The 71,327-nt window shown below is 44.0% G+C and overlaps 2 protein-coding genes and 4 long non-coding RNA genes across 11 annotated transcripts in view; 3 read left to right on the top strand and 3 right to left on the bottom strand.

Moving 5' to 3' along the window:
- Positions 1 to 3,461, top strand: part of HMGB1 (high mobility group box 1) — a 7,158-nt gene extending 3,697 nt beyond the window's left edge. Inside the window, exon 5 of one of the 4 annotated variants that reach the window (XM_009191722.2) lies at positions 735 to 3,461. In XM_009191722.2, coding sequence (XP_009189986.2) covers positions 735 to 908 — 174 coding nt within the window. In that variant the 3' untranslated portion in view covers positions 909 to 3,461. 4 annotated transcript variants of the gene reach the window in all.
- On the bottom strand, positions 1,236 to 16,888 carry LOC108582841. 3 transcript variants are annotated; one of them, XR_004178634.1, is made up of 3 exons: positions 16,307 to 16,886; positions 16,045 to 16,200; positions 1,236 to 6,187 (listed from the first exon to the last, which is right to left on the bottom strand). It is a non-coding gene; the product is annotated as an uncharacterized LOC108582841 (long non-coding RNA). The 3 variants fall into 3 exon arrangements; XR_004178633.1 differs by having other exon boundaries at positions 16,045 to 16,888; XR_002518269.2 differs by having other exon boundaries at positions 1,236 to 5,094; positions 16,045 to 16,887.
- A 14,817-nt stretch (positions 16,889 to 31,705) lies between these two features.
- Positions 31,706 to 32,170, bottom strand: UBE2L5 (ubiquitin-conjugating enzyme E2 L3). Its single transcript, NM_001168908.1, has one exon. The coding sequence runs from the start codon at positions 32,168 to 32,170 to the stop codon at positions 31,706 to 31,708; it is 465 nt and encodes a 154-aa protein (NP_001162379.1).
- A 384-nt stretch (positions 32,171 to 32,554) lies between these two features.
- LOC110741669 lies at positions 32,555 to 37,972 on the bottom strand. Its single transcript, XR_002518266.2, has 3 exons — positions 37,566 to 37,972; positions 33,391 to 33,444; positions 32,555 to 32,854 (listed from the first exon to the last, which is right to left on the bottom strand). It is a non-coding gene; the product is annotated as an uncharacterized LOC110741669 (long non-coding RNA).
- Positions 37,973 to 49,045: 11,073 nt separating this feature from the next.
- LOC110741670 lies at positions 49,046 to 51,183 on the top strand. Its single transcript, XR_002518267.1, has 2 exons — positions 49,046 to 49,085; positions 50,988 to 51,183. It is a non-coding gene; the product is annotated as an uncharacterized LOC110741670 (long non-coding RNA).
- A 5,314-nt stretch (positions 51,184 to 56,497) lies between these two features.
- Positions 56,498 to 66,512, top strand: LOC108582842. Its single transcript, XR_001896692.3, has 3 exons — positions 56,498 to 56,550; positions 62,277 to 62,356; positions 65,655 to 66,512. It is a non-coding gene; the product is annotated as an uncharacterized LOC108582842 (long non-coding RNA).
- The last annotated feature ends 4,815 nt before the right edge of the window (positions 66,513 to 71,327 follow it).

The raw sequence follows: 71,327 nt of genomic DNA, 5'->3' as shown, positions 1-71,327 counted from the left end.
CAGGTCAAAAATGAGTATTTTTAAATGGCTTGGCATACAGTACAGAAATAAGCTAGACAAAGTAATATAGGCTAGTTTTTCTTAATCATATCCTGAAACATTTAGGTTCCTTTCCTTTAGATATTCAAAAAACCACGACATCACTAAGTTAAATTTCAAGTCTGCTGCTCTGTCCAATAAATTAATAAGATTAAGGAAATCTATAACTCTTACAGTTAATTGAAATATTAAATACTTAATTTTCAGCTTCTTTAGTCATTCTGAAAAGTGTTTATTTCTAGATGTTTCGTAACCTCCTAATTGCATGGTTATTGACAAATTAACTTTTTTTTTTTCCTAAGACAACATGTTCTTCTAAGGATTAGGGTCTGACAGTGTAAACCTGTAGAGTGCTTTTTTGCATTCAGAAGGTGGCAGTGTCTACCCTTTAATCAAAGTCTCTACATTCTGGTTTTAATAGAGTTAGGATGTGGTACATAATTGCACCTCAATGAGGCATAACTTTGCAAATATTAGACTATGCCATTTCATGAGTTATAGATTGTTATAATCTCGTATTTTTATGTTCATTTATTGAAGTTCTACTTATTTCTGGAGTTGCAGTGGATCTACAGATACGTGGTATTTTGGTATAACTAGAATCTTGATTTCTTTCATAAACTTCTGCCATGTTCTATTTCTTCCCTTAATGTTTTTTTCTTCCCTACTGTTTTGTCCTCCCTTTGCTTTGGAAGGATATTGCTGCATATCGAGCTAAAGGAAAGCCTGATGCAGCAAAAAAGGGAGTTGTCAAGGCTGAAAAAAGCAAGAAAAAGAAGGAAGAGGAGGAAGATGAGGAAGATGAAGAGGATGAGGAGGAGGAGGAAGATGAAGAAGATGAAGATGAAGAAGATGATGATGATGAATAAGTTGGTTCTAGCGCAGTTTTTTTTTCTTGTCTATAAAGCATTTAACCCCCCTGTACACAACTCACTCCTTTTAAAGAAAAAAAATTGAAATGTAAGGCTGTGTAAGATTTGTTTTTAAACTGTACAGTGTCTTTTTTTGTATAGTTAACACACTACCGAATGTGTCTTTAGATAGCCCTGTCCTGGTGGTATTTTCAATAGCCACTAACCTTGCCTGGTACAGTATGGGGGTTGTAAATTGGCATGGAAATTTAAAGCAGGTTCTTGTTGGTGCACAGCACAAATTAGTTATATATGGGGATGGTAGTTTTTTCATCTTCAGTTGTCTCTGATGCAGCTTATACGAAATAATTGTTGTTCTGTTAACTGAATACCACTCTGTAATTGCAAAAAAAAAAAAAAAAGTTGCAGCTGTTTTGTTGACATTCTGAATGCTTCTAAGTAAATACAATTTTTTTTATTAGTATTGTTGTCCTTTTCATAGGTCTGAAATTTTTCTTGAGGGGAAGCTAGTCTTTTGCTTTTGCCCATTTTGAATCACATGAATTATTACAGTGTTTATCCTTTCATATAGTTAGCTAATAAAAAGCTTTTGTCTACACACCCTGCATACCATAATGGGGGTAAAGTTAAGTTGAGATAGTTTTCATCCATAACTGAACATCGAAAATCTTGATCAGTTAAGAAATTTCACATAGCCCACTTACATTTACAAACTGAAGAGTAATCAGTCTACTCAAAGCATGGGATTATTAGAATCAAACATTTTGAAAGTCTGTCCTTGAAGGACTAATAGAAAAGTATGTTCTAACCTTTACATGAGGACTCTATTCTTTAACTCCCATTACCATGTAATGGCAGTTATATTTTGCAGTTCCCACATTAAAGAAGACCTGAGAATGTATCCCCAAAAGCGTGAGCTTAAAATACAAGACTGCCATATTAAATTTTTTGTTGACATTAGTCTCAGTGAAGACTATGAAAATGCTGGCTATAGATGTCTTTTCCCATTTATCTCAATATGGACTGCTCAGGAAACGAGACTTTCCATTACAAGTATTTTTAATTAATTGGGCCAGCTTTTAAAATGAAGATGCCACATTCAAAATAGGGTATATTTTCCTATATTATGGTTTGCCCCTTTATAAATCGAAGTAGATAGGAGGAAAGAAGACACTTAAACTTTGCATCTCAGTATGAATTATTCAATTTATTTGAATGATTTTTCTTTACAAAACAAACTCATTAGTCATTATCTGCTTAGCAGTTTAGGGAACAATTTGGCAATTTTGTGGTTTTTCGAGATTATCGTTTTCTTAAAGTGCCAGTATTTTAAAATAGCGTTCTTGTAATTTTACACGCTTTTGTGATGGAGTGCTGTTTTGTTATATAATTTTGACTTGGATTCTTTCCATTTGCATTGGTTTATGTAATTTCAGGAGGAATACTGAACATCTGAGTCCTGGATGATACTAATAAACTAATAATTGCAGAGGTTTTAAATATTAGTTAAATGGCTTTCACTTAAGAATTTAAGATTTTGTTACATATTTTTAAATCTTGTCTCTAATAATATCTCTTAGTACCTTTTAAATAAGTATAAGGGATGGCAAAGTTTCCCTTTAAAAATACTCACTTTATGCTTATAAATAGGTTAATGGGCTGGTAAAAGGTTTTGTCAAACATTGCAAGTACTCTCGGTGCTATATATAAATGAGGAAAAACTAGTTTTACTTTCAGAATGATTTAAACAAGATTTCTAAAAAGATACATGCAAGTGAAAAGCAGGGTTAGTGATAGGCTGCAATTGTGTCAACATCAGATTTTTTGTTAAGAGGAACAAATGACTCAATCTGATTTAGATGGAAGTTTCTACTATATAGAAATAACCATTGTCAACAGTAGTAATTCTGATCGGTTTAAAATGAATTCTGGCTCAAGGAGACTGTAACTTTAGTAGGTATGTCATGACAGCTACCATTTTTTTAAGATGTTGAGAATGGGAACAGTTTTTTAGGATTTATTCTTGACCACAGATCTTAAGAAAATGGACAAAAACCCTCTTAAATCTGAAGATTAGCATAGTTTGGTTTGGTGTTCCAACAGTATCCCCTAGAAGTTGGATGTCTAAAACTCAAGTAAATGGAAATGGGAGGCAATTTGGATAATTAAGTGTAAAACCTTGTAACTGAAGATGATTTTTTTTAGAAAGTGTATAGAAACTATTCTAATGCCAAGATAGTTACAGTGCTGTGGGGTTTAAAGACTTTGTTGACATTAAGAAAAGACTAAACAATCTATAATTAATTGGGCCAACTTTTAAAATGAAGATGCTTTTTAAAACTAATGAACTAAGATGTATAAGTCTTAGTTTTTTTTGCATTTTAAAGAGGCATATGGCATATTGATTAACGAGTCAAATTTCCTAACTTTGCTGTGCAAAGGTTGAGAGCTATTGCTGATTAGTTATCATTAGTTCTGATGATCGTCCCATCACAGTGTTGTTAATGTTTGCTGTATTTATTAATTTTCTTAAAGTGAAATCTGAAAAATGAAATTTGTGTGTCCTGTGTACCCCAGGAGTAATGGTTAAATGATAAAGATAGGGAAAGCGCCCATGTGACACATACCCATTCAACAGGTATTTCCCTTACTAAAGGAAATGTAACCATTGCTCAGACATTGTAGGATTTAACTGTGTTGAAAATCACAGGAGAGACAACAGTGGTTTTTGAATGAAATACATGGGCACTACCTTGCTTGACATCGCATAGCCCTTGATGAAAGTTCACATTTAGTTCTGCTTGGTACAGTATGTCTCCTGAAAGGGTTCTTGATGAAAGTTCACATTTAAGTCTGCTTGGTACAACACGCCTCCTGAAAGGGTCTGATAGCTTTCAGTACCAGTAAGACACTTGAATATGATGGTAAGGTATCTGCAAATTTGCACACACTGTACACAGCTTAAGTCTTAGAATTAACTTGCTAAAGTGATTAGGCTCTTTTATTAGACAGTGTGATATTTGAATTTCTTTTTCATACTTGTGCTTTGTGTCACTTTCAAATGGCCCTTGAAATGCCTTTTAAAACTAGATTAAAGCCAGAAAGTGATTTTATTGGCTATCCAGCAAAAGATGGAAGGTGGTTCGTTTTCTTGTCCCCTTTTAATACCAAGGCAGTGCTAACACTTGCCATAACTTGGGAAATTCCCTGGGTCTATGCCACGTTGCTCCCCGATTAATGAGGCAAAATGTTGCTCTGTTCTAGAATTGCTTGTTTCACAATACATCATGAAGGAAATGCCATACGACATGGAATGACAAAAACATAATATGCCACACTCCAGAATATGTAATGCTCGTCTTCCAGGGGGTTTTGGTCTAAGACATAATCTCTGCCAGGAAGAAATGTTAGATGTCTTTAGGCATGTCAATTGGTTTGGACCTTCTAATTAGTTGAATTTTTACTTACTTATTTTGACATGAGAGATTACATAGAATTTCTGTGTTGCCCAGGCTGGTCTCCGAATCTGCTCAAATAATCCTCCCGTGTCAGCTTCTCAAGTAGCTGGGATTACAGGGACACACCACTGTGCCTAGTTTAGTTGAATTTATTGGGCATCCGCTGAAAAGGAAGTAGGAATAAAATCTGCAGTAATATGAATAAACCTGTAAGTGAGCATGAGCAATGGTGGGCAAAGGTATGCACACGCTAGAATCCAGAAATAGAAAATCAGTGGAAAGCCAGGCACAGTAGCTCACACTTACAATCCCAGCACTTTGGGAGGCCGAGGTGGGAGGATCACTTGAGGCCAGGAGTTTGACACTAGCCTGGGCAACATGGTGAGACCTTGTCTACTAAAAATACATAATTTTGTGAATATACTAAATACCATTTTAAAAAGTGGAAAAGGGATTAGAGAGATCCCTGTAAATTATGTACTCATATTGATTGTTCTCTTTAGTCACATAATTCAGTCACGTGACATTCCACAGTATGGTGCTCCATAATATATATTTTTTCTGTTTTCGATCTCACTTGTATATGATCCGTAATACTTTTTCTCATTCCCTTACTGATGGACATTTAGATTGTTTCCTATTTTTCGCTGTTTAACAGTACTGCACTGAACATCTGTCCATTTCTCTCAGGCACGTGTGGGTCTTCAGATACCTCAAAAGTAGAACTGCTGAGTCAAAAGACATTTGCATTTAACATTTTGGAACATGTTGATAAATTGCCCCCCGCCCACAAAAGCTGTATTTATGCTGTGAAACATTTTAACAATGATTTTGCAATTAATATTTTTACTGGTTTTTCTTTGGCTCTGTGACTCAATTTTTAAAAATGAGAAATTAAAATACTAAAATACTGTCATTTGTCCAGAGCTACCTGACCAGAATAAGAAGCACAGGCAGAGTCAACTGAAAGACTCTTAGGTCAAACCACTGCTTTATTTAAACTGCTAAACTATTTCTCAAACTCCTAGCCTCAAACTATCCTCCCTCCCTCCTCAGCCCTGTTGCTGAGATTACAGGCGTGAGCCACAGTGCCCGGCCTAAACTGCTAAACTATTTCTCTCAAGTTACTGCAGTAACTAAATAAGTAACCCACTGTGTGAAAATGAGGAGGTTCTTTCCCATTTTGATATACTCTTTCCTAAATGGAAGTATGTGGTAGTTTTTTGGTTTGTTTTATTCTGGAGAGGGTCTTTTCTAGCAGAGATTGTATATCAATCTTACAGAAGCTGCAGCCAACAGTTTTGGAAAAGCAAGTCGTTCAATAAGGTGTAGCGAAAGACGACATGTGTGGCCCAGATACTAGCCATTGGGAGACACGTATTTGGAAAGGCAGAATGGATTCTGAGGATTTGCCTTAGGAATAAAGTTCACCAGTTCCTTGCTGGAGATGATACTTTATGGCAAAGGACATACTCCGAATGTGCTTATAAATGAAATTGTATTTATATGCTTAAAGTGAAATTAAGCTTAGTTCCTTAGAATTACATAGAATCTCTCAACAGAGGCTTTACCATATTTTGTTTGTTAGCTTTTGCTTTCTGGGTTTTTTTTCTCCTCTTCACAGGTGTTGACTGTACCCTAGTTTTGTTTATTGGGTTTCAATCAGAGCTTATTTTATAAAGTGATCTGAGCATAACCAAGTAAGAGAATAAAAAGCCCTAAAATAAAATAAGGATCTGTTGAGTGTGCGAGAATGCTCCTAAAGATAAAGAAAAACAAGATGCTCAGTTGCCACAGCCTCAGGTGCCACCGTAATCCCTGGAAGAGATGAAGAGTAAAAACTTGGAGGCTGCTCAGAGCAAAGATATTGCAGCTCCCCCACGCCTACACCCCAAGCCCCACTTCCCCAGGCCTCGCTCTGCCATCTGGAATCAGCCTGGCTGGGGCTTGGACACAGGGAATGGGGCTAGGCACACTTAGGCTCAGAAGCAGAGAGGCTGACCAGAGAGCCTCTTTTCAGGGAGGGACAGAATAAGGCATAGCACTAGTGTAGGGTCCTAGCACATTAGAGGCGAACGGGCTCTAAGGGCTACTGTAGTCTAATCTGTGCATTTTGACAGAGGCCCGTAGGGATTCGGAGGCTTGCTCAAGGACAAATGGCAGTATCAAAACACTCCAGCAGCGCCAGGCTCACAGTAGGTGCAAAAAAGATGTGAGCTCCTTCCCCTTCCCTTAAGGACAGCAACAAAGAGGCTGGAAAGCTTCCTCATTGCCCCTCACTTCCAGGCCTGAGTTCTCCTGCTATGGCTACAATTTTTGCTATGCGGGGATAGCCAGTACAGTCTGCCATCACTGAGGATCTTCTCTGGCTTTCTCCTTTGATTTACTTAGACAGAACATTTCTGAACTGAGTCAAACCAAACCAAACAAAAATGTTCCCAGTCATGTAGAAAGTTATAGGCCATCTGATTCTAAAGGGCTGGTAATCACTGAAATAATAGATGCTGCTTAGGACAGTAGCCTGATCTTCTGGAAGTAGAAGCAAGATGCAATATGCTACACACGACTATAACTTTTGAAAAATCGGTTGCCCTTATTATGAATGAAACTTATATTATTGAAACAAAATAAATAAAACAAAAATCTATAATTCTACCAGTCAGCAAGACTATTACCACATTATGTGTCCTAAGGCCAGTTTCTATATATAACATGTAATATATATAGATACAGATATATAGAGATAGATTTTAAAAATTAAGGTGAGATTCATATAACAAAATTAACCTTTTAAAGTGAACAGTTCAGTGGCATTTAGTACATTCAAAATGTTCTGCGACCATCACCTCTATCTAGTTCCAGTATGATTTCATCACCCAAAAAGGCATCCCTGTACCCATTATTTTCTTCTCCACTGGCCCTTGGCAACCACCAATCTACATTGTCTCTATGGATGTATCTATTCTAGATATTTCATGTAAATGCAGTCACAATATGTGACATTTTGCGTCTGGCTTCTTTTACTTCATGTAATATTTTCACAGTTCATTCATATTTATCATGTATCAGTACTTTAATCTTTTTTTCTTTTGTAAACAGATTCTCACTGTGTCACCCAGGTTGGAATACAGTGGCACAATCAGAGTTCACTGCAGCCTTGAATTCCTGGGCTCAAATGATCCTCCTACCTCAGCCTCCCCAGTAGCTCAGACTACAAGTGCATGCCACCATGTGTGACTAATTTTTAAATTTTTAGTAAAGATGAGGTCTTTCCATGTTGCCCAGGCTGGTCTCAAACTCCTACCCTCAAGCCATCCTTCTGCTTCAGCCTCCCAAAGTGCTGGGATTACAGGTGTGAGCCTCCACACCTAGCCATTCATTCCTTTTTTGTTGTTTTGTTTTTTGTTTTTTGGAGACAGTTTCACTCTTGTCACCCAAGCTAGAGTGCAGTGGTGCAATCTCGGCTCACTGCAACCTCCACCTCCCAGGTTCAAGCAATTCTGTTTCAGCCTCCTGAGTAGCTCGGATTACAGGCACCCACCACCATGCCCGGCTAATTTTCTGTATTTTTAGTAGAGACGGGGTTTCTCCATGTTGGCCAGGCTGGTCTTGAACTCCTGACCTCAGGTGATCCGCCCGCCTCAGCCTCCCAAAGTGCTGGGATTATAGGCCTGAGCCACCACTCCCGGCCCATTCATTCCTTTTTAAGGTTGAATAATACTCTATTGTGTGTATATACCATAATTCCTTATTCATTCATCCAGTGATAAGGTCTTAGGCTGTTTCTACCTTGTGGTTATTGTGAATAGTGCTGCTATGAACATGCGTGTACATGTATTTGTTTGAGTTCTTGTTTTCAATTCTTTGGGTATATATCTAGGAGTGGAATTGTCAGGTCATATAGTAATTTTATGTCTAACTTTTTGAGGAACTGCCAAACTGTTCTCCACAGCTGCACCATTTCACATTCCCACCAATGATGTATGAGGGTTTCAATTTCTCTACAACCTTGCCGGCACTTCCTATTTTCTATTTTTTAAAATTATAGCCATCCTAGTAGGTGTGAAGTGGAATCTCATTGTGGTTTTGTGTCTCCCTAATGACTGATGATACTGAGTGTCTTTTCTTCTGTTTATTGGCCATTTGTATTCTTTGGAGAACTAATTCAAGTTCTTCACCCATATTTAAATTAAGTTGTCTTTTTGTAGTGTTGTGTGCATATAGATATACATACATATATATATGTTTTTAAAAATGGTAATAATTTACAAATATTGCATTTGTAAGCTACTTTTTCTACTTCACAGTCTATCTTGAACAAAAGTCTATGTCAGCTGGGCACAGTGGCACACACCTGTAATCCTAGTACTTTGGGAGGCCAAAGCAGGTGCATCACTTCAGGCCATGAGTTTGAGACCAGCCTGGCCAACATGGTGAAACCTTGTCTTTACTAGAAATACAAAGATTAACCGGGTATGGTGGCATGCGCCTATAGTCCCAGCTACTCGGGTGACTGAAGCACAAGAATCGCTTGAACCCAGGAGGTGGAGGTTGCAGTGAACTGAGATGGTGCCGCTACACTTCAGCCTGGGCAACAGAGCAAGACTCTGTCTTTAAAAAAATAAAAAAGTCGGCCGGACGCGGTGGCTCACACCTGTAATCCCAGCACTTTGGGAGGCCGAGGTGGGTGGATCACCTGAGGTCAGGAGTTCGAGACCAGCCTGGCCAACATGGTGAAACCCTGTCTCTACTAAAATACAAAAATAAACTGGGCATGGTGGTGGGCGCCTATAAGCTACTCGGTAGCCTGAGGCAGGAGAAATGCTTGAACCCACGAGTCAGAGGTTGCAGTGAGCCTAGATCGCACCATTGCACTCCAGTCTGGACAAGAGCAAAACTCCATCTCAAAATAAATAAATAAATAAATATAAATATTAAAAAAGTCTATGTCATGATATATTCGTATTCTGCTAGGCATTATTTTTAGTGCCTGAATGTAAAATACCATAAATTATTAAATCAATTCCATATTATTAGACATTTAGTTTATAATTTTTTACTGTTACATATGAGGGTAACATGACTACCCTTTCTTTATGCTCACACCTTTGCCCATAATTATTTCATTAGGATATAAATATATTCCTCAAAGTGAAATCACTGAATCAAAAGATGAGCCAAATTTGGTGAATTTTACCAAGCTACCTTTGGAAAGTTTTCACGCAAAGGTAACAACTTTTTAAAAGGCTATTCAGACAATTTTACATATAAGGGATACAAAATAGGGTCATGGTTTCTAAGATTTTATAAAGGTTCGAGCCTACAACAGTGGGGGGAATTGTGAAAGGAGTAAACCTTCAAAAGCAAGCAGATAAGAAGCCTGAAACACCTGGAAAACCATTGGATTGAAATGTCCACTCCCCTTTATACTTCTGTTACCTTACTACTTCTCAGGTTGGAGATTAACAGAAAGAGCTTTTATATTCAAGTAATTGCAGAACTGCAAAAAGTGAATGCCTAGATCAATTGGAATGGGTAGAAAAACTCTGAAAATTTTGCAAGAGCATTAGAGCTTTTCTGCTTTTCACTTCATTGCGTCACTGTACCTTGTAAAAACCTACATAATCTCCAAAACTTACTAATTAGTAACTGTATCAGATTTTTTTTCTTTAAATAAGATTAAATAACAACATTTTCACATACTGTTTTAAAACCAAGACGTAGATCAACATTCTTTCAAGGCATACACGTTTCATTTAATAGTGGCCAGTAGGCCAACATGAAACTGAATTAATTATATATAATTTATCCTCTAGACAACCCCATAGGAATCTTTTTCATACATTGATGAGTATTGGATTTTACCCTACACAGGTCACTGAAAAGCAGTGTAAATTTCATGTTTTTTTGTCTTTTGTTTTTTTTTTTTTTAGATGGAGTCTTGCTCTGTTGCCCAGGCTGGAGAGCACTGGCACAATCTCAGCTCACTGCACCTAGGTTCAAGCGATTCTCCTGTCTCAGTCTCCTGATTAGCTGGGATTACAGGCACCCACCACCACTCCTGGCTAATTTTTGTATCTTTTAGTAGAGATGGGGTTTCACCGTCTTGGCCAGGCTGGTCTCAACCTCCTGACCTCAAGTGATCCGCCCACCTCGGCCTCCCAGAGTGCTGGGATTATGGGCGTGAGCCACCGTGCCTGGCCTCATGTTTCTTTTAAGAACTTAACTTTTAGAAGGCAGCATTGCAAACTTTCATGTCTGAATTTATATATATTGAGCTTCTATAGATAATTACAATGTACCATTAGAAATAATATTGATTTTGGCCAGGCACGGTGGCTCACACCTGTAATCCCAGCACTTGGGGAGGCCGAGGCAGGCAGATCACGAGATCAAGAGATCGAGACCATCCTGCCCAACATGGTGAAACCCCATCTCTACTAAAATTATAAAAATTAGCTGGGTGTGGTGGTGGGCACCTGTAGTCCCAGCTACCTGGGAGGCTGAGGCAGGAGAATCGCTTGAACACAGCAGGCGGAAGTTGCAGTGAGCCAAGATTACACTACTACACTCCAGCCTGGGAGAAAGGGTGAAACTCTGTCTCAAAAATAAATAAATAAATAAATAAGTAAATAAATAAATAAAACTTGGGAGTTTTTTAAAAAAATTGTTAAGGTCCTAAAGGTTTTTAAATAACTCTACTCAAGAATCAACTGACTCAGGCCAGGCGATGTGGCTCATCCACCTCTCTCATCTCTACTGAAAAATCAAAATGTTGATTTTGGGGCCGGGCGCGGTGGCTCAAGCCTGTAATCCCAGCACTTTGGGAGGCCGAGACGGGCGGATCACAAGGTCAGGAGATCGAGACCATCCTGGCTAACACGGTGAAACCCCGTCTCTACTAAAAAATACAAAAAACTAGCTGGGCGAGGTGGCTGTCGCCTGTAGTCCCAGCTACACGGGAGGCTGAGGCAGGAGAATGGCGTAAACCTGGGAGGCGGAGCTTGCAGTGAGCTGAGATCCGGCCACTGCACTCCAGCCCGGGCGACAGAGCAAGACTCCGTCTCAAAAAAAAAAAAAAAAAAATGTTGATTTTGGCTGGGCACGGTGGCTCACACCTGTAATTCCAGCACTTTGGGAGGCTGAGGCAGGCAGATCACTTGAGGCCAGGTGTCTGAGACCAGCCTGGCCAACGTGGTGAAACCCTGTCTCTAATAAAAATACTAAAAATTAGCAGTGCGTGGTGGTGCATGCCTGTGATCCCAGCTACTCGGGAGGCTGAGGCAGGAGAACTGCTTGAACCCAGGAGGCAGAGGCTGCAGTGAGCTGAGATCAAGCCACTGCACTCCAGCCTGGGCAAAAGAGCAAGATTCTGTCTGGGGAAAAAAAAAAAAAAAGAATCACTGACCTGGAAAAAAAAACAGAAATGCCATTTTTTTCTTATTTTTTGCTACATCTTCATTTTTAGGCCAAATCTAATTTGTTCTTACCTCTAGGTCTTAGTAGGCTATTAATTCTTAAAATCTTACTAAGAAATCATCAAAATACTTCCATTTTATTTTATTATGAATATCTTTTTGTATGTTATTTATTTTTTTTTTTTTATGAGACAGAGTCTTCCTCTGTCACCCAGGCTGGAGTGCAGTGGCACAATCATGGCTCACTACAGTCTAAACTTCCTGGGTTCAAGCAATCCTCCTACCTCAGCCTCTCAAGTAGCTAGGACTACAGGCATGCACCACCATGCCTGACTAATTTCTTTTAATTATTTTTTGTAGAGACAGAGTCTTGCTATGTTGTCCAGGCTGGTCTTGAATTCCTGGCCTCAAGCAATCCTTCCTCCTTGGCCTCCCAAGGCATAATTCCACCCTCACACCATTTTTTTCCAGAGATGGGCTGTCCCGCTGCTAAATGAGCTATGTTGTAATTTCACAGCAACAGACTTACAAGGAGTAGCTTCTACTGTCAGACATCCAAAGGAATTCCTAAAATGTATTCTCTACCCAAGGGCCCTAGAACCTGGGTCTCCATAGTTTTTTGTTTGTTTTGTTTTCGTTTCTTTTTTTTTTTTTTTTTTTTGAGATGGAGTTTCACTCTTGTTGCCCAGGCTGGAGTGCAATGGCGTGATCTCGGCTCACTTCAACCTCTGCCTCCCAGGTTCAAGCGTTTCTCCTGCCTCAGCCTCCTGAGTAGCTAGAATTACAGGCACCTACCACCACGCTCAGCTAGTTTTTTTTGTATTCTTAGTAGAGGCGGGATTTCACCATGTTGATCAGGCTGGTCTTGAACTTCTGACCTTAGGCGATCCACCCACCTCAGCCTCCCAAAGTGCTGAGATTACTGGCGTGAGCCACTGCATCTGGCCTCCATAGTTTCTTCTCTCTTTAATTCCAGGAAAGACAGCAGTTAGGTGAGTAATGGAAATTATCAGACAAAAATAATCTTCTTGTCGTCTAATCTAGATTCCTTTCTGGGACCCAATTTTAGCTATTATAAAAACCAGAATAAAACCCATCTGCCATCACTTCAGAAAGTGCCAGGGAAAAAGTCTAAGGAAGGCTTTTATTATTTATTTATTTATTTATTTTTCATTTTTGAGACAAAGTCTCACCCTGTCACTCAGGCTGGAGTGCAATGACTCAGTCATGGCTCACTGTAGCCTCAACTCTCTAAGTTCAAGTGATCCTCCCTCCTCAGCCTCTTGAGTAGCTGGGACTACAGGTGTGCACCACCACACCCAGCTAATTTCTGATTTTTTGTAGAGACAGGCTCTCTCCATGTTGCCGAGGCTGGTCTCGAACTCCTGGGATCAAGTGATCCTCCCATCTCAGCCTCCCAAAGGCCTGGGGTTACAGGCATGAGCCACTGCACCCGGCCCTAAGGAAGAGTTTTAAACAATAAACTAGCAAGAGGCCCAGTGAGGTGGCTCACACCTGTAATCAATCCCAGCATTTTGGAAGGCCAAGTTGGGAGGCTTGCTCCAGCCCAGGAGTTCAAGGTTGCAGTGAGCTATGATTGTACCACTGCACTCCAGCTTAGGTGATATAGCAAGACCATGACACAGAAAGAAAGAAAGAAAGAAAAGAAAGAAAAGAAAGAAAGGAAAGAAAGAAGATAATAAATTAGTAAGATATATAGTCATGATAAAGCTGTTCAAAATTATGTTTGCAAGCTAAGTTTACATAGGAAAGAAACATTTGCTGCCTGGTAGAAAGAAGGCCCTTAATTTTTAAAAAAGAGATTTTAAAAGAAATTTTATTCATCAAAATGTGGCTGCTACAAGAACTATGATATTGTACCATTCGGTATATGGTCCTGTTTACCATATGTATGTGTCCTCTTACTAGCTTAAAACTTGATGGCATGACTTTGAAAGTGCAAAAATGGTAAAACAAAAACAAAACCAGGGCAAATGCTCAGCTGTCTTTTCTTTCAGAGAAACTCAAGGCATGAAGGAACCCCTCAGGTAACAAGTTTGTCGCCCTCATCTGTAAATTCTGCAATGAGGCAACCAACCCATTTCTCCTTTGCTTTCAGGTAGGCTCTGCTGATCCCCTCTCCTCTGTCACTGCCCATGGCTCAGACTGACTCGATCCTTTCTCAGTGGCCACAGCCAATGCAACTGGGTGCCTGGGCCACCCAGAAGAGTGCGGTAGGAAGCTGGTCAGCTCTGGCCACCTTTAGGGTCTGTGCACATCCCCCAGGCCTGTCCAATGAGGCCAATAGCTATGGCAGCCTTTTTCGGTTTTTTTCTCTCCTGGATTCTTTCTCTTTTAGTCTCCAAAGATCTGTAGGCAATGGTGTTGGATTCCAGTTCCCTATCTCTAGGCATGTTGTCTTCAAACCAAAGGCCTTGTGTATAAGATTTCTATTTTCCACTTTCTATTAAGACAGCAAGGAGGGGCCGGGTGCGGTGGCTCACACCTGTAATCCCAGCACTTCGGGAGGCTGAGGCAGGCAGATCACCTGAGGTCAGGAGTTTGAGACCAGCCTGACTTACATGGTGAAACCCCATCTCTACTAAAAATACAAAAAATTAGCCAGGCTTGATGGCACATGCCTGTAATCCCAGCTACTCAAGAGGCTGGAGCAGAAGAATCACTTAAACCCAGGAGGCAGAGGTTTCAGTGAGCTGAGATCGTGCCATTGCACTCCAGCCTGGGTGACAAAAGCAAAACTCCGTTCCCCGCAACATCTCCGGCAAAAAAAATAAAAATAAAAATAAAAATAAATAAATAAATAAAAACAAGGTAGCAGTGAGGGAGTCAAAACACAACTCAAATTGCATAGTTGTTTGTGCGTTTGTTTGAGTGATGTGGTTACATTTATTTTTCTAGTAAGATTGTCAGTTCCAGAAGGTCCAGAACTCCTATCACTTGCCTGTTGTGTCACCTGTGCAGGTGCTCGTAGATAAGTGCTTCTTGAGTGAACTCGTTTTCTACTCTGTGACAAATCACAAATTCTAACATGTTGGTTCTAATAGTGAACGGGATACAAGTCATCTCCGAAAACCTAGGTTGGCATACCCTACTGCCCAGTGGCCTAGAGGGATTTGGTATAATGCTAGCAAGAAATGGTGATATTTCATTACAATTATAGAAGAAAACATTCTGAACTCAGATCTTGGAAAGAACAGACACTAATATGCCCAATGAATATAATTTTCACAGTATTTCCAGGTGTGGATGTCTGTATTAGAAATGATTGTCACTTTTGCTGAGCGTGGTGGTGTGTGTCTGTAGTCCTAGCTACTTGGGAGGCTGAGGCAGGAGGACTGCTTGAGCCCATTAGTTCCAGGATGTAGTGCACAATGATTGTGCCTGTGAATAGCCACTGTACTCCATCCTGGGCAACATAGTGAGACCTTATCTCTAAAAAAAGAAAAGAAATGAAATGACTGTCACTTTTGACAAGCTTTTAAATTTTCAACTAATTTTCTTCTTAAAATATTTAGGTTTAGAGAACACTTGCTTTCAGAGTGAAGTCCTTCAGTTCCATTAACACATAAATTTCATTAATGCCATGAAACCTTCCTTATAAAGGTCTGAATTCTTTATAACTACAACAGACTACATTGGATCTGTCCAAAAGTCAAATGTGTTGAATTGAACTGAGTCTCAAACTTAACCACGTTATAGGTGAAAATCATCTAAATGATTATGCTTGTTATACTACTGTAACTTTCTAGTTACCCTATAATTTTACTTTCTTTTTTTTTTTTCTTCTTTTTTTCTTTTTGAGATGGAGTTTCACTCTTGTTGCCCAGGCTGAGTGCAATGGCGCAGTCTCGGCTCACTGTAACCTCCGCCTCCTGGGTTCAAGCGATTCTCCTGCCTCAGCCTCCCGAGCACCCCACACTGCAGGTGCCCGCCACCATACCTGGCTAATTTTTGTATTTTTAGTAGAGACGGCGTTTCACCATGTTGGCCAGGTTGGTCTCGAACTCCTGACCTCAGGTGATCCGCTGGCCTCAGCCTCCCAAAGTGCTGGGATTACAGGCATGAGCCACTGCGCCCAGCCCCTAATTTTACTTTCTTTAAATGACATGAGATTACCTTAAATAGTGACAAGTGGCAGACATCATCAAAAGAAACAGTGAAGACCATTAATATTTTGTCAGACTCTGTGCAATGGGTTGGAAAACACATAAACCCAGGGAGGATGAATTTCCTTACCCTCAGATAGATCCAATTCCTCCCCGTAGGTCGAAGACAACCTTTTACCAAAGGTAAAAGTGAGAAACCCGCCAGCGACTTGATTGATGAGTAGGCAGCCTGCTAGTAGGGGACTCCTTCACTCATTTACAAACGAGCTGGGCATTGCACTCGGCCCTGGAGATGCAGAGGTAAACAAAGCAGACCCATTGCCTCCCTCACAAGTTTCTAGGAGCTTAGATTTTCACGGAGAAGACAAAACAATGAACAAGCACACACATACCTAAGCCAGATCATTTCAGGTGCTGCGCAGGCCCACAGAGATAACACAACAGGGTAGTGAGACAGGGGTGAGTTCGAGAGGCTGGAAAGGCCTTTCCAAGGAGAGAATAGGACGAAGTTCGTTCCCTTTCAAACTGTATTCGTCATGCAGCCTGCTGACTCTATTTCAGTTGGCCTGGACGAGGACGGGTGGCTGATTAATGTTCAATGACCCACGCGGGCAGCCCAGGCCGACAGTTCCTCAGGACCCTGCAGGTCAACGTTTCGCAACTTCCCAGGCCTCTCCCTGCTCCAGAACTCGCCTGACTCCGCTCCCAGTTTTTCCAGTAATCTCCTCCTCACCGCTCCGCTGCTGCATTTTACTCACGCCCTCCAGGGAGCGGTCCTCGGCGTCCGGCTCTCAGGATGTGGAGAGCTGCAAATAGCGCCGACAGCTGCAGCTGGAGGTAGCCGCCCGGGAAGCCAGCCAGCTGCTGCCACCACAGGGGCCAGGGCCGGCCGCGGGCCTCCGCACGCCCTTGTGAGCAGCTCAGCGGAACCCTCGACGAGGCGGGCCGACCCGCCGGTGCAAATCACGGCTTTTATTTCCTTCTGGGTGCGCACGTGGGGGGGGGGGGGGGGGGGGGGGGGAAGGAGAGTGTGCACCCGTCAGTGTTTACCACTTCTCTTCAAAACTGCCTGCGAAGTAGGTCGGCACCAATAATCACCTCATTTGCACAAACAGGGACACTGGGGTGAAGGAAGTGACTGCCCCGCCTGAACACAGCGGAGTCACAGGGAAGCAGGAATCCACCCAGCCTCTGTGCTCCTGGAGCCTGGCCTTTTCCTTCTGGTTCTCTTAGTCCTTTTACGGTATCTCCGGACTATTTTTTCCCTCCTGTGCTCTTTGCTACGTACACAAGACTCACCTCCTCTGGCCACACTCCTCAACGCGAAAAGATGAGGATTACTTACAGACCCCCACTGGAATTTGGTCTTTAAAGAAGGAAGCCTAGGCCAGGTGTGGTGACTCACGCCTGTAATCCCAGCACTTTGAGAGGCCGAGGTGGGCGGATCTCCTGAGGTCAGGAATTGGACACCGGCCTGGCCAACGTGGTGAAACCCTGTCTCTACTAAAAATACAAAAATTAGCCGCGTGTGGTGGTGCACACCTGTAATCCCAGTTACTCGGGAAGCTGAGGCAGGAGAATCACATGAACTGGCGGGGGCAGTGGTTGCAGTGAGCCGAGATATCGCCCCACTGCACTCCAGCCTGGGGCACAGAGCCAGACTCTGTCTCGGAAAAGAAAAGAAAAAAAAAAGGCCAGGTGCAGTGACTCACGCCTGTAATCCCAGCACTTCGGGAGGCCGAGGTGGGCAGATCACCTGAGGTCAGGTGTTCGAGACCAGCCTGGCCAACATGGTGAAACCTGGTCTCTACTAAAAATACAAAAATTAGCTGGGCATGGTGGCGGGCGCCTGTAATCCCAGCTACTCGGGAGGCTGAGACAAAGAGTGAGACTCTGTCTTAAAAAAAAAAAAAGATTCAGACATGAGACCGTGAAACTGACTAGACTCACTATTGCATTGTTTATAGATGTTGCCAGACTGAAAGCCCCAAAGCAGTACAGTACCTTCCTAACACCTGGATTGGGAAATCTAGATTTTAGTAAAATAAATGGTGATACTTACAGAAGAAACGTTGGAGTTAGAGTATGCCAAAAAAAGGAAGCATAGCCTGAAAGGTATTTAAAATGCATCTCCTTGCCCTGCCACACACAGAGGGGCACAGAGATGGGGCCCCGGTCTATGTGCAATCCCAGGCACATCTTCTTCCTTGGGGTTCCTTGGGGTTCAGCCTGGTGTGGAAAGGAGTACTGGACCCACTCAACGCCACAGAAACTGGAACCCTGAGCACACACCCTAGGTCATCTCCCATGGGAAACGGTCTGACGGGGTATGGGATAGAGCGGCCACTGCTTCCTCTGAGTGAGATAAACTGCTCTCCTGAGGCAAGAGGGCTGAATGAAGAAACTAGACTGCTGAGGTAGGCCCCATTCCCCTGATGGTCAGCCAGGGTCCTGGGGGAGCTTCTCAGGGCAGTTTTAGCTCCTCTCTCAGCTTTTAATGTGAAAAAGAGAGATAAAACCTGATTAAGAAATGAGCGTACAGCAGCAGAGCTGTACACAGGAAACTGGTGCAAATGACCGTGACGTTGTACTGTATTTTCATCTTTCTTCTTTTCATTTTTGTTCTGCAGCAAAAAATTGTAATGTTTATAATTTAAATATTAATAATGTAGCTGGTGGGCCAGATGCAATGGCTCACACCTATCATCCCAGAACCTTGGGAGGCTGAGGTGGGAGGATTGCTTGAGGCTAGGAGTTTGAGACCAACCTGGGCAACAAAGTGAGATCTCCATCTCTACAAAAAATTTTTTTGAAAAATAGCTGGGCTTGATGGTGCACGCCTGTAGTCCCAGCTACTCAGGAGGCTGAGGTGGGAGGATCGTTTGAGCTCAGGAGGTCGAGGTTGCAGTGAACCATGATCAGGCCCCTGCACTCCAGCCTGGGCAACAGAGCAAGACTGTCTCGAAACAACAACAACAAAATAATTCAGCTGGTATTCAGTAAGACATGATACTTAAGTGGTCTGCCTTAAAAATATATATATATATACAACTTTTTAAACAACCCATACAGGTTGACAGGTCAACACTGAAGACTTCATGAAATAAGATTTGCAGTGAATGAGAAGCACAAATTATATTCTTCTTCTTTTTCAGTTAAATTTGAAACACGCTTCAGCAAATATGTATGTGTCTTCCAGGTGGATGTTGCGTTTCAGGTTTCCTTTCTGTTGCCTACAGTGCTTTAAGTCTGCCAGAAATTCCCTTGAGAGAGAAGGAGATCTAAATGCAGAATATTAAGTCCTCTGCCTATCATATCCATAAAGCCACACCTACCTCTCTCCCAGGGGCGTGAGAAATTGCTTTTGTGTGCTATTTGGAGAGGCATTGGCATCCAGAAACAAAAGTGAAACAAACCAATGCCCTCAAGAGATAAGATAAAGAAGTACAAAGACCTAAAGAAGCACTGAGTTTTAAGTCACTGGTTTTAAGAAATAATTCAAGTTAAAGCTTTGGAGTCACTGCCTTTGTGACGACTCTCACTTGACCACTTGCTAGTATGGGTATCCTTGGGCAAGCATCCAACCTCCTGTGCCTCAATTTCTCCATTTGTCAAATGGGCACAATCATACTGACTTTATAAGGTTTCACTGATGTGTGAGAATTTAATAAAATAATCAATGGAAAATGCCTGCCATTTTGCTTGGCATTTGGTAACAGCTTAATACATTGTTAGCTATTGCTTTTTTTTTGAGATGGGATCTCGCTGTGTTGCCCAGGCTGGTCTTGAATTCCTGATCTCAAGGAGTTTCTTGAATTCTGAACATTGGAATCATCCAGGGGATTGATGCCTGGGTTCACCCAAGGGATTCTGCTGGACTTGGTCTGGGTGTGGCTTGTGCTTTGGAAGTTTTAAAAGCATTCCTGGTGATTCTTAATGTTCAGCTAAGTTTGGAAACTAATGCTTTTTGGTGTTGTCCTAACCAAAAAGGCAAAGCAGATATTTATAGTTCAGATCAAATTAAGGCAGTATGTATTTTGAGCTAATAATTTGACTCACTTTGCTGCATTAGTCACTCAAATTAGCCAAGCAACTATTGTTTTCACTGAATTTATAAGTTTTGGCTGATTTGACTAATTAAGCAAAAAATTTGATTCCTTAAGATCATATGGCCACAAGCTCAAGTAAATTAAATTCATTGGGAACCAGCTATGCTTGTGGGTATTTTGAACCATTAGGATACATTAGGCATGCATTATTTATTTATTTATTTTTATTTTTGAGATGGAGTCTCACTCTGTTGCCTAGGCTGGAGTGCAATGGTGTGATCTCAACTTACTGCAACCTCTGCCTCCCAGGTTCAAGTGATTCTCACTGCCCCAGCTTCCTGAGTAGCTGGGATTAGAGATGTGCACCACCTTGCCCGGCTAATTTTTCTATTTTTAGTAGAGATGGGGTTTCACCATATTGGCCAGGCTGGTCTCGAACTCCTGACCTCATGATCCGCCCACCTCGGCCTCCCAAAGTGCTGAGATTACAGGTGTGAGCCACCATGCCCGGTCTTAGGTAATGGATATTCCATTAAAATGCTGATACTTTTCGATGTATTTGATCGGTTCATCCAGTAAAAACTTGATTCTTCAAACTAATATAGCTACAGTCTAAAGGAAATTGAATTTGTTGGACACCAACTAGGCTTTTCAGTGTAATTTAGGATATAAATTACTATAGGAATACACATCATTTAATTCCTGCACATTTGCCAACAAAGTAGATGTTAAATCAAAATGCTATTGTTGGAATGAAACGGATGCTGCCTTGTCCTTTGATCTCATTCTGGGGACTTTTGAAGGTGTGTAGGTTGCTATTGGATTTGTACACCACTGTTGGTTTATTACTAACCACCTCTTTTAAAAATTAATGAGCCTGTTGGTTAACTTAGTGCTTCAGGTCACACTGATCCATCAGATGAATCACAAGTGAGGTAGCACTCTCAGGCTCTATCAACTTCCTGTCAACATTTTCCGTTGGAGGCATGAAATGCTAGATTAGAAAAAGCCCTGGCCCTTGTTGCCCAGAGTGCTGCATCTGGCCATGGACCTGGGGCATCGGGTGCTACTTTAACCAGTTGAGCAGAGCAAACCTTTCTGCTATGTATCCATAGTTGGACAAAACAGAAACCACCACTTGTCTCCAGACTCTAAAATATAAAACAGTAATCAGGCAATTATATGTGTACGGTTTATTTTCTCCACTGCAGAATAAGTTATTTGTTTATTAAGTATGTATTTATAAGGGGCAAAAAAATGACATCATTAGAACACGGGGAGCATACAAAAATTATTTTAATTTAATTTCCTCTTTTATTTATTTATTTATTTTTGAAACAGAGTCTTTCTGTCACCCAGACTGGAGTGCAGTGGTGTGATCTCGGCTCACTGCAACCTCCACCTCCTAGGTTCAAGAGATTCTTGTGCCTCAGCCTTCAGCTGGGACTACAGGTGCATGCCACTGCACATGGCTAATTTTTTTGTATTAGTCAGGAGGCAGAGGTGGGAAGATTGCCTGAGACCAGGAGGTCAAGGATGTAGTGAACTGAGTTCATACCACTGCACTCTAGCACAGGCAACAGAGCAAGACCCTGTCTTGGAAAAAAAAAAAAAAGCTGGGTGCTGTGGCTCATGTCTATAGATGTCTATAGTCCCAGAATTTTGGGAGGCCAAGGAGGGTTGATCACTTGAGCCCACGAGTTCAAGACCATCCTGAGAAACATGCCAAAACCTCATCTCTACAAAACATTAAAAAAAAAAAAAATTAGCCAGGCATGGTGGTGTGCCTATAGTCCCAGCTACTCAGGAAGCTTAGGTGGGAGAATCCTTTGAGCCTGAGAGGTCAAGGCTGCAGTGAACTGAGATCGTGACACTGCACTCCAGCCTGGGCAACAGAGTGACACCCTGTCTCAAACAATAAAAAAATAAATGGTGCTTTAGGCAGCGTGTTCTGTGGTGTCCCGGCCATTGGAGGTAAAACACTCACTGGGGCTGGGTCAGCGTGGGGCAGGCAAAATGGACCATAAGGGCAGGGTCCAAGAAGATTCCACAGGAATCAAGAGGATGATGGTAGTGTCACCAATTCCAGAACAATGGAAAAGATGCGGTGCTTATTTGAGAAAATGGTTCGCATCTTTAGCCTCTGCACATGTGATTTTAGGCTATTTTCACAAGGCCATCGAGAGACTTGAAAACCTTTAGGTATTTTCATGCTCCTAGAGTGAGGATACTCTATGGGTGGGTAGAGATGGGTTATCTGTGTGGGTTTTATGCACTCCTCTTTACAGAGAGGTGGCAGCTGAACCAGGCAAGGAGCTTCCTGTCCTTTCTGACATATATTTGCTTAATGATCTCTGCCTGCACCCTGTAGAGTTTGAAGAGCAACGTACTAGAACCATGTTTCTCCTGACATACTCTGGCTGTACGATGCACATACTTTCCCACAATATCCACATCAGACACCTCTTCTGATTCTAGGCTCCCAGATTGTGGCTTTTGCGTTATCCTGTGAATTGCCTGAATTGCCAGCTCTGGCTAGGCTGGCTTCTGAGCACAGCTTCCATCACTCAGGCTGTTGCTCTGTCCTGGCACAGTCTATCTTGTCCATACCACACTGGTTGTTGAGCAGTTGATTGGTAAGGTTGCACTTGACTTATGAGAACCAGCTCAAACTGCTTATGACCCTAAAAGAGATTCGCTTAAAGAAGGTGTTACAACAATTAAGAATACATCAACACACACTTAGATTAAATATTTAGATAATGCATGCATTAAGCAAAGCACTGTTTTAGTTTGATGATAAAATCAGGATCAGCTAGTCACCTGATAACATTTCATAGCTGCTTAATTTATCAATGAAACTCACTGACTTCAATTTTCTAACCTTACACTTGTAAGAAAGACATTAATATTAAAGATTATAGTGATATCCAGTAGAGGAGAAGACAGTAATAAATAATTAGCTTCTTTATGCTTCAGTTGCTTTCCTAAATTACTTATGAAACAGCAACAAATACTACTAGTGCCATTGGGAAAGCTGACATTATCCATTTCTTATTTAACAATGGAGTCATTTAAAAAGGAAAAGAGAGAAAAAGGAGGCTGGGAGTGAGAAACTCATTATTGTATTTAATACAGACCTGGTATCTTTTTTTTTTTTTTTTTTGAGACGGAGTCTCGCTCTGTCGCCCAGGCTGGAGTGCAGTGGCATGATCTCACTGCAAGCTCCGCCTCCAGGGTTCACACCATTCTCCTGCCCCAGCCTCCCGAGTAGCTGGGACCACAGGCACCCGCTACCATGCCCAGCTAATTTTTCGTATTTTTAGTGGAGACGGGGTTTCACTGTGTTAGCCAGGATGGTCTCAGTCTCCTGACCTCGTGATCCACCTGCCTTGGCCTCCCAAAGTGCTGGGATTACAGACGTGAGCCACCGCGCCTGGCTTTTTTTTTTTTTTTTTTTTTTGAGATGAAGTCTCACTCAGTTGCCCAGGTTGGAGTGCAGTGGTGCAATCTCTGCTCACTGCAACCTACTTCCCAGGTTCAAGCCATTCTCCTGCCTCAGCCTCCCAAGCAGCTGGGATTACAGGTGCCCACCACCATGCCTGGCTAATTTTTGTGTTTTCTTAGAAGAGATGGGGTTTCAGCATGTCGGCCAGGCTGGTCTGGAACTCCTGACCTCAGGTGATCTGCCCGCCTTGGCTTCCCAAAGTGCTGGGACTACAGGCGTGTACCACCGCGCCCGGCCAGATTCTGGTATCTTGAGAGGCTGCACATTTGGCTGAAGGATATCAAAAGCCACTAAGCAAGAGAATGGCATTTGTTGTCACCAAAGTAAACAATTTTTATTTCTGCTTTCCATATGCAGGCATATGAGTAAAGAAAACACGGCATATTGTATTTGTACATTTTGGGAAAACATGTAGCCTTATAATCATCATAATATGAAACACATCCCTTATGCTATTAAGTGTTTCCTCACTGCTCTGGGAGTTCTGCATTAGCAAAGGAGATGGAAATTATTGGTTCTAAGAAATTTCAGCTCCAGTATGAATTCTGATATGGTCCAGATTGAAAGAACTACACCTAAATTGTCTCAGTGATGTGACAATTTATTTTATAACTGTTTCCAGAGCATGTAGTTCAAATATCACAACTTATCAAATATAAACCTCATTGCCAGGAAATTTTCCCTGAGGGTGACTGAGATTTTTTTAATTTTCTGATCTCTCTAGGGATGACAATGTCTCCCATCCTCCATAATCTCCAAGATTTTTTCTCTCTGTCCAAAAGAGGAAAGTTTTGGTGGAGACCAAATCCGTGTCCCCAGATAAACATGGTCAAATGAATACATTTCTAGAAAGTTCATTAGCAAAAGTTCAGATAAATTGAGAGTATTTTTTAGGAATTGTCATTTCCTTACACTCTGATAACATTTGCGCCTGCTAGATAAAATGTTTACAATAAACTTTGTAAATCTCCATATTTTGAGAAATCATTTGTGGCATTAAGACTGGAAATAGAAGAAATAAATGAAAATAAGAAATCATTGATAATGTCTATGAAGTCCTCAACAGTATGTGCTCAACAAATATTATAGGTGTTAGCATCATAATATTATTTGGGAATATTTGTATTTAATGAAAAATGGTACATATATATTTATAAATGTGAACACATATTTATATACAGCATAGGCATATATAAACAGAAAATAGTCTGTCTTTCCTAATTGCCAGAAGTAATCTTTGCTTGGGAATTAATTCATTGCTGTTTGCTATTATTTCTTCTCCTGTGCAGAGTTGGAAAGGAGAGCATACCAGTAGAGGTGTGAAATGGCTCATTTATTTGCATTAATTATTAACTTTGAAGCCTCACCAAAATTGTTCTAATCTTAGCATTGAAGCAACTTTGGTCCTTGATGAAATACCTAATCAACGAATTAAAATTGCAAAACATGCTAAGAATGCCACTGTTGTCATGTAATAATGGAATGTTAGAAGGGACTTCAGACATCATCCGGCATAATGCCTTCATTTCACAAGTGAGTAACCTGGGGCCCGAACAAGTAAGGGGACATGTCAGATGGGTCATTCCAAAACTGAAATTTTGCCTCCATATCCAGGCTCTGGCCAGCCACATTATCTGTAAGGCTTTTTACCCTTCTATGAAAACTAAGTCTGGCCAGGTATGGTGGCTCACGTCTGCAATCTCAGCGCTTTGGGAGGCCGAGGCAGGCAGATCACTTGAGGTCAGAAGATTGAGACCAGCCTGGCCAACATGGTGAAACTCTGTCTCTACTAAAAATAGAAAAATTAGCCAGGCGTGGTGGCTCACGCCTGCAATCCCAGCTACTCAGGAGGCTGAGGCAAGAGAATTGCTTGAACTCGGGAGGTAGAGGTTGCAGTGAGCCGAGATCGTGCCACTGCACTCCAGCCTGGGTGACAGAGCGAGACTCAGTCCTGAGAAAACAAACAAACAACAACAACAACAACAAAAACCCCCCAAAATACAACAAAACCAAGTCTATCTGATTATGTGAGTCTGTGGGACTCCATTACAGTTGGATTGGCCTCTTTGGCCTCTTGGGGGTGATGGCCTCGAATACTTCTCAAATACAGAGAAAACAAGTTGGTTCTAAAATGATGGAAAAGAACAGGCCCCAACAAGCATCTCTCCTTAACCTCACCTTTTCTGCTCTGCTGTTGTGGATATCCCAAAATATGTGGGCGTTCAGGAATATTACCTCCCTTTAGGATAAAAAAGTCCATTGTTTTACTTTTGTTTTCTGAGTTTGTTGGTGGTGGTGGTGGTGGTGGTGGTTTTTGTTTTTGTTTTTTTCCAAAGACAAGGTCTCTCTCTTTTGCCTAGGCTGGAGTGCGGTGGTGCCATCATAGTTCAATGCAGCCTCAAATTCCTGGGTTCCAGTGATGCTCCTGCCTTAGCCTCCTGAGTAGCTGGGACCATAGGCATGCACCACTAGGCCTCGCTTTTTTTTTTTTTTTTTTTTTTTTAGTGTTTTTAGAGATGGGGTTTTGCTATATTGTCCAGGCTGGTCTTGAACTCCTGGCCTCAAGTGGTCCTCCCACCTCAGCCTCCCAAAGTGCTGGGATTACAGGTATGAGTCACTGCACCTGGCCACCAAGTATATTTTTAAATGAGGTTTTTGAAATAGGTCACGGAATACTCTCACATCTAGGCAGAGAATTTTTAGTGATAATTGGTTATTGATGAGTTCAAGAAACCACTTCTCTCTGATTCTCATGTTCCAAATAGCTGGTCCAGTTGTGCAAATTAGCCTGAAACTACATATGCAGAGCCTAAAGTGGGGTAAGGGTTGGAGGCTCCTCAAAGGCAGGGTGTGGGTCCCCTTTATAGTTGTATCTCCAGGCCCAAGTGCAGCTTTTGGTCATTGGAGGTGTTCAATGAAGTTTGCTGCACAACTTAATGAAAGAGTAAACAAATTAAATTTCTGGTTCTCCGAGCTTTTCTTTTTATTTTTTTTGAGATGGAGTCTTGCTCTGTCACCCAGGCTAGAGTGCAGTGGCATGATCTCGGCTCACTGCAACCTCCGCCTCCCCAGTTCAAGTGATTCTCCTGCCTCAGCCTCACAAATAGCTGGGACTACAAGTGCCTGCCACCGCACCCAGCTAATCATTGTATTTTTAGTAGAGACGGGGTTTCACCATCTTGGCCAGGCTGGTCTTGAACTGCTGACCTCGTGATCCACCCGCCTCAGACTCCCAAAGTGCTGGGATTACAGGCATGAGCCACTGCGCCTGGCCTCTCCAAGCTTTTCATGGGAATAGAAGAGTATCTTAACACACAAGCAAGCATTTGTGTTTTCTTTTTTCTTCTTTTTTTTTTTTTTTTTCTTTTGAGATGAGATCTTGCTCTGTCATCCAGGCTAGGATATAGTGGCATAATCACAGTTCACTGCAGCCTCAACCTCCCAGGCTCAAGTGATCTTCTCACCTCAGCCTCTCAAGCAGTTGGGACCACAGGCATGTGCCACCACAGCTGGCAAACTCTTTTTGTATTTTTTATAGAGATGAGGGTCTCACTATGTTGCCCAGGCTAGTCTTGAACTCCTACACTCAAGTGATCCATCCACCTTGGCTTCTCAAAGTGCTGGGATTACAGACATTTGTGTTTTATGAAGTCGTGTCTCGCAAACTTGATGGTCTAGTGAGTGGCTACTTTGGTGAGTCCAAAAAATCAACCAAACAAAAAAACAGAAAACAAAAAACCCTTTTAAACTTTTCTATCCTTTTCTAATAGTCACTGCATAGCATCTTCCCACGTGTAAAGGTGTATCCTTTGAACTTTAGCAGGTGACGTGGGCATGAGTCTCTGTACCTCATGAATTCCTCAGAATTCTATGTCATTCTGAAATGTTGACCTATTTCTCTTGCTTACTGCTGAGGCCAGTAAACTAGCTGTCTTAGCGTCTCACCTCTTGTGGAATATCTCTGGCAAAGCCCGTTTCCAAGTGTCTTGCATTAGTGGAGATGTGTGTTGTATGGTGTCCTCATCAAGAAAAAACACACGTTTGCTTGCTGAAATTTTAGACAATTTCCTTCTAACAAAAGCCCTTGCCTGCCTATCTTTAGAATCCCAGCCTGGGGTGGGCACAGTGGCTCACATCTGTAATCCTAGTGCTTTGGGAGGCTGAGGCAGGATGATCACTTGAGGCCGGAAGTTCGAGACCAGCCTGGACAATATAGTGAGACCCTGTCTCTACAACAAATGTTTAAAATAAATTAGCCGGCATGGTGGCACGTGCCTGTAGTTCCAGCTGCTCTGGAGGCTGAGGCAGAAGGATCGTTTGAACCCAGGAGCTCAAGGTTACAGTGAGCTATGATCGTGCCACTGCACTGCACTCCAGCCTGTGCAACAGAGACCCTGTCTGTAAAGTAAGTAAATACATAATTAAAAAATTAGAATCCCAGCCTGACTTGTGACTAAATTCGTTCACGAAGTGTGAGAGATGCTAACATTAAGTGCTGGTATATATGCTGCTTCATAGATGGCCCTTCTGACAACCATATGTTGTGAAACTGTTTGATGCATGTGGCCCACCAGTAGGAAAAGGCATTGCAGTGAGCACTGTCAAGAGATCAGGCAGAAGTGTAACATATGTATATTTTAAAGAAGGAGCAACAGTTGGGAATGGACAAAAGACACAGCCAGGGCACCCTCAGAAGCCTGTAATTATACTAGTAACCAAACCTTCCCATAGGAGAGCTCATTTTCGGAGAGGTGAAACTGAATCTGAAGACACGTTTCTGAGACATGAATACTGAGATTGCTTTACCTAGGCATCGGCAATAAAACATCTTACGTTGATCACATCTTTCCCAGACATCAGAAAAGAACATGACTCACCTCATTGGTGTAAAAAGGACACTCTGCTTCCCTTCCTAAAACCTTCCATGGTATTGTTCCACTTTTGGTTCTGAATTATAGAAAGATGAATATTTTTGTCCCTGAGCCAGGAAGGCTGTGTGCCACGTGTCTTTTACACAGCAGCTACATTTCACAAAAGAGTGTTTTTTACCTGATTCTTCCTGTGGCATTTTAGAAATTTGCTCTGGACTTTCTAACATTCATTTCTTGTGTCCCCAAGGCACCATCACGAGTCAGTGGGAGGAAAAACATTAACTTCACTGAAGCCGGGAGAAAGGTCGAAGGGCATGTCCAGAATCACACAGTGACTCAGAATACCTGCCTGGGCAGCTTCTTCATCTGTTAGAAGGTTCACTTTTCAAACAGCAAGAGATATTTATTCATTTTGGAAACCTCTTCTGCTGCGTTTCTAAATGGTCAGCCTCTAGATTAGGGGAGGAAATCACCCAGTTTTCACTAGCTACCACAAGCCAACACAGTGAACATAAAAGCTTGTAGAAAGATTATTCCATCAGGATAAACCTATAGTTGGTTATCATCATGCTTGAGAAGCGTTTTCGGAAGTGAGCTCAAGCTTTGGAAATTGATTTCATAGAGCAGGTCTGTGTCCTCATGACCACCCCACCTGCACCCCAACAGTGTCCCTGCAAGACGAATGCCCTGGAGGAGCAAGACCAGCACCATTGCCCACCTGACATTTAAAAATGTTCTCATATTTGGGTGAAAGCAGACTTCAGATGTCTGGGTTACCACTTTTTCAGTCTTTTCTTAGATGCTTGCATTGTAGAAAAATGTTAGGTAGAGAATTAAGGCAATTTAACAATCACATGCCACACTCCAGAAGTTTAGGATATCACCTTTAGGTCAGCTCATGTTTTTAATCAACTCATGATAACTATTGGTTCTAAATGAAAAGTTTCCCTTTTTATTGTTTAGCTGTGGTTGAAATGTGCATTTTTTTCTGAATCAATAAAATCATCTTAGAAGTTGGTTGGCATCTTCTCAGATTTCCCTGCTCCTGTTGGGGCACAAAAATTCTCTTTGGTTCTACTTTACCCCTTGCATGAAGCAATCCTAGTTCCCTTACCTTACCTGATCCTTTCCCCTCTCCCTCCAGCTGATGGCTCCTCTCTGATCCTGCTGGGAGGTTCCTGACTACATTCTCCCGGGTAGTTCAGAAATTTACCCTCACCAGTAGCCCTCACTCTCCAAAACAAAAACCAGACAACTCTTTGTTTGGTACTTTATTAAAAATGCTAAAAATAAAAGAAAAGAAAAGAAAAAAAGAAGCACAAAATGACTCATACACATTCCCCAGACTAACAGGAGGAGTGACTCACCTTCCCTCCTCAGCTTGTATCACTCATGTCTTATGGATTAGGACATGGAATCATGTGTAGGTTTCTCTGCCACTTTCTAGAGCCAGTTAAATTCTAAGATCCCCAGAAGTTTAGTAGTCATAAACGATTATTAAATACTTGGGCATCAAATATGGTAATGAAATGAAAATATGTCTTCCATGAAGACACCGGCTATGACAATGACCAGAGAAGAAAATCCCTGGAATCTTAACATGGTGATTTCTCATTGCTCACCAAGATGTGTGGGTTTCCCTTCGCTGATGATACTCACACGAGCTACTCCTACTGCACATGACAAAAAGAACTCAAGAAGGCAAACTTTCTTTACAAGTTGAAGGTAAAAGAAGCTAGATTGATAATAGTTTCTATAGATTGATTTATCTTTTTGACAAGTTTAAAACATATACTTAAAATATAATTTAGAAAATGCTTAATCTGCTGACTCCAGAGCCTGAAGTGCAGGGTGGGGTGGGGGTGGACAGCTGCCTACTACACCAGCAGAGCAAGACTGCAGACGTGCGGCTCTCCCTCCCACACCCTTCTCTTCAGACACCCAAGGGGTCCCATGCACCCCTGGAATCACACAACTAGTTTCTACAGATTTGAGATATGAGAAATTATAGACACTGGCTTCAGTTATTCAAAAGCAAGAGCTTGGGTTTTTTGATCCTTTAATTAAAGTTCTTGTTCCAAAAAAATGTGTTCAAACACAACCTTTAACAGCTCAATTTCTAAAAATTATTTCATAAAAGGAGGAGAGTGAACAATCCTCTATGTATATGTTCTACAGAACAAATCTTATCACCAATTACTAAAGCAGGGAAGTGCAGCTTGTCAAAAAGGCCTTACTGGAGAGGCGGTGGGGGATGGGGGATGGAGAATATGAAAATGTCATTAAGGATGAGAGCCTAGACACGATAAAAGATGCAGCACTTCAGAGCAGCCCAGCCAAAATGAGAGGTGGCAAAGCTACTTTTTTGTCTGTGAAATTTGCATTTGTTTCATTTCCTTTACCAGTGCCATCTGAGTCCCTCCAAGCCACCTCACTTTCTGTTGTCTCCATTTCAGCCTAAAGACACCCCAATTATGGTGTGCATTCCAGGTATTTCAGTCAGTTTTTTTGGGATGGGATGGGGTGGGGGGACAGAGTTTTGCTCTTGTTGCCCAGGCTGGAGTGCAATGGCGCAATCTGGGCTCACTGCAGCCTCTGCCTCCAGGGTTCAAATGATTCTCCTGCCTCAGCCTCCTGAGTAGCTGGGATTACAGGAGCCTGCCACCACACCCGACTAATTTTATTTATTTATTTATTTATTTTATTTTTAGTAGAGATGGGGTTTCACCACGTTGGCCAGGCTGGTCTCGAACTCCTGACCTCAGGTGATCCACCCACCTCAGCTTCCCAAAGTGATGGGATTACAGGTGTGAGCCACGGAACCTGGCTCGCAGGTATTTCAATCTAAATGTCAGTTCAACAGGAAACATCAATTAAAACAAAAATGGATTTCCCACGACCAATACGAATTCCTGTGGCCACTCTCATCCCATTTCCTATCTACATCCACCAAAAAAAAAAAAAAAAGCAAGGAATAGAGCATACAATCTCTTTTCTTTTATGTTCTCTAAGTAAACCCTGGGTTCTGGTAGGACCCTGTGTCAACATCCTGCTGTCTGAACTCTTATCCTGTTAGGGTAGCCAGATTTTATGCTTTTAAAACACCAACTAGTCCAATGTATAGTTCCGTCTATTAATGGCCACTTTTTTTTTTTTTTTAGAACATCTTAAATTTTTAATCCTTTCTTTACAGGTTACCTAGACCACTTTTAATTAAGAAAACTGTAGAAGTCAGTAACTGCTGCAAGCGAACGCCAGGCGGTGGCACGTCGATTTCCACAGAGTCCTTCTTTGCGAGGTGTCTGAATGTACTACAGGGGGTCGGTCTCTGCTCACACTTGCTGGAATCAATCGTGGCAGATTTTAGTCCACAGGTCGCTTTTCCCCATATTTCTTTGTAAACTCTTCAGCATTCTTACAGAATTTTTTACGGTCTTTAGAGTATTCTTCAGCTAGGTCAGCCCGAAGCGGGTGCTCGGGCTGTGGGTCATTCACCAGTGCTATGAGGGACTGGATTACTTGGTCGGTTTTGGTTGCTGGCTTCCAGTTTTCAGCACTAATTACTGGCAGACAGACCTGCCCCTTTTCGTCGATGTTCGGGTGATAGATCTTTGTTTTAAATGTAATCCTCGGTGGTTTGAATGGGTACTCTGCTGGAAAGTTGATTTCGATTCTGAAGGCCCCCTTATTATACGGAGGGTTGTCAGGAACAATAAGCCCTTGCCAAGTCAATAAATTAGCTTCATCAACCTGGATGTTACGGAAGTTTTCCATTCCACATTTGCGGATTTCTTCAAGCTCCTTCATCAGCCTCCTGCTGGCCGCCATCTTGGATTTGGTGCTGCTCTTTTCCCAGAATGCATCGTGGTAACGGCCACTTTCAATGGTTGCATATGTATACACAAATAACGTTCTGATGTGGCAGTTTGAACTTACGCTGAGCAAAGCAACTTGCCCACTGGTTGATTAGAGTGATCATCCACAATCCTACACATTATAATTCTTTTTTTTTTTTTCCTAGAGCCAGAGTCTCGCTCTGTTGCCGGGGCTGGATTGCAGTGGCGCCATCTCGGCTCACTGCAACCTCCGCCTCCTGGGATCAAGCCATTCTCTTGCCTGGGCCTCCCAAGTGGCTGGGATTACAGGCACGTGCCACCATGCCCAGCTAACTTTTTTTTGTATTTTTAGCAGAGGCGAGGTTTCACCATGTTGGCCTTGCTAGTCTCGAACTCCTGACCTCAAGTGATCCGCCTGCGTTGGTCTCCCAAAGTGCTCAGATTACAGACGTGAGCCACCGCACCCGGCCTTACACATTATAATTCTACCTGCATATTCACCTGCTGCCTGACTGAAGACTGATATTATATCCAGATCAGATTGCTCATCTTGCATTTCACAGCACAAAGTGAGATCCTTGGTGTTTGAATTTTTTTTTCTGAGGAATTTCTATTAATCCAGTTCATGTTCTCAACAGGAAGTAATTCAGACATGGGAAATGATAAAATGTATCAACTGAGAGCCAAAGAAGATAATGAATAGAGGTCAAATATACAAATATACTCATGCAAAGGGATAGAAATAATATATTTTGGGGCATTTTCACAAAAAGTTATCACTTTAGAGTACGAATGTAAATTATACTTGTTTACCTGAATTTTCAGATATAACACTTTGTAGAATATTTAATATATTGAAACCTGTCATTTTAATTATAAAATTGGACTTGAATTTCTGTAGAACAAGTATTATACCCAGAACGACACGAAAACTTCAGTAAGAAGGCAGCAAAACTTATTTAAAAATCACATATTTAAAGGTAAGATTATCTTTTACAATAAATTATTAATGGCATTGCTCAAAATAAGTTACGGAATATGAATGCAAAGTAGTCAGAGTTATTTTTATATTTGCCATAAGAGCTAAGGAGCTTAAAAAGAAAAGTAGTATTAGAACAACAAAAAATGGGACAGCAGTCACTTGGCTTCAATAAGCCTTCTCTGCAATATTCTGTAAGAAAAGAATATACAAGTTGCATTTTTAAAAGTTACCTTGTTGTGGAAGCTTCTGAATTTTGGAAAGGAATGGTTGATTTTGATCAAAGCCTGGAAGAAATACAGACATTTTGAATCAAAATGTGACAGTATATGCAGAGAGCTCTCTAGCTACAGATAATAAAATCACCACCTAAGCACAGGCTGTGTAGACCAGGACTAGGAAAGAAGTCCATCTGGCAGGAAAATAAGTTAGGATTCAGAGAGCAAATAAGATTGCAGCAGATGTCAGGGTACAGAAGATGATTGAATAAGTAAGAATTCAAAATAGTATGTTTATATGACCTGTCTTTCCCAACTAAAAGCTCCATATGGGCAGGGATTGTAATTTTGTCCATTGCTGTATCCCCAGCTTCTGCGCCAGTGTCTGGCTTATAGCTTATAGAAGGTGCTCCATACATTCCCCCTCCCGACCCCTCACTTTTGTGTAAGCCCTGACTCGCATCCATACTTTTTTTTTTTTTTTTTTTTTTTTTGAGGAGTTTCACTCTTGTCTCCCAAGCTAGAGTTCAATGGCGTGATCTCAGCTCACTGCAACCTCCGCCTCCCAGGTTCAAATGATTCTCCTGCCTCAGCCTCCCGAGTAGCTGGGATTACAGGCGCCCACCACCACGCCTGGCTAATTTTTGTATTTTTAGTAGATATGGGGTTTCACCATGTTGGCCACGCTGTTCTCAAACTCCTGACCTCAGGTGACCCACCAGCCTTGGCTTCCCAAAGTGCTGGGATTACAGGCGTGAGCCACTGTGCCTGGCCCTTTCCTTTCCTTTCCTTTCTTTTCTTTTCTTTCTTTCCTTCTTTCCTTCCTTCCTTCCTTCTCTTTCCTTTTTTTTTTTTTTTTTTTTTGACAAGAGTTTCGTTCTTATCACCCAGGCTGGAGTGCAATGGCGCAATCTTGGCTCACTGCAACATCCGCCTCCCAGGTTCAAGCGATTCTCCTGCTTTGGCCTCTGGAGTAGCTGGGATTCCAGGCACGCCCGGCTAATTTTTGTTATTTTTAGCAGAGACGGGTTTCACCATGTTGGCCAGGCTGGTCTCAAACTCCTGACCTCAGGTGATCTGCCCGCCTTGGCCTCCCAAAGTGCTGGGATTACAGGCGTGAAAACCCTGCCCAGCCCATAAATATTTGATAAGTGAATAAACATAAGCTGAAGTTTCAGAAGACAGATTTGTCCAAGGAAATTAAGTCCCACAAGTATGTGAGGAACACCTAAACAGTACTATGTTAAGTGTCTGCATGTAATGCAAAAGTAACTGTTATCCAAGACTCAGTAATATGGCATGAGAATGCATGGCGCTGGGCGGGGAGGAGCGACTGTCTTTGGGAAGAAGGCATTAGAGATGGTATTGAATGGTGAGTGGTAGGAAAGGGAGGGACTGGAGCCCAATGCCAGGCCCTGGGCTTTGTATTCCATTCCCAATCTCACTGAGAACAGGAACTACTTCAAGTGCCTGCCTCACTATGTTTCTAGTAGGTGCTCAATAAATATGCATGAACTGGTAAGTAGACAATTGGGAGCCAAGCAGTGCATCCAATGGAGCTGCAGGATCAGCATGCTGGCCAGGACCAGCCAGGGAATCAGCCAGGGCCTATTTCTTTGTTCTCTGACTCATCTAATTGAACAACTGTGGCCAATCCAGGATGGGCATTGTCAGAGTGTGGTCTGAGAACTCCTCCCCCAGGATTAAACGTTAAAATGTTAACCTTCAGGCCCCATTGAGACTTCTTGAATCAAAATCCTGAGGGAGAGAACAGACACGGGAATGTAAAGCAGGTATCCAAGAATTGGGCACTGTGGCTCATGCCTGTAATCCTAGCACTTTGGGAGGCTGAGGTAGGAGGATTGCTTGAGGCCAGTTCAAGACCAGCCTGGGCAACATAGTGAGACCTGGTATCTACAAATAAAAAATTAAAAATTAGGTGGGCATGGTAGCATACACCTGTAATCCTAGCTACTCGGGAGGCGGGACCGGGAAGGAAGATCACTGAGCCCAGGAGGTTGACGCTGCAGTGAGCTATGATTGACTGCACTCCAGAAACTGAAATCCCAAGAGCAAGAGAAACAACTATTTTGGGTGGTCACTGTGGGCCAGGTACTGTTCATGATGCTTTCACATATAGTAATTTTATTTATTTATTTAATTTTAAATTTGCTGCAAACTCTTGAGCAGACTTACATACAGTAATTTAATATGCAATAATCCACAGAGGTAGTTTGATTATAACTATCTGTGTTTGAGGAAACAAGCTCAGAGATAGTATATAACTTGCTTTACACTGAATGGCAAGTAACTATTGGGGATCCAAATTCCTGAGCTTAATTTCAGAGACCACACACTCTCCTACATCTCATGGCACCTTAGAGGAATGCAGAATCCAGGAAACCAGGACATCACGTTGTGCCTGCCTTCAGGAAATGTACATTCAGCCTCTGTTTGGTTGAATCTGCCTAAATGAATCTCCAGAAATCGAGATTTGAGGTTTTAACATTACATAATTCTAGATCCTAGAGTGTCAAAGTCATCTATGACTTTAATAATCCTAGTAAGACGTCCAAGCACTGGGTGCAGTGGTTTGTCTGAACCAGGACTAATTTTTAGAAAATTCACATGTGCAGAGTGGACAAGTGCCTTAGCAGAGTGAAGGCAGAGGTGGGGGAAGACAGCTGGAGAGGTGCAGACTGTCACCCTCACACCTAACACCGCTGTTGGCTCCCACCAACAGTCCCACCCAGGGTGGCTGGGTCTTCTCATGTTTCAGAGAAGCCTAAAGTCCAGCTTTCCATGTGAAACATAACAATTTCAAAATATCCATAACTAATTCAAAAGTTTAAACTACACCCTGCAGGCCAAACAAACAGGTCTGGAAGACAAGTTCAGGCCCATGGAGCTCCAGCATGCACCCTCTAGTTGGGAACATACAAATCCCAGCTCGCTAAGCTACATAAAGTAACTGGGACATGGTTTAGTTAAAACGGTTTCCATCAGAACCTGTCTGTGCATCTGCTGGCATGAAGGTATATCCCTACCACTATTTCTGGTTTAATTTAGGAAAACATGCATTGCATCATCTTTTGATTTTATGCAAGTGTATCAGATGTGGCCTGAAGGCCAAATTTTTGTAAATTGGGATTGCGTCTTTTTATTGCCCACCTTCCCACCGTAAGGATGCCTAATTCTGGTTTTTGAGTGATCTTTAATGAGCACTGGCCAATTTTAAATGTATGATTCCTTGGCCTTTCAGTTTATTTTATTTTTTTGAGACAAGGTCTGGCTGGAGTGCAGTGGTGCTATCTTGGCTCACTGCAACCTCCACTTCCCAGGCTCAAGCCATCCTCCCGCCTCAGCCTCCCTAATAGCTGGGACTACAGGTGTGCACCACCACGCCCGGCTAATATTGTAATTTTTTAGAGACGGAGTTTCGCTATGTTGCCAAGGCTGCTCTTGAACTCCTGGATCCAAATGATCCCCCTGCCTCAGCCTCCCAAAGTGCTGGGATTATAGGCGTTGAGCCACCACACCCGGCCCTAGTTTATTTTAAAGGAAACTAGAGTAAACTCTCTGGGGGAAGAACCTCCAGTTTAATAACACTCTGTATTGTATCTCCTTTATTGTAATTGTATTTGGAGATTTTCCACATGGAACTTCTCTGTACTGAAGCCTTAAACCTGCTGTGTTTCAGAGCAGAAGTTATCCATGTCTGTCTCTCTCTCTCTGACACACATGCACAAAAACTAGATATGTGATTTACTATATATGACACGATAAACATTCTAAAACAGTAAGTTTAGAACAACAAATTGAGTTTTGTCATTGCTATTATTTAATGATTTTATCATGTTACTTTATGTAGAATGGCTATAATTAATTAGGTTTTGTTGTTGTTTTTAATATCTCCACAGTCTAAATAATAAACCATTTTCCCAATATTGGCATTGCTTTAGAAGAGATTTTCTTATCTATTTTATGGCAGAGTTAAAAAGGTGCCCCTCCCTGTGTCCTAAGTTTTGCAACGTGTGTGCATTTATTACGTGTCATCAAGCGAGGCAGTGCTAAACTAGCAAAGCAGAAATCATCACCAGAGCAAATTAACGCAGTGTCACCCGCTGACCGATGTTAAACGCGGCAGAGACGCACAAGCATCCGTGTGAATGGATTAAAAAGGCACTTACAGGGATGGCCCGCAAAGATCCTAGTTTCAAGACACAACAAAAAGCCTCCAGGAAGTGAAGCCGGCAGGTTCTAATCTCACTTATTTTCATGGCTATGTTTTTTTAATTGTAGTTTTCCACTGTAAAACCAAAGAGCATCAAAGGAGAACAGCCTTTCCCCTCTCCCGGAAGCCTCACGGAGCTGAGTTCCCTGAGCTGCGCGGCCGCGGGTCACGGGGAAGCTGCCCCGCGCGCGGAGCTCCCCGAGCGCCCAGCCCTGCCTGCGCCGCCGCCGCCACCACCGCAGCCACCGCAGCCACCGCCGCCGCCGCGGCCAGGGAGCTGGGCTGAACTAGGCTGAGCCAGGCTGAGCCGAACCGAGCTGGGCTGAGCCGAGCCGGGCAAGGCTGGCCGGGGCTGGCCGGGGCTGGCCGGGGCTGGCCGGGGCTGGCCGGGGCGGGGTGGGCGGGGATGGGCGGGCCTGGGCGGGGCGAGCGTCCGTGGTTATTTATTTATTTAGCGGCTGCAGGAAAGCTCCGTGGCGCTCGCGAAACCCGGAGACGCCTTCCAGGTAGCCCGGCGCTCCCGCCCGTCCAACAGTTCCCGGGCTTGGGAGAAACTAAGGAACTTGCTTCGCCCGCCCGCCGCTCCCCGGGGCCGCGTGCCCACCCGCGGCGCTCGCCCTCCCCGCTCCTCCCCACTTTCTGCCCCCACCTCCGCCCGCCCCACCTTCCCCTTCCCCCGCTTTCCCCTCTCCCACCTCCTCCTTCCCGCCCCCACCTCCACTTTCTCTCCCCTCCCACATCCCCCGTCTGCCCCTTCCCCCTCCTTCCCGCCCCACCTCTCCATGCTCCTCTCCCTCCTCCTCCCCTCCGCTCCTCTACTTTCCACCTCCTCCGCCCTCCCCCACCTGCCCCCCGCTCCCCTCTCCACCCCTCTTTCCCCACTCCGCTCCCCCGGCGGCGGGCGGCTCCCTGGCTGCGGCGTGTACAGATTTGGGCAGAATGTGGTTCCAAGGCTCTCGGTCAAGAATTCAGAGGAGGAAAGTTTGCTGCGGCGCCGCGGCTCACACCACTCCCCGCCCCGGGGACTGTCCTCCAGGCCGGGCTGCGCCGCCGGTGCTTCCCTTCCCGGAGCCTTCGCTCTTCCCCGGGAAGGCCCGGCCTTACATAAGGGCCCGTGCGCACGCCCCAGCCCCGGGGGCAGCGCGCTCTGCTCTGCTCAGTTTAACAAATATTCTGCTCCTGAAACTTAGTACAGATAAAAAGGGCAGCGGTCCGTTTTATTTTAGACAGAAAAATGAGGGCGCAAAAGGGGACTGAGCGGGAGAGAGGCCAGAGAACAAGACAGCAGGTTCGTGTTGGTGGCAGGTGGATGGATAGAAGGTTCCTTGATAGCGGAATTTCCTATTTGGATGCCTGCGCAGAGGGAGGTGGCTGTAAAGATCGGGTAGCCTTGATAACGCCAAGGTGGCCTGGACAACAGAAGCCCGGGGAAGGAAACGGGGCGGGACTTTTGCCGCCAGAAAGGATGATCGCTATCCGCATCCGTAGTGGGACACGCGCCTGAGCGAGGGCGCGTGTAGCGGAGATGGGGTATGGGTCATGTGCAGGGAGCATAATGCCTGCGTCTCCAGCGGCAGGCCTGGCCTACAGCAGGCACACCATAAACAGCTAACACGTGGGCACCGAGCTTAAACTTTGCCAGCTTGGTTGCATTTAATCCTTAGAACAATTGAGCCCTCCTTACTCCCATTTTACACACGGGGAGACAGACCTGGATGGGCTAAGTGACTTGGCCATGACCACACAGCTCTTTGCAGCCGATGAGGACTCAAACCTCAGACTCCAAAACCCATGCTATGGGACAACTTCGTATTTGGGAGGCGTAATACAAAAGGGTTCAGCTTTGGGGCAGAGTGAAGGGACACCGCGTTTGGAGGATAGGCAGGTAGGCTTGCCGCAGGTGGATATGTATGTCCCTACAGTTCTCTCACGCTCACATTTCACCATGGACACAGCGGATCTTTACCCCTCAGGACGTTCCTGAGGCGGGTTCATTAGCCCGAGTTTCTGAAATCCTCTACTTCCTCCACAGTGGGTACTTGAAGAGCTGTCCTCTCTGGTTAACCCAAGTCTCTTTGTGGCTCTTCAGGGAAATTCCCTGTGACCAAACAAGACTGGTATCCATGTGCAGAGTTACTGGACTCCCCAACGGGATTAAAAACAATTCCCCAAATTCCCGTTCTTCTGGGAATTCGTGGGATTCCTGGCCCACACAATATTTTATAAGGGGCCTAACCTGGAGCCTAAGGATGTGGGTGTCCAGGAGTAATGATGATGGGACATTCTTAGTCTAGCGTGAATGTATGTCCCTTTGCTGCTGCTCCCCAGCAACTATGAAACACACCTGATACTGTTAGGCCCCTCCGATAGTTTCTTTTTAAAGGTTTCGAGATCCCACTAAGGATTTTTTTTTTTTTTTGCTTCAGTTGCTATTTTTACTACCACTTAACATCTACACACTCATACGAACCCAGAAGACACCCTAATCCTCCCCAAAAGTGAGAAAGATTTGACATCCCAGCCTGCTAAGGAAGTCAGTGGGAAGCCTGGTTCTCAAATCAAATGTCTACACGTGTTCCCATAGAGCACAGAGAAATCGGCGTTTAAGACGCCGTGTGGTGGGATAATACCTTAGGGTGCTATCTGATAGTTCATTTATTTCTAAACTAGTGTAGCCGCCATATTGATAATTAAATATCCCGTAGGAGCTCTGGGAGGGTCTCCTTGTGTTATCCCTTCTCCATTTTTTTAAGGGTAAAAACTGAAGCCGCCAAAAGGCTTACTATACCACACAACACCCAACCCTTGTTTTGGGGCATGGGGACAGTGGATCTATGGCTCCTCAGGATGCCAACCAAGCGAAGAAGGAAGCCAGCTCTCCTCGACAGCTCCTACAAAGGAAGGACCACAGGGGAGGGGCTTCAGTGGTTCCAGGCAACTGCTTCATTCACAACAGAATGACCATTTTCTCCAGCATGGCCAACTATCCCTAGTCTTTTTGTCACGACAGTCTAGAAGGCAGAAGCTAGAGCCAAGGCTGCTGCTAAGGAATTCCTACTCTTACTGGGGCCTAATGTCAGGCTTTCCTGATATTGTAGAGGGGGCCCTGGAGGATAGTTAGAGACTCTCTTCCTGCTGGGCTCTGAAGAGGAGCACGAGGATCTGGTGAGCAAAGTGAAGCAAAGCTTAGTGCAGTGCCTGCAGCTGACAGCCCAGTTCCCTACTGCATGCAGTTGGCTCAGGGCTGTCCCCCACCTTGGAGCTTCTTGCCACTCACGGGCTACCCTGTACACACTACTTACTGCCCAGGCCTGTCTGCCGCCACAGTACCCTGTGCCAGAGACCTTTCCTGGCCTCTGCTGGATCCCAGGCCTAGTATCATTCCTGGGGACCCCAGAGGCAAGTCCAGGCTATTATGTTCTGGGAAAACAATGGACAGTGTACATGTTTGCCTTTTGACGTAGATAAATGATACCTGGATCCCAAGTCTGGCTCTGGGGCAGGGGAGCTTCAGGCCTGGCTACGGCAGAACACTGAAGGAGGTACTCTGGGTTTTCACCACCTCTTAAATCATCTCAGAGAGAGCGAGCCACTTACTTTCACATGCACACATGCACAAGCTGCCGCTGGCTCTGTCACAAGAAGATGAACTACAAGTAATAAAATCAAGATGAAGTTCTGTGTAAATCTTTCCAGCTTACAAAAATTGTAGAAAGTTGAAGATGAAAGGGATATTAAAGAGCATCTCATTCTACCTCCTCATTTTGCAGCTGTAAGAACCGAGGCCCAGGGAGGGGGACTGGGGAAGCCGCCATCACACAGCTGCTCCGTGGCAGGGGTTGTGCTGACTTTCTGTAGCTGTTGCCATTACACCCGGCATCTTTTGACTTTTGAAAACAGTGAAGGAGAAATCAGTTCTCCCAGCATCTTCACCTCCCACGACGTTTATTGTTTCCAGCTGTTAAAAATTGGCCCTTTAAAAATGAGTCGCCCTGCCAGTCACAGAGGGTCACCGCGGTGGGCAGTGCTGATTTAGAGGGCGGCAGAACAGGGAGGTGATCGGAGGCATAATTGCCAGTCTGCTCCCTGGCACCTGCGGATTTCTGTCATTCAAGTCCCTGGGTGTGTGCCCTCAGCAAATACTAACCCACAGAGTCAATTGCTAACTGCAGTCATCTGTGCATTTGCCCTCTGGGGATGGAAAGCCAGAAGAAATGCCATTTCCTAGTCTAGTTGGCCTTGGATGAGAATATGTTTTTGCCTAATGGAAGCCTTCGGAGAGTGAATAATGTGTATTTAGGACCTACAGTGCTCCCCAGGATGCTGTAAGGGACCTGGTTATAAAGAAAAAAACCTCACAGATAACCATCTTGGCTTTGTCTTTGTCTGAGTTAAGTCCTTTTGGTTGGAAGTAATCAACTTGAGCTGACTTAAGCATTAAGGGACATACAAGAGTACAGCGGTATCTCATGAAGTGCAAGGGCAGATGGCCTCAAGGTAGCCCGAGAAGCTGCTAGGAACCTAGGCAGTCCACCTTCTCCAGCTTTCTTCTCTGCTTCATGTCTCTGCATTCTTCTCTGTGAGTAGCTGGGCGGAGGATAATCCCTCAACAACTATCACATCTACATCTTCTCTCCTCAAGAGATTAGCCAAAGATGAGTGGCTGTCCTCAGTCCAATACCAGATTCCTGGGAAAGGGAATTTGGTTGTCCAGCCTGGGTCAGGTGCACAGCTTGATCCAATCAGGTGTGCCCGGGAGAGGATTCCCTGAGACAGGTACATCTGGGGACACTCATCCTCATAAATGACCGGAGGACAGTTCTCCAGGAAAGAAGAGAGAAGAGCGGAGGTCAGACATTTCAAATGTGTATTATAGGCAACACATTAGTTACTGATACAGAAAAATGGCAATGTCTAAGTAGGGGGCTTGAGAAACAGTTCAAACACTGTAGAGATTTTGATTATTTGCCTAACTTCTGGGATGATAAATTGTCTATTATGGAGCTGTATCTTTGTTTTGTTTTGTTTTGTTTTGAGACAGAGTCTTGCTCTATTGGCAAGGCTGGAGTGCCGTGGCGTGATCTCAGCTCACCACAACCTCCGCCTCCCAGGTTCAAGCAATTCTCCTGCCTCAGCTTCCTGAGTAGCTGAGATTACAGGCGCCCACCACCACCGCCGGCTAATTTTTGTATTTTTAGTAGAGATGGGGTTTCACCATGTTGGCCACGCTAGTCTGGAACTCCTGACCTCAAGTGATCCGCCCTTCTCAGCCTCCCAAAGTGCCAGAATTATAGGCGTGAGTCACCATGCCCTGCCAGAGCTGAGCTGAATCTTTTTTTTGTGTGTGGAGAGGGATGGAGTTTCGCTTTTTCGCCCAGGCTGGAGTGCAATGGCACAATCTTGGCTCACTGCAACCTCCGCCTCCCAGGTCCAAGCGATTCTCGTGCCTCAGCCTCCCCAGTAGCTGGGATTACAGGCATGTGCCACCACACCCGGGTAATTTTTGTATTTTTAGTAGAGACAAAGTTTCACCATGTTGGCCAGGACCTCAAGCGATCCACCCACCTCAGCTTCCCAAAGTGCTGGGATTACAGGCATGAGCCACCGTGCCCAGCCAATCTTTTCATGTAGTAGATTTCTTGCAATGTAACCCCTATCCTCTGGGCTTTGTGTAAAAAGTGCATTCAGACAATCTGAGGAGTGTCTTAATTTTTTATGTGACTATCATATATATTTTCATCCTGTTGAGGTGTGTTTGCTAGGTGGATATTGAACTCAAAATCAAAGTATAATTTTAAACTTGTGTTGAAATATATGTGTATAAGCATATGTGCACAATTACCTATATTGTTAAACACCCAACCTGCTTTCCAAAGGATTTGAAGCAACGTCTGGTAAAAACACAGAAGAAGTATGGCCAAGAGCTGTTAACACCAAAAAAAGTAGTACAGGGCAAGTCGCAAACAGATTGCAGTTGAGGAAAGCTGCAAAGGACTATAATGCCAGGCCTGAAGTGATTGCTAAATGTAGCTCTGAACTTTCTGACATTCAAAGCCAAAAATAGATATATTTTATTATTTAAACAGTGTCTACTCTGAGGTCCTCAAAACGCTTTCAGGGGGTCCACAGATCAAAACCATTTTCATAATAACACCAAGACACTGTTTGCAACTTTCATTGTCATTCTCTTAGGAGTGTACAGTGGAGTTTTCCAGAAGGTACATGCCGTGTTCATCACCACAGATTAAATGCAGAAACAGACATGAGGATCTAGCTGTCTCCTACTAAGCCAGACGTTCAGGACATTTAAAAGTGTAAAACAGTGCCACTCTTCTCACTAACTTTTTTGTTTTGGAAAATATATCTTTCATAAAATATTAATTATGTTGATATATTATGGGTTTGTTATTTTAAATGATAAATAATTTTCTGATTTAATTTCTATGACTGTAAATATTGATGGATATATCCTGTATAAGCAAAAAGTCTTTGGGGTTCTCAACTATTTTTAAGCGTGTAAAGGGGTCATTAGAGAACTGTTCCTCAAGAATATTAGTGTTATTTAAAGAGCTTCTGCACAGAAAAAGAAACTATCAACAGAGTAAACAAACTACAGAATGGGAGAAAATATTTGCAAACTGTGCATCTGACAGGGGGCTAATATCCAGACTCTATAAGGAACTTAATTCAATGAGTAAAAAATAATTAACTTCATTAAAAAGTGGGCAAAGGACATGAACAGACACTTCTCAAAAGAAGACATACAAGCAGCCAACAAACACGAAAAAATGCTCAACATCACTAATCATCAGAGAAATGCAAATTAAAACCACAGGGAGATACCATCTCACTGTAGTCAGAATGGCTATTATTAAAAAGTAAAAAAAAAAAAAAAACAGATGCTGTTGAGGCTGTAGAGAAAATGTAATGCTTATACATTGTTGATGAGAACATAAATTAGTCCAGCCACTGTGGAAAGCAGTTTGGAGATTCTTCAGAGAACTTAGAACTACCATTTGACCCAGCAGTCCCATTACTGGGCACATACCCAAAAGAAAACAAATCTTTCCACCAAAAAGGCACATGTGCTCGTATGTTCACTGCAGCACTATTCACAATAGCAAAGCCATGGAATCAATCTAGGAGTTCATCAATGATGGATTGGATAAAGGAAATGTGGTACACATACATCATGAAATATTGCCCAGCCATAAAAAAGAACGAAATCATGTCCGTTGCAGCAACATGGATGCAGCTGTAAGCTGTTAGCCCAAGTGAATTAATGCAGGAACAGAAAACCAAATCCTGCATTTTCTCACTTATAAGTGGGGGCTAAACATTGAGTACACATGGACATAAAGATGGAAACAACAGACACTGGAGACTACTAGAGGGAGGAGAAAGGGAGGGAGGAGAAAGGGAGGGAGGAGAAAGGGAGGGAGTCAAGGGCTGAAAAACTACCTATTAGGTACCATGCTCACAACCTCAGTGATGGGATTAACTGAATCCCAAACCTCAGTGTCACATAATATACTCATGTAACAAACCTGCATATGTACCCTCTGAATCTAAAATAAAGGTTGAAATTATTTTTTAAAAAAAGAATATAACTATTATTTAATCATCTGTATCAGTCCATTCTCACAATGCTATATATTAATAAAACTCCTTGAGACTGGATAATTTTTAAGGAAAAGAGTTGACTCACAGTTCCCCATGGCTGGGGAGGCCTCAGGAAACTTACAATTATGGTGGAAGGCGAAGCTTGCAAGGCATGTCTTACATGGTAGCGGGAGAGAGAGAGAGAGAGAGCAAGTCAGGGGGTTGGCGGGAAAGTGCCACACTTTTAAACCATCAGATCTCGTGAGAACTCACTATCACACCATAAAGGAAACTGGACCCGTTATCCAGTCACCTACCAGGTCCCTCCCCTGACACATAGGGATTGCAATTCGAGATGAGATTTGGATGGGGACAAGAGCCAAACCATATCATGCATCTGAGATGCTGATTTTGCCCCCCATCCCCCAATTTTTTCCAAAAGACATTGATCTACACTTGATCCCCTACAAAACTGAAAGTATTTTAGGAATAGATGAAGCAGCATTTTTATGCACATATATTCATTTATTCCTCATTCTATCTGCTCAAAACGTATTTATTCAGCACCTTTTTTTTGTTTGTTTGTTTTGTTTTTTGAGACGGAGTCTCGCTCAGTCGCCCACGCTGGAGTGCAGGGGCGCGATCTTGGCTCACTGCAACCTCCACCTCCTGGATTCAAGCAATTCTCTGTCTCAGCCTCCCAAGTAGCTGGGATTACAGGCTCCCACCACCAAGGCCGGCTAATTTTTTTTGTATTTTTAGTAGAGACGGGGTTTCGCCATCTTGGCCAGGCTGGTGTTGAACTCCTGACCTTGTGGTCCACCAGCCTCGGCCTCCCAAAGTGCTGGGATTACAGGTGTGAGCCACCGCACCCGGCCTATTGATCACCTTTTATACATATGCCAGGTATAGTGCTTGACTCTGGGAATAGAGTGAAGGGCAAGGCACACATGAGCCTTGGCCTCATGAAGATTATGATCTGCTTGCAAAGGAACAACAGTATGACTTAAAAATAATATAGGGTCAATGTAAAATTAATCCAGATGGAAACTGCTTTTGTTTGTCTTCACATAAACTACCAGTTTTTTAAAAAACCTGCTACCAGTTTTGCTGAGTCTGAAGGCTTAAGGTCAAGGAATTTCTAAGCAGGAGAACATCATGTGCCAGGTATTGAATTTACTGGTGATGTAAGTTACAGCAGCCCTATTCTCTTATTGTGTTTAAAGGTATGGTATGTTTTGAGAAAATTCAGCCTAGGTAAACAAAAATTCATGTGAGAAAGTATTACATTTGTATTAAAAAATTTTTTTCATTTTGGAAATATTAGACTTATGGAGGGGGTGATCAATAACTTTATTGATTGAATGATTGAGCGGTTCATTGTATATTTAAAACATGATTCAAGGCCGGGCGCGGTGGCTCATGCCTGTAATCCCAGCACTTTGGGAGGCTGAGGTGGGTGGGTCATAAGGTCCGGAGATCGAGACCATCTTGGCTAACACGGTGAAACCCCGTCTCTACTAAAAAATACAAAAAATTAGCTAGGCGTGGTGGCGGGTGCCTGTAGTCCCAGCTACTCGGGAGACTGAGGCAGGAGAATGTTGTGAACCTGGGAGGCGAAGCTTGCAGTGAGCCGAGATCACGCCACTGCACTCCAGCCTGGGTGACAGAGCGAGACTCCATCTCAAAACAAACAAACAAACAAAAAAGAAACAAGATTGAGATGATCCCAGTTGACTCAGTTTATCAGTTACATGTATAATACATTTAGAAAAACAAAACTGTACTGCACAGTTGCAGTAGAAAAGAAGGAAGCATGCTTCCAGGGTGGCTAGTGTCTGCTGCTAGGCAAGCCCCAGAATGGAAGGAAAAGTCTAGAGTCAGTAAAAGAGCAGCGCCAAAGAAAATATGAACTTCAAAGTTTAAGTGGAACTTAATTTCTTTGACAGCATCATTGAGCAGAAGGTCAAGGCAGTGCATATAAATTTCAGTAAGACATTATACAAAAATCTTTTATAGCATTCTTGTTGATTAGCTAATGGAGAGATGTAGGGTAGATCATGGTATAATTAGATTGATTTGCAGCTAGCTGGTTGAACAATCATTTCCCAAAAGTCTTGGTAATGGATCCATTTCAACTTTGAGGGGGTTCTTTATAGGCTTACCACAGGGCTCTAGCTTAAGCCTCACTCAGTACAATATTGTTGTAAGTCATATGCTGGTGAAATCTGCTGTTGACACACAGATAAGAGGAATAGCTTATATATTAAGATGCTAGGACCAGAGTCCAAAAACATTTGAAAAGACTGGAACAATGTGTCAAGTTTAATAAGATAGAGTTTAATAGGATAGCAGTCCACATTCTGGCCCCTAAAAACTCTCTAAACAAGTTCATGATGTTTGGAACATGGCATATTTAAACGACATCAGAATGAGGCAAATATATAAACATATCTAAGTCGGGTCCAGTGGCTCATATATATAGTCCAAGCTACTTGGGAGGCTGAGGCGGCAGGCTTGTTTGAGTGCAGCCTGGGCAACATAGTGAGGCCTCACTTCTTAAAAAAATAAATAAATAAAGGTATCTGTAAGGACTTTGCTATGAGTAGGCCACCACTTGATTTATAGGATGAGGTTTCCTGAAGCTTCTTGATGTCAGTAGGTCTTAGGCCAGGGGACAAGAGGGCAAGGTTGTGGAAGAAACCTGCATAGAAAGAATGGTTTAAGAATGCAATATGCACCCTTGTGGTGGCTCACACCTGTAATCCCAGCACTTTGGGAGGCCAAGGTGGGTGGATCATGAGGTCAGGAGATCAAGACCATCCTGGCTAATTTGGTGAAACCCGTCTCTACTAAAAATACAAAAAATTAGCCGGGCTTGGTGGCAGGCGCCTGTAGTCCCAGCTACTCGGGAGGCTGAGGCAGGAGAATTACTTGAACCTAGGAGGCAGAGGTTGCGATGAGCACCACCACACTCCAGCCTGAGTGACAGAGCAAGACTCCATCTCAAAAAAAAAAAAAAAAAAAAAAAAAGGTGCAATATGCAAAAGAAAACAGCAAACTCAATAAATGACTTTCTAAAATGCAATGAGAGGCCTCAGAATGTATTAACAGAAATATAATGTCCAGAATAAAGGAGGGGATGGTCCTACTTTACTCTCTGCCAGTTAGGCCCCACCTGAATACTGGAGGCAATTCTGAGTGACTACCTTTTACAGAGACTTTGACTAGCTAAATATATACAGAGAACACAGCAATTAAGATGGAAAGGGTCTTGAAATCATGTCATGTCCCTGCTTTCAAAGTGTGACCCTGCTGGCTCCCTCTCAGAGCTCGCTTCCTACCTCTTTCCTCTCACTGTTTCCTCTCCACTGTCTCCATGATGGCCTTGCTGGTATTCCCCAGACATCAAACATTTATCATTGCAAGGCCTTTTTTTTTCTCCCCAGATATTGACATGGCTCTTTCCCTCAGTTCAGGAGAGTTTTCCCGAAAGTCAGATCTTTGTCCAAATGTTATGTCCTCAGTAGGACCTCTCTTACCTCCCAATCTAAAGCAACAGTCTCATTCCCAGTTTCTTTACCCTGCCTTTCCTTCTGTGTATGTATCACTACCTGACATTACATTATAAATGTACCTATTGAACTGTTTATTTTCTGTCTTCCTCAATAGAATATATGTTCCAGGAGGGCTGTGGCTTTGTTTTCCTCTTCCATCCTTCAGCCATCCTAGGTACACAATAAACAACTTTTTTTTTTTTTTTTTTTTTGAAATAGGGTCTCACTTTGTCACCCAGGCTGGAGTGCAGTGGTACGATCTCACCTCTCTGCAGCCTCGACCTCCTGGGCTCAAGCGATTCTCCCACCTCAGCCCCGTAAGTAGCTGGGACTACAGGCATGTGCCACCACGCCTAGCCAATTTTTTATATTTTTTGTAGAGACGGGGTTTCACTATGTTGCCCAAGCTAGTCTAGAACTCCTGAGCTCAAGCGATTTGCCTGCCTCGGCTTCCCAAAGTGCTAGGATTACAGATTACAGGCATAAGCCATGGTGCCCAGTCCTCAGTAAGGATTTTATTATTTATTTATTTATGTATTTAGAGACAGTGTCTTGCTCTGTCACCCAGGCTGGAGTGCAGTGGTGTGACCCTGGCTCACTGCAACCTCTGCCTCCCAGGTTCAAGTGATTCTCCTGCCTCAGCCTCCCGAGTAACTGGGATTACAGGCGTGCACGAGTACGTTCAGCTAATTTTTGTATTTTTTGTAGAGGCAGGGTTTCATCATGTTGGCCAGGCTGGTCTCGAACTCCTGACCTCAAGTGATCCACGTGCCTCGGCCTCCCTAAGTGCTGAGATTACAGGCATGAGCCACCATGCCCAGCCACAATGAGCAATTTTTGATGAACTTAAGGAATAAAACGAGTCCATACTGCAAACCTACAAAAGGAAAGCCTCTAAGAGATTCAAACACGTGGGGGAGCTACTTTGTGGAAGAGGTTTTTCTCCCACATGGCCAGGATAGAATGATGAGTGGGCGCTCAAGGAAAAAAGATTTGAGACTCTCTGGCTCTGTGGGAAAAAAGAAAAAAAAAAAAACCATTTCTAAGAGTTGGAAAGGGTGGGTCCCTTGGGGTGTCCCTGCCACTGGTTGTACTTCCATGGATTTGAGAAAACCACTCGTCAGGGATACTGTTTGGTTTCTGAATTAGATAATACTTAACACTTTTTCCTATTCTAAAATTTTATGAGATTTTCACAGGTTAGGCCACCTCTTTCTTATTAAAAAGTAGTTTTAAAATTTGGTCTGCTGAAGTAATTATCCTATGTGAACACACCTTCAATGTTTTAAATGTGACCATGGATTCAATTTATAGAAACTATGCTCGTTTTCTGAAGCATGGTTTGAACTATGTGAGATTTAGAGGAGGAAGATTTTGGTTTCATGAGAAGTATGTATCACTCTGAGGGCATCTTAAGAATGATCAGGATGTACCTAGTTTTTTTTTAATCTACATAACCAGTGTGCTCACCACCCTTATAAATAGTCATAAATGTTGCTTTGTGGGTATCTTTCTAGATAAGACATTGTGTCTGTTCCAAGGAGAATGATTTTAGCACTCAACAGCTGAGAAAGGAAATGAATTATCCCATTGTAACTACTAGGGCAACTTAGGTAGTCAGTCATACCTTGGTATGAACAGACAGACAAAAGAATAAACAAGATTCTGCTATGTTTTTTCAACGAGGAAGTTTTTCCTCCTTCCCTCCCTCCCTCCCTCCGTCCCTCCCTCCCTTCCTTCCCTCCTTCCTTCCTCCCTCCCTCCCTTCCTTCCTTCTTTCTTTTTTTGAGTCAGAGTGTCACCCAGGTTGGAGTTCAGTGGCGCAATCTCAACTCACTGCAACCTCCGCTTCCCAGGTTCAAGCACTTCTCCTGCCTCAGCCTCCCGAGTAGCTGGGACTACAGCCACGCACCACCACACCTGGCTAGTTTTTTGTATTTTAGTAGAAACAGGGTTTCACCGTGTTGCCCAGGCTGGTCGAGAACTCCTGAGCTCAGGCAATCCACCCACCTCGGCCTGCTAAAGTGCTGGGATTACAGGCGTGAGTCACTGCGCCCAGCGCCCCCCCACCCCGCCCTTTTTTTTTTAATTAAATAGCACTAAATGTTTAATACTAACGCAGATCTTGGAGGAAACTGAACAGGGGTCTGGTGTTTTTATAAAGCAAACAGACAAACAAAATAAGTGTTTGTAGAGGACTCTGTGTTTTTGACTTACAGGAAAAGGGACAGAATATCAGTGCAGAAGGACTCCGGGCAGCGTCCAGCTCAGATCTCCAGCAGTGACTCACTCCCACAGTCCTCAAGCAGGCCAGGAGCTGTGATACCGCCCGAAATGTGTCGTGGGAATTTGTGGTTATTTCTCTGGCGATGTGATGAGATTTTTGCTGCCTAAAAACCCCAGAGGTTAGAACCACATGGCTAGTGTTCTGTTAACCTAGTAAGTGAGAAAAGAAAGTCTTTCCTGGAATTCTGAATTTTAAAAACTTATTTCAAAAAGCAAGCAAAAAAGCCCAAACATAATGTTAGCACATTAAAAACAAGCAAACAACAACAACAACAAAAACCCAACAAAACCTGAGCTACATAAAGGTAGACACGGTGCTATCAGCCAGATACTAGAACAGTTTCATGAGAAAGGAAGGAAAGTATGAGGATGTTTGACACCAGTTTCAAGTGTTACTATTAAATGAAGTGAAAAGGTCCAAAGAAATGCAAACCCGGCAATACCCCTGTTCTAACGAGAGGCAAAGTATGCACTCTTGGTATGAGAGAGGATTTCCCGCTCTGGTGTCTTGTATTTTCAAGTACTGAGCACCAGGAGTCACCTTGTCGCCTGATAACTCATTTCTTCGGTGATGTGGGTAGCCAAGGCAGGGTCTGAGTCCTTGGTCACTACTGAACCCCCGCTACAGGCCTGGCACCCGGGAGATGATCAGTAGGCATTCGTTGAATAAAATAATAGAAGTGACTACTCCTGGCCTGACTTCTGCCTAACAGGCTGCCGTCATTACCCAATAAATGGGCCTCTTTCAAAACAGGACACGTTAGGAAATGGAATTTCCCTAAAAGGAAAAGCCAGTAGGGTGGCAGGCCCCTTTCGCTACGCTGTCTGAGAAGGTGAGAAGGAGAAAGACGGGAAAGGGGAGAAAACTTCCCAGGGTGATGGGTCCTGCACTGCCCTTTGATCTTGGGTTTGAGAAGTGACCCGACTCTCCTGGCCATAAAACCCCAGAAACAAGAGCCAGTAGGTTTGGAGGCCGGCAAGGCATTTCCTCCCCACGTGACGAGGTGGCTCCTCTCCGCGCCCGCCGCAGCGCGCGCAGCTGCCGGCATTTCAAAGGTGAGGACCGGCAGCCTTGTGGCTGGGCCGCCGTGCGCTCGGGGCGCGGGCGGGCAGGGGGCGGTGCCCGCTCCGGCTCTCGCCGCCCCTCCCCTGCCCGTCTCCTCCTCCTCGCGCCTCCATTTGGTGAACTCACAATAGGTTCCCAAGCCAGGAAAGAGACACCTGCCGGTGGCAGGCAGCAATGCGGGGCCCGCGAGCCCTCGCGACACGCAGTCCAGGCCGAGGCCCGCCCGGGAGAACCGAGCAGAGCGGGCCGGGCCGGGACTGCACGCGCTTCTCCTTTGCAAGCCGGTTCTTCATTCAGCTTCCAAGGACACAACGTGATCTCATCTTTGAACGCTTTTCCAAACATCTTACAACAGGCATAGGTTCACGTATGGGGGACCCCAAATGTCCCGCCAGCCTGGCCCCCCACGCTGACCGTTCCCGGAGCTGCTGGGCCAAGAGAACACAAGAGCGTTATATATAACACAAGAGCGTATATATATAACATATGTATATGGCCTGGTGCAGTGGTTCACCCCTGTAATCCCAGCGAACATTTCCCCATCCTCTGCTTTAGGCAATGACCCTATACTAGCGCTTGTGTCTGTGTGTGGTGTGTGTGCTTGTGCGTGTGAGAAAATGTGTGGACTTGAAAGTGACCAGCTATATTAGCAGTCACAGTGAGAGAAGCAAGCGTCAGATGAGAACACAGGAGAGGGGAGAGAAGAAAAAGGAAGGAAGGAAGGAGGTAAGGAGGGAGGGAAGGAGGAAGGAAGGAAGGAAAGAAAGAAAAGGGAAGGAAAGAAAGAAAACAAAATGCAGTAAGAACGCCGTAAGGACAACTTCTATGAGCTGGGACCCTGGGAGCCCAGTTTGGTTGGAAAGGCAGGACTAACCTCATAATTATAATCACTGACTTTCATTGCCACCGAGTACTAGAAGAAAGAGCTCCATGAAGGCTGGAGAAGCAAAGTCTTCTGGACTTTACAGGCTAACTGGTCTAGGGGTAGTGTCTGCAAAATGGGGTCACCTGGGAGAGAGGAAAGTTTAAAGGATGGCCCAGTTCACTGAGGAAGTAAGTGTGGTGAGAGAAGATCAGACAGACTAGGGGAGGACAAAAATTCCAAAAGCATACAGGGAATTGCCAGTCAGAGAGGGAAGAAAACTAAGATAGTGCAGACTCACTGAGGCACAGAGAAGTGAGATTTCAGAAAGAACTAGTGGAGAGAGCTGGCCTTGGGCAGTGTTTTCCAAACCATTAGAGGGCTGTGAACCAATATGGTTATGAAACCAGCACTTGAAAGCATAATAGAAAATGTCAGAGAGGGCTGGGCACAGTGGCTCATGTCTGTAATCCCAGCACTTTGGGAGGCTGGAGACCAGCCTGGGCAACATAATGAGACTCTGTCTCTTTTTATGTATTTATTTATTTTGAGACATATTCTCACTCTGTTGCCCAGACTGCAGTACAATGGCATGATCTCGGCTCACTGCAACCTCTGCTGCCCAGGTTCAAGTGATTCTCCTGCCTCCGCCTACCGAGTAGCTGGGATTACAGGCACCTGCCACAGCTAATTTTTGTAGTTTTAGTAGAGACCGGTTTCATCATCTTGCTCAGGCTGGTCTTGAACTCCTGACTTTGTGATCCACCCGCCTCAGCCTCCCAGAGTGCTGGGATTACAGGGGTGAGCCACCGTGCCTGGCCTTCTGTCATATATATATACACACACACACATACACACACACACATATATACACACACTCACACACACACATATGTATATATATGGCCGGGTACGGTGGCTCAGCCCTGTAATCCCAGCACTTTGGGAGGCTGAGGCGGGCAGATTGCTTGAGGTCAAGAGTTCGAGATCAGCCTGGGCAACATGGAAAACCCTGTCTCTACTAAAATTACAAAAATTAGCTGGACATGGTGGCGTCTGCCTATAGTCCCAGTTACTCAGGAGGCTAAGGTAGGAGAATCACTTGAACCCAGGAGGTGGAGGTTGCAATGAGCCAAGAGTGCACCACTGCACTCCAGCCTGGGTGACAGAGTGAGACCCTGTCTAAAAAACACACACACACAAAAAAAAACCAAAAAAGAAAATGCCAGAATGTATCTCACATAACAAAGGTAGTTTCCAGAAACTTCTGTTTAAGATATATATTTGGGGGGGAGGGGTGCACAATATCATCTCTGTGACGTTCTTAAAAAAAAAAAAAGCATAACCTCAGTCCAATCATGAAAAAACATCATACAAACCAAAATGGAGGGACACTTGACAAAACACCTCTTCAAAAGTGTCAAGGTCATGAAAGTCAGGGAAAGGCTGAGGAAAAGTCAGAGACTACAGGAGACTAAAGAGACAGGACAGTTGAATGTCATGCAGGGTCCTGAATAGGACCCTGGAACAGAAAAGGGGTATCAGTGGCAAGCTGGTATCTTCAGCTTCGTTGATGGTACCGTACCGATGTTGATTTCCTGATTATGACAATTGTACTACGGTTACATAAGTTGTTAATAGTAGGGGAAGCTGGATGAGGGATATATAAAAATTTCCTGGACTCTTGTTGCAACTTTTCTGCAAGTCTAAAATTAGTTCAAAATAAAAAATGTGTTTTTGTATGTGTGAACAACAGGGGGCTCGTGATGTAGAATATGTTTCTTATAATGGGCTGTGGTGGAAAATGTTCACAAGCCACGTCCCTTGGGTGTGGAAGGTGTCCGGATTCGCCAGCCTGGACCAGGCGGTGAGGGTAGCTCCTGGAGCTGAGGTTCCTGGAGGGTTTGTGGGTGTAATGGGGGTGAGTGAGAAGCTGCTGGTGACAGATCATGGTCAGATGTGGTGGTAGCTGGAATTATCACGGTGTCTCGAGGCATTTCAATCCAAGCCACCTATCTGCTGTTTAACAGAGGCTGTAGATTCCAGAAGGGCGAGGAACTCTGACCCCATGAAGTCTGAGAGGTGGGCATCAGGGATCCTGAAGCTGTCACAGTGCTATTCTGTTATAACCTCAAGCAGCCACTTGTGAGAAGTTATATGCCAGGAAGAGAGACTTTTGGAGGATTGGCGGTGTTTGATAGTCTAGGGTTGTGTTATTGCTTTGTGTGTGTGTGTGTGTGTGTATATGTGAAGGAGGAGCTAATTTCAGCCCTAAACTATAGTTTCTCTGACTCCCCAAGGCTGTAGGCAGATAAATGTCCCTCTTTCACCAGGAATCTTTCAAGCAACTTGGAGAAATAAAAGGTTTGTGAGGCAGCTGCTTCTAATACCTATACCCTGCTTTGAAAACATATGGAATTAGAACAGCAGTTCTTGACTGGGGGTGACTTTGCCCCCCCAGGAGACGTTTGGCAATGTCAGGAGACATTTTCAGTTGTCACACTGGGAGAGAGCGTATGTGTGTGTATGTTACTGGCATCTAGCCGGTAGGGCCAGGGATGCTGTAAACATCCCGCCATGCACAGGACAGCCCCCTCCACCAGCACAGTGGAAAATCATTCAGCCCAAGATGCCAACAGGACTGAGAATGAGAAACCCTGAGTTAGAGGAGATGAAAAGCCAATGTCTGTTTAGAGTCCAGAAAGTTGCCTGGGTGCTTTTCACAAAAGAAAGGGTTTTAAGCTTCATTTCTTGGCTTGATTTCAAGTGGATAATTATAACCTGCCTACCTACAATTTACACTTTCATTTTCAGTGGGTATCTTTCTTCAGTTCATGCTTAAACAAGCCAAATGTGGCTGTGTTCTTGACAACAGGGCAATATTCCATGGCTGAGTCGGTTACAGGTCAACAGTGGGTGAAACAACTGGTCTGCAAAGTGATTTGAAGCCTTTGGGGGCTGAAAAGCACTAAAACCAGAAACCTGGGACATTATCACCATTATTAATTATCAGTGATATTACAGCACTTATTCAGCCACTCTCAGGATTCCCACAGGATTCCCATTAGTGCTAAGGTGAAAATCAGATTCCTGACCTCCAGTCCGCCACTGCCTAGAATTAATACGTTAGCTGTTAGAAGCCGGGAGCTGTCACGCTGCATGTCCCTGCTGTTCCAGGGTTTGGGAGAGGCTTTGCACTGGAAACATGGAGCTTCAAAGCAAATCTTCAACCTTCTATTCGTACTCACTGTTCCCATATATAGAACAGAGCAGCACACACTTGTCTATTGCTTCAAGGCAAGAGCCAATTCTGAAGGTATTAAATAGAGTCTTACTTCATCCAAACAAGAGAGCCCAGAGAAAGCTAAGGACAAGGTTCTGTCCCTTCCTTTACATTTTAAAGATTTTATTTATTTATTTATTTATTTATTTATTTATTCTTTGAGACGCAGTCTCGCTTTGTCTCCCAGGCTGGAGTACAGTGGTGTGATCTCGGCTCACTGCAACCTCCACCTCCCAGGTTCAAGCCATTCTCCTGCCTCAGCCTCCTGTGCAGCTGGGATTACAGGTATGTGCCACCACGCCCGGTTAATTTTCCTATGTTTAGTAGAAATGGGTTTTCACCATGTTGGTTAAGCTGGTCTCGAACTCCTGACCTTGTGATCTGCCCACCTCGTCCTCCCAAAGTGCTGGGATTACAGGCATGAGCCACCGCACCTGGCCTAGATTATAATAATTTGGAGTGGCAGAATTTAAGATCAGGATCCAAGCTGCAAACTCTTAAACTGAAGGGTTATCATTTTAGAAGCCACACAGATCAGTTTATGAAACCTGATTTGGCTTTTTTTTTTTTTTTAAATAAACAGCATTTAAATGTTAAACAAGCCTGGACAGCTACAGACAGGCAACAGGCATAAAAGAAGCAGGCTTAAATTTTTTTTTTAATTTTTGGTGTGTTTGTTCATTTTCCCTAGGATTTCTGTCTTTAGAAAGATAATATCGATTTAATCTTTAGTAACCTGGAGTTTCGGCAAAGTGTGCTTTCTAGAATTTTGAATGGTAATATCTGTCGTTTCTCTGCTTGACACAGCTTTATTTAAATAGCTTTAAAATTGAGACTCCCCTGGCATGACTCTTCCTTTAAAATCCATATAATTTCATAGTACAAGTGCTATCTTACATATGTGGATGAGGTGCCACTGACTTTCTTGATTTTTTACTAGTTGGTTCGTCTGCACCCTCTCACAAGGGCCCGTAAAAACATGCCTTTTGAAGGTGTTAGCCAAAGTGAGGGGCAGAAAGTTTAGCCAAGGGACAGACTTTGTCTTTGCAAAGCAAACTGGTGTGTTCCAGACCGAGTCTGAAACCCTGGCTCTCCATGGGAATCATCGCAACAGAGTTAATATTTATTGGCTATTGAGTATGTGCCAATGAGTCCCAAATTTTCTGTGGAATGACTCATTTCAGCCTTGCCACAGCTCCTCTATTTTACAGCCAGTGAAACTGAGGCTGCAAGAGGGTTAGGTGTTTTATTTATCTAAGGTCAGGGAGCAGAAAAGACTGCGGCAATCTGAAACAAGTCATCTGTCTCTAGAGCCCTTGCTCTTGACCTTTTCCCAACAAACATGATCTTAAAAAAAAAAAAAAAGCCATTGATCATATTAGCATGTGATTATGACATAGTTTGATTTTTAAGTGGTTCAAACTATCTTCACAACTGTTACCCCTTTTGCTCTGGAGGCATGATGGGAACTGAAATCCTGGATGGGTCTTTTCGTAAAGATTAGATTTGGAAAAGACACACTCATAAGAAACTACCTTTTCCAGTGCAACGTTCACGGAAGCCCTACTTGAGCAAACCTGGTGCCCCAGGAGATCACCTCAGTTTATTTTCCTTCTCCCCAAGATAAATGTAGGTGGTGGGGTGTTTTAGGGTTTCTTTCAGTACCACTTTTATTTTTCTACATTTTTCCTGAATGTGATGCAGTTGATACCCTTTTGAAGTTTAATTATACCTCTGGCGTCGCATTGCATGAAGCATTTTCCTCATGGCTGTGTTTTTGGAAGCTAAGTGCATGGCAGTAACAGCATGTTTATCTTGGAGTTGAGACTTGAGAAGCAAGTTCCTCCCTTGAACACGACCTGAGATATATCACTTCCCCATCTGGGATTCCAGGCTTAGGTGCATAAGGGAGCAAACGCGTCATTTTAAGAGACAATGGGAGTGAGAAGCCATTTTCCATTAATTTAGATGAAAGCCAATGAGGTGAGGGGTAGCCATCTATCATTTCCAGGGGTTTTAGTACTAGTATCTTCCCCCAACTGCCTCCTGATTCACTGTTCTGTAAGTGTGGGGTCAAGAATGGTTGGCAAATCACCACTTTCAACAATGTCTATTTGGCTTAAACGCGGCCCTTCTGCATCACGTTGATAATGAACAAGTTGCTAAACAGACACATCTGTGCTTAGGAGACCTGTGGCAACTTGCTGGCATGGCCCAGGGGGCCTTTTGAAGTTGGTCCTCAGCTGTCCTTTCTCGCCCGAGCACTGGCCACTCCCTACTTTGCAGCTATACCAGGCAGCCTGCACCTTTTTATTCCAGATGGGGTCGAAGGCAAGTCGTGGCTACATTTTGGAATTCCAAGGATTGGTTTCCTACTTCTTCTAGGCTGCAACTTTGAGATTTAGTGGTTCTAGGATGGATGATGTGGTCCTGGGATGATAACCAACTCGTGCAGCCAAACCTTCAAGACACAAAGGAAATTCAATGTCTTCATTTAAGGCAGGAGACATTTTATTTTGCTTCACCCTCCAAATCTTTCATCCACATGGATCCCTTGTTCTGGGATGCCTTCTTTCACTTCATCTCCTGAATTATAATATTAATATATTCTTCCCTCAATATTCAGTCATCTCCCAGGAGCAGCTTTCCTCACCCACCTTCTGGATGGGACATCTGTGCCACGCCCCATCACACCCTGGGCTTCCCTCCAATACAGCACAGATCACATGGAGGCCTCCCAGCATGGCTTTATCTACCCCTCCCACTAAACTATATTCAATCATTCTGGCTGATAGTAGGGGATCAATATATTTGTTCAATGAATAAATAATTCTTTCTGGTAGAGGAGCCTATTTGGGAAACAAGTCAAGTCAGATTACTTGGTGAATATTGAGGACCTGGAACAAGCTGAGCTGGAAATGCTCCGAATCCACATCTGAAGCCAGCTACCCTGTCGCATGGTCATTATCGCTCTCCCAGTTTGTCCTACATTCTTCAAATTCTCCATATTTCAGTGCTGTGACCATCTCTGTCAGCTCTGGTGGTGTCAAAACGGCCCCCAAGTAGCTCCTAACTCATTAAACTTGGCCATGACTGCAGTGGAGAAAGGTGCTAGTCTCTTGCGTTGAAGAAGTGGGATCATGAATAGGGCTAGGCCAACTGTGTGGGGGCTTTCATTTGTAGATTTTCTCATGGCTGCCTCTGTGCCCCAACGACAATGTACGCCTGACTTTTTTTTTTTAACAAGGGTCCTACTATGTTGCCCAGGCAGTTCTCAAACTCGGGCAGTCAAATGATTCTTCTGTCTCAGCCTCTCAAGGAGCTGGGACTGCAGGCGCAGGCCACTGTGCCCAGCTGGCCTGCTTTTTAAAGGGGTGGAGGAATGTTTTTATGCTAGTGGCTGCATAGGACACAGCCATGCTGGGAGAATTTTCCACTTCGGAGACAGCTCTCCATGCAAGCAAAGGAGATGGCCTCCTTCATATGAGAACAGAAACTGCTTAAAACGATTCCCTCACCACTCTGTGCACTGAAATTCTACCATCAAATCCAAGTACCTGCCTCGAGGGGCTTGCAGGCCTACAATCTATTAACCTCTCCTAACACATTAGCATTCATTAGTTTGTTCAAGGACAGGTCCATTTGCAGTGTGGAGGAAGGCCCCTGAAAGGTCTGTGATTGCGGAGATGAATAGAAACCTGGGCAGCGCGCGGACCTGAGCTCAGGCCACGATCCTTCTCTTGCCTGGGTTTTGGCCCGTCTTTTTGAGACCTCAGCCAAGCTCTCCAGCTGTGGAGTTTTATCCTCCAGTGTTGGACGGAGAGCACTCATTTTCTTTCTGGGCCTAAATGAAGTGTAAATACTTTAAACTGCCCTCAAAAAGCCCGGTAGGCCAGGTGCTATCAGTGACTAATCATGAAGCTGATTTCCCCCAGTCCCTGCGCTCAGCACGCTCAGCACCAGGGCAGCCCTTCCCATTTCCTCCCCTGTCTCCTGCAGGAATGAAATCCTCAGACCGTCACATTCCCAGTGCATTTTCTTTTTATACCTCTGTGTGTCACTTGGGGCTGTCTGCCTTGAATTAGAGTTAGTTGTGTACCTGTGCCTGGCAGCCTCCCCACGACTTGATGATTTGAGTGTCTGAGTGACAAGGCCATCTCTTTTTCATTTTTCTATTCCTCAGAGCACGCTGCTCAATATTTTACATTTAGGTACTCAATGTGTGGTTTGAATTGAATTGAATGCAACAACTGGGATTTAGATTTGCTGGATGAACCACTACCCTGTGTACCCTCAAAAATATATGAACCTGGGTAAGCTTCACAATTAGGCTGCAGTGGTCATCAACTGCGAGCCCATGAAAAGGGCTACACACAGCCTGAAATTTTTCTAGATAGTCTTGGATCAAAGTAGCCTGTCTTGTTCTCTGAGTATATGTACATGATTTTTTTTTTTTTTTGAGACGGACTCTCGCTCTGTGGCACAATCTTGGCTCACTGCAACTTCCACCTCCTGGGTTCAAGTGATTCTTCTGCCTCAGCCTCCCAAATAGCTGGGACTACAGGCGCCCACCACCATGCCTGGCTAATGTTTGTATTTTTAGTAGAGACAGGGTTTCACCATGTTGGCCAGGATGGTCTCCATCTCTTGACCTCATGATCTGCCCACCTTGGGCTCCCAAAGCGTTGGGATCATAGGCACGAGCCACCGCACCCAACAAATTTTACGCCAGAGGTAAGCAAGCGCTCTTTCCTGTAGCATGACAATTACATGAGGCGCTAGGTGGAGAAGTTAGGTGGTATCTTCATTTGTGGCTTTACCATTCGTATGTTTTTCCTAATGACTTTTTGGACTCTGACCTGAGGCTCTTCATTGCAGGCTCAGCCCGGGTCTGACTCGGTTGAAGCAGGAGACAAGTTTGCTGGGAAGCTGAAGGCGAACTCTCCCACATCTGATCTGCCTTTGGGTTTATGGGTTGATCAGAGTATTACTCACAGCACCTGTCAGCTGTTAATACAGACAACAATTTGATCGCATCCTAACCGCCAGCTTAACTTCTTCCAAAGAGTCCTGTGGTTTTTCCAAATGAGGGTTTTCTTTCTTTTCTAGCAACTCAAAATACCCTGTTTATTTATTTTGTTTTATTTATTCGTATTTTATTTTTACCCTGCATTCAAACTAACAAGTTATGGACCCTGTTTACTTAGAGTTATTTAGTACATGCTTTATATAAGTGTGAAATATTCTTGGCCGGGCAAGGTGGCTCATGCCTGTAATCCCAGCACTTTGGGAGGCCAAGGTGGGCAGATCACCTGAGGTCGGGAGTTTAAGACCAGCCTGGCCAACATGGTGACGCCCCATCTCTACTAAAAATACAAAAAAATTAGCTGGGCGTAGTGGTGTGCACCTGTAATCCCAGCTACTTGGGAGGCTGAGGCAGGAGAATCACTTGAACCCTGGAGGCGGAGGTTGCAGTGAGCCGAGATCACACCACTGCACTCCAGCCTGGGCAACAAGAGTGAAAACTCCGTCTCAAAAGAAAAAAACAGTGTGGAATATTATTTATAGTTTCTTGTAACATGCCCTATTCTATTGTACGTTGTCATAAAGTCAAGGCAGAGCACATCTGAAACTTGCTGTCTCCATTTCTCCTATCATGCTTCCTGGGAACTTTTTCCTTCACATCACATCAAGCCCAGCTCCTGTGCCACTACTCCATCTAGAATTTCCCATAACCTACTGCAAAATCTCTTTCTTAATAGGTGAGAAGGCCAGGCACGGTGGCTCATGCCTGTAATCCCAACCCTTTGGGAGGCCAACGTGGGAGGATCACTTGAGCCCAGGAGTTCGAGACCAGCCTGGGTGACATAGAGAGAATCTGTCTCTTTTCCATTGAGGCCATCAGTTCCTATCCTCTAAAGAGAAGGCAAGCCCATTCTCAGCCCAGGACAGAAGATTGCAGTGATGGATTCACTCATTCTACAAATATTGATTGAATGTCTTCTCTGCAGGGCACGATTGCAGGTGCCAGGGATACGAGAGTGACTGAGAGAGAGGGGGCCCTCCCCTCGTGCAGCCTCACTCCAGGGGGGTAAGTCACCTCCAAGAGGCCAAACCCTGGGGCCTGGTGGGGCTGGGAGAGTGGGGGTAGTAGGGCATTACCTTGGTGGGGCTGGGAGAGTGGGGACAATGGGGCATTACCCACATGGCTGCAATGACCAAAGGCCCTTCTCTCCTGGCCACTAAGGACTAATTAATTTAGCAGCAGATGCTTCAGAAACAAGAGTTGAACCTTTGTTGGGAGATACAGGTGTGATCTTTTTCTTAGAAACCTCGTAAGTTGGCACCAAGGAGTTCTCCCCCTCCAGCCCTGTTTCGGATCCTGCACCAAGAGAAGCCTTTGTGTAGAAGCCACTTTGCTGCTGTCAGCATGACTGAAAACACAGCAGAGCGACTCTGGAGTGATCACTCTGTGAACTTTGATCAAAACATTGCACAGTTCCAGCCTGAGCGCCAACACCTTCCCCTTCCCTCTTTCTCCACAGTCAGCCTTGGAGGACACTCCAGAGACTCTGGCAGGTGCTGCCCCAAAAGCCAGCGTGTCCAAAGTGCCAGAGGGTCAAGGGACAGTTGTGGGCAACCTTCCAAAGGACAGCATGCCAATACTGCTTATGTGCCTCGTGAGAGAGAGGTGTGGGGCGTCCCCTGCTTTGACAGGGCCTAACATGTGTCTGTGAACAGAGAGCAAAAGCATGCCCTGAAATTGGCAGAGCCTCTGCTATCCTGAGTCAGTGCTGGCCAGGAGGTCGGGAAGGGGGAGACTGGTAGAAAGGATGCAGCCTGCATATTCTTAGTGAAATCTTGGCTGGATTTTGACAGACATTCAATGGTTCCTCTTCTCTCTAGACCTGTAGCCCACACCAAAGGAAAAGGAAGATGGTGAGCTGAAACAGAAGTCAGAAACGCAGGCAGGCAAGATATGTCTGCTGGCTAAGGATGGTATTTTATAAAAGCAGCATTGCCTCAGAGAAGGTCCTTGACATTCACGTCTAATGAGCAATTCAGATATCAGAATTTAGTCTCCCAAAAGTGGCTCCATGGCCATCCCTAACCCTGACCTATGCATTGGAAGGAGGGACACAGTTCATGCTGGAGAAAGTGACAGCACAGTCTCTGACCCCGAAACTTAGGATGAGGGTATACTGTATTTTTTTTTTTTTTGAGATGGAGTCTCACTCTGTCACCCAGGCTGGAGTGCAGTGGCGCGATCTCGGTTCACTGCAACCTCTGCCTCCTGGGTTCAAGTTCTCCTGCCTCAGCTGTGCACCACCACACACGGCCTTTTTTTTTTTTTTTTTTTTTTTTTAGGAGAGATGGGGTTTCACCATATTGGCCAGGCTGGTCTCGGACTCCTGACCTCAGGTGATCCATCTGCGTTGGTCTCTGAAAGTGCTGGGATTATAGGCGTGAGCCACCACACCCAGACGTATACCATATTTTGAACTAAATTTCTCCCAGCCTATCTCAGCAACACTTGCCATAGTTCCTTGTTTTCCTGAGAGAGACAGTAACCGCCATGTTCCCTCTGTAGAAGGAGAGCCTAAGGTAGAAACAAGGTACCGTGTCCAGCATCAGCAAGTCTTTAGAAAATTAAATAATAAAATTTATGTCTTTTTCGGGCTCACCTCTTACAAAGACCTGAGCCACCAGGAGTGTTAGAATGGCACAGCCTCAGCTGGACTTGGTGGCTCATGTCTATAATCCCAGCACTTTGGGAGTCTCAGGTGGGATTGCTTGAGTCCAGGAGTTTCAGATCAGCCCGGGCAAGATGGTGAGACCCATCTCTGCAAATCATTTTTTATTTTTTTTGCCAAGTGTGATGGCATGCACCTGTAGCCCCAGCTACTCGGGGAGAGGCTGAGGTGGGTGGATTCCTTGAGCCCGGGAGTTCGGGGTGACAGTGAGCTGTGATTTCACCAGCCTGAGCTACAGAGGGAGACCCCATCTCTAGAAAAAACAAATGGCACAGCCTCTATGGAAAGCAGTATGGTGGGTCCTCAAAAAAATGAAACAGAATTACCATATATCCACCAATCCTACTTCTGGATATTTATCCAAAATAATTGAAAGCATGGCTTCTCTTGAAATAATTGAAAGGAACTCACGCAGATAATTGTATACCCAGGTTCACAGCAGCATCCTTCACAATGGCCAAAAGGTAGACGCAACCCAAGTGTCCATGGATGGGTGAATAGATAAAATGTGGTTTACATACATTAAAATATTATCCAGCCTTAAGAAAAAAAGGATATTCTGACACATGCCTCAACATGGATGATCCTTTAATACATTATGTTAAGTGAACTAAGTCAGTCATATAAGGAAAAATACTATGTGACTCTACTTACATGAGGCGTCTAGAGACAACAGCGGAACGGTGGTTACCAGGGGGTAAGGGAGTGGAAAATGGAGAGTTAATGTTGAATTGGTCCTAGGCTTAGTACCTGGGTGACTAAATAATCTGTACAACAAACTCCCATGACATGAGTTGGCCTGTATAACAAACCTGCACATGTACCCCTGAACCTAAAATAAAAGTTAAAAAAAAAAAAAAAAGAAAGAGAGAAAAGTGCCCTTTGCGGTTCCACACAGAGGCCCCAGCCTTGGGCTGAGAGAACTCACTGGTTTGATGGTTATTGGACCGCTCATTATAGATAACCAAAGCTATTGTTCCTCCCTGGTCTTGCCTCTGTAATTGAGTCATCACCCTTAGAGGCAGAAGAAAGCAAATTACAGCAGGGCTTCTTCAGCATTGGGGTGGGGGGAAGGATTAAAACATGCATGGTAAAGATGTCACCTTCTTGGTCGTGGAAAAGCCCTCTTGGGGCAAATCTGCATATATTTGCATATATATATTCACACATACATCCCAACCTGAAGGGGACATCCAGCTCTTCCCACCTACAAAAGGACTTTTGATGTCTCTTTTACAGGGTATGTGGAGAATAAAAATTTAACTCTTAATGTTGTAGAACTCTAAGGAGAAAAAAATCACAAAATGAACATGTCATTTAAATTTTAAATTCAAAAAATGTCATTTTTAGTGTAAATTCTTTATAGGTAGATAACAGCATATCTTGAAGACTTTTTAGGAAGGGAGAAGGGGAAATAGTAAAAGGTAACGTCAATCCTAAATCTTTATTTGAAAAGGAGACTGGATCTGTTTTCTTCTCTGTGTGCTGGGCAGTAGTTCTACCTTACTGTACCAAAGGGATTAACAGGGTTTGGAGAATCTGGGCTTCATCTTTTTCCAGGATCAACAGCCATTTTCCAGGGGGAAAATGGACTTTCACTTTGGAAAATATAAAATCGTGTTTGTTTTACCTTAGGAAACAACCTGAGTCTCTGGAAGACGACGCTCTACGCCGCGTTGTGTAACCCGCCCGGGGAATCACGTTGCACAGACAAGTCCCACCGGATTTTACTGCAATAATAAGCTTGATCTTCTTATTCAAATACAAGTAACAACCACAGCCGGCTCCAAGTCACGTGTCGAGGTCACATGGCACTCAGAGGCAGAAGCCGACTGGTAATCATTAGCCAATGCTTACTACCAGGGAGAAAATCCTGGCTTTAAAGACACGAACTCAGTTTTCAGAAAACAAACAGGACTGCAAGAGAAGGCATTTGATGTGGGGGATAGGGTGTCATTCTTGTTAAGTGCTTTCCAAGCAAAGGAAAAGAGCCAACACACGTTCCCTCCTTTCGCTCTTCTCCCAGAACTTTCCAAACTTGCCCAGCCTAGCCGCCTTTTCCAAACCTGGAGGAGCCCTGGGCTGCAGCATCCCCAGCTCAGGCCAGGGAGCGAGAGGGAGGGGCGGGCTGACTTGGCTGTGGGTCCTAGCCCTTGGGAAATGGAGGGCTGAATTCAGAGCTGAATTTAGTAGAAAGCCAAATTTTCTCTTCCTTATGAAATTAATGCTTCTGGGTTGATGGAGTTTGGGGAGAGGTGAGGGATGAGAAGAAGCACTGTGAGCCATGGGGTCCGTCTGGACTTTTTGTTAACACAAAAAACAACATCCAGAATGTGGCTTCTTTAGGTTTTTCTGTGGTGAGAACAGAAACCATAAGGACTCTGCCTACCTGAATGTTTCCTTGTTCAGCCGTTTGAATTTAGAAAGAAGTTATTTCACTTTCTCTAACTTGTGTAGTGTTACTTCGTGCTTTCAAAAACTGCAATGATCGAACTGAGTTTGTTTAATTTGGTGTGGAAGTGACAATAGTGGGTGTCAATGAAGAATCTGGAATCTGCTGGAGGGAAGGGGAAGGTAAAGTACAGATAAAAGGCTTTAGCAGAAAGTTGACAGCATTTTTTAAAAAATCTAGGTGTGTTTTATTTCACATTGCACAGAAAGTACTTTACCCAAACACTGCAGTACAGATGCAGCCTTACAAGAAAATCTACTGGTGTAGTCTGGAGTCTTAATCCTATTTCATTTAGCTCTTTTCAGAAAGAACAAACATACAAAGAATTTCACTGTGTCACTGAAATATAACTGTTTCATGAAATTTAGTTAGGAAGTTTGGTTTTCTCCCTCTTCATCTTTTTCTCCATCTTACCCTCTTCAAAAAGCTAAAATACGCCTGTAATCCCAGCACTTTTGGAGGCTGAGATTAGGAGTTCAAGACCAGTCTGGCCAACATGGTGAAGCCCCGTCTCTACTAAAAATACAAAAAAATTATCCGGGCATGGTGGTGTGTGCCTGTAATCCTAGCTACTTGGGAGGTTGAGGCAAGAGAATTGCTCTAACCGGCAGAGGTTGCAGTGAGCTGAGATTGCGCCACTGCACTCTAGCCTGCGTGACAGAGTGGAACTCTGTCTCAAAAAAAAAAAAAAAAAAAAAAACAAAGCTAAAATCAGTTTTAATTAATAATAATAAAAAGCTAAATAAGCTAAAATAAGAGTATGTGAGCCAAAGGGGTGAATCTAGGTTTCATAGGTCCTGAAGCTTATGCAATTTGGAAGGAAGAGAATATTAACTTATACATACAAAATTAGGTATTAAAGTATCACTAAATTTAGAAAAACATATAATTAACTGACTAACATAACTCTAAAATGCTTTCCATCCCACATTTTGGGGCAGATACTCATTGATGGCCTCTTACGTTCCTGAAAGGTGAGAACTTTTATCTTGACCAGTGATCCGTTTAAGTGTATCTACAATTGTACAACTTTGATGATTGGAAAGCTTTGCCCAGACTCGTGTAGGACCCTGTTTCACATGTTGCTCCCTCCCTTGCTCTGGGAACATGCACATATCATGATATGATGCTTGAGTCTGAGCCTTCGCAACTCCATGCCAGCTAAGTCGGTACGTAGGAATATCCCTGGAAACCTTTTCTAAGCAGTAGCTTGGCGATACAAAAGTGACTGCATCAACCAGGTGCAGTGGCTCGTGCCTGTCATCCCAGCACTTTGGGAGACAGAGGTGGGCAGACTGATCGAACCCAGGAGTTTGAGACCAGCCTGGGCAGCATGGCAAAACCCCATCTCTACAAAAAAAATCTAAAAAGTAGTTGGGTGTGGTGTACATGCCTATAGTCCCAGCTACTTGGGAGACTGAGGCCGGAGGATTGCTTGCACCCAGGAGGTCTAGGCTGCAGTGAGCCCTGATCACACCGCTGCATTCAGTCCAGTGATAGAGCGATACCCCATCTCAGAAGAAAGAAAGAAATTGACTGTATCAATATATCGTAATCAACCCAAAACTAAAGGTAGCTCTAACTTGGATTCTTTAGCTAGGTCCCCAAAATGCCCAGGGTCATTCCAAAGCCACGCAAAAGGAGAGGAAATGTGGCCAAATGGAAGTCAAGGTGGAAAGAGGCAGCGATCTGAAGCAACTAAGCATCTTACCATTGCTAAGTTTATAACGTGAGTGACCATATGCACAGGCTGCTGGGGCCCTGGCTTGAGCCTCCCTGTGGGGGCGGGTGAAGTGAGAAGCCTGAAGTTTCATTTTCATTAACTTCATGGTAAATCTGCCTCTAGGGACCCCAGGTTCATAATAAGTATTTCAAAAAGTGATTTTCTGGGCTCTAGAAAAGTTAAGTATGCTTGTTGGAGGTGAGTTTGCTCTCTGGACATATCGGAGAGAATGGGTTGTCAGTGTAAATTCTACTTAATAAAAAGCCTCTATTGGGATCGCAGGACTCAGCCCCGGGAGCAGTTCCTCTGGCAGCCAGGCACCCAGGAAAACCATATGCAAGGAAAGGGAGGAGGGGAGCAGGAGGGACCACTTGGCTCTTGTTCCAGACTAATTTTGTGCACAGCCCCCTATCCAAGCGCTGGATCACACACGTCACACCCTTTGCTTCTCAGGACGGCCCTGCATAGTGACTCTTATTACTACTCCCGCTCTACAGATGAGAAATGAAGTCTCAGAGAAAGTGTTTTCTGCCTGCACATGGTGGAAGTGTTTAAAAGCTGGAGTTCAAAACCAGGTGTGTCTGCCTTCCCCCAACTCCACTGGTGCCTTCATGGCACAACTCTGACCTTGAACCTTGGGTGAATCCAATGCAGCCCATGCCTTGTGTTCCTTTCTATACTGGAGCTGACTTTATTTGCAGCAGTATCTGGTTATAGCTCCCAGCTCTTTAGCTCTGTTCTTGCAGACCATGATCTCATTGCTTGCTAAAATAATCAGCGGGTGAAGCCAACAGGATTCCCTGACCAGTTTTAAAGTTCCGCTCCTCCCCGTTGGATGGTAATGATCTCTCCTGCCTTTCTCTGCCCATGCCCCCTTGCCCTTACTAATGCCACGCTTCACTCTGGGCATGCCACCCCATTGCCTGCCTCTAGAGTAGGTCCTGCGCCTTTGCCCCATGCACAGCAGAAACATTCACCTTGCTGAATCAGTTACTCCCTTAGTTTGTCAGGACAGTATTTTGATTTTGGAAAGGCTTATTCGCATGCTGTTTGTCTGGGGAAAGGAGGCTGTCAGTTCAGGCAATCCGTAAATGTGTTAATTAGCTGGATGGAAAAAGTCCAAGTGCAAGCAGCAGCATCTCTCCTCCCAGAAGAGCTAACCCATCTGATACTGTCTCATGACTAGTGTCCGCCATGCTTCATCCCGGGCCGGGCTGTGGACGAGGACTGATGAGCATTACTGATTTTTTTAGCTCAGAGTTTTTCAACCTCAACACTATTGACATTTTGGGCCAGACTGAGGGGTGGGTGGGAGAGCTGCCTGTGCATTATAGGATGTTTAGCAGCATCCCTGGCTGCTACCCAGTAGCTCCCCTCCCCACTCCCACCTAAGTTGTGATGGCCAAAAATAGCCAAATGTCCCCTGCGGGCCAAAATCGCTCCTGAATGAGAACCACTGCTTGAGATCTATTGACAGACTTTGCCACCATCAGCATCCAGTTCTGTAGACTCTTGAAGCATACAGTCGGGAGGTAGCGTGGTTTTTGATATGCTGACAGGAAGGTGACACAGAGCGGGAGAGTGGTAAGCTGGACACAGAGCTAATCCTCTTGGATGATAGTATTGTGAGGAAAAAGGTAACAATACCTTTGAGTATAGATTCATACTCATTTCCCTGCGGTCAGAGTGAATCTGAGACAGGTGGTTGCCTGAAAAGTGCAGCTTAGTGGTTGAGAGTTCTGTAGTCAGAGATTGGGTTGGAATCCTTATTCCCTAACTAACCGTGTGGCCTTGGACAAGTTACTTTATCTATGCCTCAGTTTCCCTATTTGTAATATGTAATAATAATATCTATAGAGTAGAGGTGTTTTAAGAATTATGGCCAGGTGCAGTGGCTCACACCTGTAATCCCAGCACTGTGGGAGGCTGAGGTGGGAGGATTGCCTGAGGTCAGGAGTTTGAGACCAGACTGGCCAACATGGTGAAACACTGTCCCTACTAAAAATACCAAAAAATTAGCCAGCCATGGTGGCACATGCCTGTAATCCCAGCACTTTGGGAGACCAAGACGGGCAGATCACTTGAAGTCAGGAGTTCAAGACCAGCCTGGCCAACATGGAGAAACCCTGTGTCCACTAAAAATACAAAAATTAGCTGGGTGTGGTGCCTGGTCCCTGTAATCCCAGCTACTCAGGAGGCTGAGGCACGAGAATTGCTTGAACCCAGGAGGCAGAGGTTGCAGTGAGCTGAGATTGTGCCACTGCACTCCAGCCTAGGCAATAGATCAAGACTCCATCTCAAAAAAAAAGAAAAAGAAAAGAATTAAATGACAATGCATGCATTGGTTACACAATGTAAAATAGGTTACACTGGTTAAGCACTTGATACATAGTAAGTGCTTAACCAGTGTATCCTACTTTACAAATTTCTGAACAAATCTTTGATTTCTTATTTTTCTTATTTTTATTTTTTGAGAAAGAGTCTCCCTCTGTCACCCAGGCTGGAGTGCAGTGGCATGATCATGGCTCACTGCAACCTCTGCCTCCCGGGTTCAAGTGATCCTCCCTCCTCAGACTCCTGAGTACCTGGGACTATAGGCGCGCATCACCATGCCCGGTTGAATTTTTGCATTTTTAGTAGAGATGGGGTTTTGCCATGTTGCCCAGTCTGTTTGAACTCCTGGATTCAAACAATTCATCCGCCTTGGCCTCCCAAAGTGCTGGGATTACAGGCGTGAGCCACAGCACCTGGCTGGTTTTTTGTGGGTTTTTTTTTAGTGATACAGATAAATATCTTTCTGCCCAAATTCTTCAGATAACTTTGCCAGCCTCCTGGTTTGTTGATCTGGAGACAGTGTACTACAAATCAACTTTAGAATCTCCTTGCTTTTTTTCTTTTTTTTCTTTTTTTGAGACAGGGTCTCGCTCTGTTGCCCAGGCTGGAGTGCAGTGGCATGATCCTGGCTCACTGCCACCTCTGCCTCCCAGGTTCAAGCAGTTCCCCTGCCTCAGCCTCCCAAGTAGCTGGGATTATAGGTGAGCACCATCATGCCCAGCTAATTTTTGTATTTTTGGTAGAGATGGGGTTTCACCATGGTGGCCAGGCTGGTCTGGAACTCCTGGCCTCAAGTGAT

The sequence above is a fragment of the Papio anubis genome, chromosome 15, assembly GCF_008728515.1.
Source record: "Papio anubis isolate 15944 chromosome 15, Panubis1.0, whole genome shotgun sequence".
Lineage (NCBI taxonomy): Eukaryota > Metazoa > Chordata > Mammalia > Primates > Cercopithecidae > Papio > Papio anubis.
The sequence above is the reverse complement of the archived record's forward strand: the minus strand, read 5'-3'. Positions and strand labels throughout refer to the sequence as shown.

Excerpts from the sequence above, each read along its gene's own strand:
- UBE2L5 (NM_001168908.1), bottom strand. The coding sequence starts at position 32,170 with ATGGCGGCCAGCAGGAGGCTGATGAAGGAGCTTGAAGAAATCCGCAAA.